Raw genomic sequence first — 72,089 nt, 5'->3', positions numbered from 1 at the left:
GGTAAGAGAGTGATTTTGTCCAATTTGGCTTTCTCAAGTTGAAATGGGTATTGAACATAGCAGTTGATAAATTGCTCAAGTTGGATTTTACTATCTCTAGATTCAACCCTTTAATTGGGACTATCAATCTCTTGATTTTACCCAAATTTTTGTTAGCCAAGTTTTCCTAGACTAACTCTCTTTCTCAAGTAGAGACCAAGTCAAATAGGCATGAACTAATGTTTACAACCATTAACTCTACAATAAAAAGCAAGAACAAGGTTAAAAAATCAACAACCAACCATAAACAAGCTATAAATTAAACACCCATTAGGTTTACACACTAGGGTTGGATCACAATCCTAGTTAGAGATTTAGTTGTTCATGCTTGGAATAGAAGAAACACAAGAAGAAATGATAATTAAACTCATATTCAAAGATTAGAAGACAAAAATGTAATGTTTAATCACTAAAGTAAGCTAAAGTTGCCTAAAGCAGTAAAGAAAAACGGCTACAAATGTTCAGATATTCAAAACATGACCTAATTTCGTGAAAGAAGTCTATTTATACAAAGCTGGATTTTTCAGACAAAAATGCCCTTTTAGAGGTTGTGTGGCCGCACAATTCCATGTGCGGTCCGTACTTCATCTTCAGTCTTCGCAGGAACTTGGTTTGCGGCCACATAATTCCGGGATGCAGCCATCTAGAGTGTTCTGTGGTCCGTACATTTCCTAGTGCGATCGCACAGGCTCTTTATGCGGACCGCACAAATCTGAGTTGCGACCGTATAGCTGACTTTTGCGGCCGCACAATAATTATGAGGTCCGCATATCCTTGAGTCTTGAACTGAGACTTCTCTGAACTTGAACTCTAGTATAGCTTCTGCGGCCGCACAATAATTGTGCGGTCCGCACATTGCTCTTTGGCTTTTTGGATTTCCTTTGCATTCTGCGGCTGTAGAAGGAATTCTGTTGTCTTCCCTTAGCCTTTTGCCTACTTTTTGTCCTTGGGTTCACATTACTCATTTTTTTAGTTGGATTTTCTTTGTGGCTCATTTTCCAATACTCCTGTATTTAAACACATTTTGTCAGTTTTTGGGAATAAAATTAAGCACTTTTTGACTAAGGCGCTAATAACTAGTCAAAATCCCCACTTATCACTAACAGACTTGTGAGGTTTGACATTTCAGAGCCCAGCCAAGTTCTTGCATGTGTAATTGCCCAGTCTTCACTATTGAAACAGATCAAGGCTCGACAGTTTGATGATTCGCATTTAATGGTTCTCAGAGATACGGTACTACAAGGTGGTGCCAAGGAGGTTTCTGTCGGCGAGGATGGTGTTCTACGACTCTAGGGTCTTTTATGTGTTCTAATGTCGATGGATTGAGGGAGAGGATTCTAGAGGAGGCACACAGTTCTCGGTATTCCATTCATCCAGGTGCTACGAAGATGTGTCGCGACCTGAAACAACATTATTGGTGGCGGTGGATGAAGAAAGACATAGTTGAGTATGTAGCTAGGTTCCTAAATTGCCAGCAGGTTAAGTATGAGCACCAGAGACTAGGTGGCCTACTCCAGCAGATGACTATACCAGAGTGAAAATAGGAGAGCATTACTATTGGGGATTGCCGCAGACCTTGCAGACGTTTGATGCAGTTTGGGTCATTGTGGACAGGTTGATCATGTCAACACACTTCATTCTAGTTGTGACTACATATACTTCAAAGAGGTTGGCCTAGATTTATAATTAGGAGATAGTCTGATTGCATGGTGTGCCTGTTTCTGTCATATCAGATAGAGGCCTTTATTTCACTTTGCTTTTCTGGAGAGCCGTACAGAGTGAGTTGGGGACCCGTGTAGAGCTCAGCTCTGTATTTCATCCATAGAACAGTCGGAGCGGAAAGTTCAGATCTTGGAGGACATGCTCAAAGCATGTGTGATTGACTTTGGAGGGCAGTGGGATCGATTCTTACCTTTGGCCGAGTTTTTTTACAACAATAGTTATCAGTCTAGCATCGAGATGGCGCCATTTGAGGCTTTATATGGTCGGCTATGTCGTTCTCCCATCTGGTGGTTTGAGCCTGGCGAGGCTAAGTTACATGGTACTAATTTGGTGAAGGATGCCTTAGAAATGGTTAAGTTGATTCAGGAGCGACTTAGCATAGTGCAGTCCAGATAGAATAGTTACGCAGATCAGAAGGTGCATGATTTATCATTTATGGGCGAGTAGGTTCTATTGAAAGTCTCGCCGATGAAGGGAATCATGAGATTCGGGAAGAAGGGAAAGTTGAGCCCAAGGTTTATAGGCTCATTTGAGGTGTTGAGACGAGTTGGGGAGGTTGCTTATGAGCTTGCTTTACCTCCCAGCCTATTGGGAGTTCATCCAGTTATCCACGTGTCTATGCTTCGGAGGTATCATGTCGACTTGTCACATGTGTTAGACTTCATCACGATTCAGTTAGATGAGAGCCCGGGTCATGAGGAGAAGCCAGTTGCCATTGTTGCTATACAGGATCTCTAGTAAAGGTTCAGTGGAGGGGCCAACCAATCAAGAAGGCAACCTAGGATTCCCAGGAGGAGATGCGGAGTAGATATCCACACTTATTCAGCACTCCAGGTATGAATCTAAACCCATTCGAGGACGAACGTTTGTTTAAGAGTTGGAAAATGTAACGATCCGATCGATTGTTTTTCTTTATCGAACCCCATTGCCCTAAATAATACTTCTTGTATGTTATTTTACTATTTTATGACTTGCAGGGATGGTTAGTTCGGTATTTGGAAGGGTACGGGTTGAAATCAGAACACTTGGTTCCTTAAGGTTGGCTAAAAAGGTCAAGTTTGACTTTGGTCAACATTTTGAGCAAACGACCTCGGAATAAGGATGTGACAATTCTAACAGGTTCGTATGATGATTTCAGACTTGAGCGTATGTTTGGATTGGGTTTTGGATGACCCGGGAGCATTTTGACGCCTAATAGTAAATGTTGGTTCTTTGAAGGTTTTAGAAGTTCTTTAAATTTGGTTTGGAGTGGGTTTTGGTGATATCAAGGTCCGATTGGGATTTCGAGACCAGAAATATTTCTGTAATGTCATTTAAGACTTGCATGCAAAATTTGGTATCATTCCAAGTAGTTTAAGTATGTTTCGGCGCATTGTTTGTAAATTGAAAATTTGAAGTTCATAAGTTTGATTCAATTAGTTTTGGGGTGAGATTCTTAGTTTTAATGTTATTTCGGGCGTTCTAAGAGTTCGAGAGAGTCCGTTTTATGATTTCAAACTTGCTGGTACGTTCTGGAGGGTCCCGGGGGCCCTGAGTGTCAATCGGACGAGGCTCAGACCAAGTTAGAAAGTTGGAGCAACTGCTGAAGCTCATAGTTGTTGTCATAATCGCACCTGTGCTTGGCCAGCCGCAGGTGCGAGCCACTACCCGGCAAAAGTGGACCAGCCAGGGGAGGCCAGTGATCGCAGAGGAGGACAAAAAACCGCAACTGTGATGGCCTAGGTACGAAGCCAGCCATCGCAGATGCGGCTCAACCCGCAGAAGCGACACTCATGCCACTGAAGCGGGGCCGCAGGATCAGTCTATGCACCGCAGGTGTGAGAATCGCTGGAGACAGATCCCAACTTTAATGCGGGATTTGGAACTTTTGAGCTCATGTTTTCAATTGTTTGGGCGATATTTGGAGCTACCACGAAATAGATATGGAATGTAGTGAAAATCATATATTTGTGTTCATGAGGTTATGGGTAACAACTTTTTTCAAATATTTCCAAAATCCGGGAACTTGGGCCCGGGGTGAATTTTGGGAGTTTTGCAAATAGTCTTGGGAAATCACTTTGATAGTTAGGATATAAACTTTTAAGCATGTATTAATTATTTTAAATAATATTTGACTAGTTGTGAGTCGTTTGGCACCAAATTGAGGGTTTGGGCATAATCTTGGACAGGAAAGTAGGCCTTGACATGAGGTAAGTCTCTTTTCTAACCTTGTAAGAGGGAATTAACCCCATATGTGAATTTAATAAATATGTGTACCTATTTGTGGGGCTACGTACGTACGAGGTGACGAGAGTTTGTACGTGACTACTAATTATGCTATCGTCCAGGTATTCTAGGACATATATCATGTTATATCTACAATGTTTGCCCCAACTTGATAATTTAATTACTTATATCATATTGAAAGTTGATAAAAGAATTGTAAAAGGTTAAATTTCATATACTTGAAGTTGTAAATGAGATACTTGACTATTATTTAAAATTTGTGCTTCTTTGAAGTATTTTCTATTTGTGGAGTGGGAAGAATGCCTCGATAGCAGATAGATGCATATATGGTTTATGTCATTCGTCCCTTGGTAGTGCACAATTTAAATATTATTTTTGATCGGGCAATACGACCTCGGCATAACATGCGCATGACAAATTTTTGGAACTATTCATATTTTTATTGATATTGCTTAAATGCCTTGAGATACAAACTGTTAAATGACGAAGATAACTTGAGAATTTATATTTTGTGAAAGGAGTATTTACTATTCTCTATTATTGAGTTTTCAGTATTATTCGTGTAATCGAGGCTTCGTACACAAATTTTGACATATCATTGTTAGCCCATAGTAGGTCGACCCCTCGTCACTACTTCTTCGAAGTTAGACTGGATACTTATTGGGTACATGTTGTTTATGTACTCACGCTACACTTCTGTACTTAAATGTGCAGAATCTGAGGCAGGTACATCTGGTTATCACTCTGGCACGCACGCTTGACTCCCGGTACGAGACTATACGGTTAGCTGCCCTTCTAAGTCGTTCTGCAGCAGCCAAAGTCTTCCTTTCGTTGTATTTTTTTCTATCTATTTCATTTCAGACAGTAGACTAGTATTCTTTTGTATGTTCTACTAGAATGCACATACACTTGTGACACCGGGTCTTGGTACATACTAGTAGACTTATGATTTTGGGTTGTATTTCTACGATTATGATTGCATTTAGCTTCTTTCATTTTGATTATTTTAAATCTGTTATTCATCAAATCTTTTTAAAATTAAGGAATGTTATTTACTTGAAAAACTTATAAAAATGGGAAATCACTAGATTGTTCACTGTTGGCTTGCCTAGCAACGATGCTGGGCGCCATCACGACCTAAACTAGAATTGGGTCGTGACATTTATTTTGGATCAAAATAAAAAAGTAAATTAGCCACTTATTGTGGACCGGATGGAGTATGAACAAAAACTACTCTTGCAAAAGCATTGATTACTCTTACTATTTTTGGGCAGATTTTCCACACGTTATTCGAGATAAGTGTGGCCTTAGACAAACTTTGTTCTTGCCCCATCCCTCGAAAAAAAAAGGTAACACCTAAGAAAAGAAATAGCAAGATGATAGTTTTTGTTGTTCCTGCGAAGCAAAGATCATTTGCTTGGCGAATAAAGTGGGTCACCCTTTTCTTGGATTCGGTCAAATACTTTTTCTCACTGGTCGAGCTTTCTACAAAAAAAACGATGCAAGAACGTATTCTTCTATCTAAACTTCTTCCCTATGCATTAGCTCCTCCCATCGTAGATGGTTCAGCCACACTCGATGTGATTTTTCTACCTTTTTACTTTAATCTAAAATAAGTGTCCTTTTTATATAACTGAGAAGGAATTAACTTCTTTTTTTCAAAATTTTTCCTTATTTTCATATCTCAATGTGCCAAGTTAATAATATGTAAATTTTAATTAAGGATAATTTAGTTAAAATACCTTTTTTGCTCTAAGTCGAAAAGTCACTTATTATAGACCGGAAGGAGTAATATATAGTACTCCCTCCTGTTCATAATAAGTGACTTTTTTGCCTTTTCATTTTGATCTAAAATAAGTGATCTTTTACATAATCAAAAGGAATTAACTTTGTTTTTCCAAACTTTTCTCTTGTCTACAAATCTCAATATGTCAAGTTAACAATATGCTAATTTTAATTTAGGATAATTTAGTCAAAATACTTTTTTTTCTAGGAGTTACTCCCTCTGTCCATAATAAGTGACCTTTTGGAATTTTTATTTTGGTCCAAAATAGTTGTCCTTTTATGTAATCAAGAAGGAATTAATTTTTTTCCAAAATTTACCCTTATCTATGTCACGCCCCAAACTTGAAGAGGCGTGGTCGGCACCCGGTGTCGTACTAGGCCCAAGCTTACCACTTTGTAACTAAGAACTTGTGACGACCCAAAGGGTCATCACCTATTTTTTTTTATTGCATTTTGTGCTTCCAAGGCCTTGAAAACCTCATTTAGAGTCACCTCGATTTGCGTGCGCAATTCGGGCGCATAGCCAGAAAGCTTAAATATGAAATTCTGTGAAAAATGATGAAATTTGAGTTTAATATGAATAAATTTGACTTCGATCAATATTTTGGGTAAACGGACCCGGACCCATGATTTGACGGTCCTAGAGGGTCCGTAGGAAAATATGGGACTTGGGCGTATGTCTGGAATCAAATTCTGAGGTCCCAAGTGCGAGAAATAAATTTTTTAAGTAAAATTGTTTTCTGAAAATATTTAAGGAATTTTGAAATAAAATCTGATTAGAAAGCGATGGTATCGGGCTCGTATATTGGTTCCGGCGCCCGGCACAGGTCTTATATATGGTTTAAGTCATTTATGTAAAATTTTGTTGAAAATGGAGTCCGTTTGACGTGATTCGAACCTAAATTTCTAAAGTTGATGTTTTATGAAGTTTGAGAAAAATCCTTTGATTTTGAGGTTTGATTCGTTGTTTTTGAGGTTATTTTGGCGATTTGATCACACAGATAAGTTCGTATGAAGTTATTGAGTTAGTACGTGTGTTTGGTTAGGAGATCCGAGGACTCGGGTGTGATTCGGATGTGTTTCGGAGGGTTTTGGACTTAGAAAATGTTGTAGGTTTCTCAGCTGCTGGGTTTCTGGTACTTCCTTATTCGCATTCGCGGGAGTGCCCACGCGAACGCGATGGGTTAATTGTTGCTGAAGGAATTTCCTTCTACGCGAACGCGTAGCTCAGGTCGCAAATTGGAGGCTTTGGGGGGGATAACCTTTCGCGAACGTGGTCCTGGCCACGCGAACGCGAAGGCCAAATGGGCCTGGGCAGGGGGTGGGGTAGTTGTTTTACGCGAACATAATCCCTTGGACGCGAACGCGAGAGCTCGAGGAGATTACTCTCCGCGAACGCGAGCCCGTGTACACGAACGCAAAGGCTCACCCAGCCTGACCATCGCGAACGTGAAGGGTCAGTCGCAAACGCGAAGGGCATTTTCACCCAGTGATTTTAATAAAAAGGCCAAAAAACGGAACACTTTCGGGATTTTATAAAAATTTCACAAACCTCTTCTTCTCCAAAGCTCTTAGGCGATTTTTGAAGCTTCTCTTCACCATAATCTCTTGGATAAGTAATCTTTAACTTGTTTTCTTCATTTTTCATCAACAGCCACTAGAATTTTAGGCCTAAAACATGTAATTAAGGGTAGAAATTAGGGATTTGGATAGAGTTAGGGCTTTTTGATTATTTGTGATTTAGACCTCGTTTTGGGATTGGATTTGAAAACAAATTATATATTCGGACTCGTGGGCGAATGGGTTATCGGGTTTTGGTCTGAACCTTGTGTTTTGACCAAGCGGGCCTGGGTCGATTTTTGGGATTTTGGGAAGAATGATTGAAAAGTTATAATTGAACATTGGAATTAGATTATTTAGCACTTATTGATGATATTGAGTCAATTATGTATAGATTCGATTGGGTTGGAGCCGAATTTGAGAGGAAAAGCGGTGTTCGAGGCTTGAGTTGGTCGTGAAAGTTCGAGGTAAGTGTTCAGTCTAACCTCAGCTTGAGGGATTAGGAGTTGAGTCCTATTTGCTACTTGCTTCTTGTTTAGTGCGACGTATAGGCATGGTGACGAGTATCTATATGTTGCTGTCGAGCATGACCGCGAGTCTTAAATTTGAACGTTGTTGTGCTCTTAGATGGCACTTCGAATGCTTTAATTAATGATCTCATATATTGAGTAAAGATTGATTTTATCCTCGTAAATCTTAGTTATGATTGAGTATTGTCATTCGAGCTGAGTACAAAATGATTTAGGATTTGGTTATAGCTGAATCTCCCTTGCTGGGATGACTGTTTCGATATTGTTGTTCCCTTGCCGGGAAGTTATTATATTATTTTTGTTCCCTTGCCGGGATTTCTTGTAATTTTGTGATGACTTGTAAATGGGAGCGGGTGGTACTCCTACCACAAGATATAATAAAATGGGAGCGGGTGATACGCCTACTACAAGATATGATAAAATGGGAGCAGGTGGTACGCCTACCACAAGATCGATGAAATGGGAGCGAGTGGTACGCCTACCACGAGATATAATAAAATGGGAGCGGATGGTAAGCCTACCACAATATATAATGAAATGGGAACGGGTGGTACGCCTACAACAAGATATGAGAAATGGGATCGGGTTGCACGCCTGCAACAAGATGAAACTGAAAGTGAAAGTTGCCTTATTTCTTTTTATCCGTGTTAGAAGTTTAATTGTAGTTTATTTATTATTCTTTGATATTCTGTTTTATCTGTTACCCCCTAAGCATGTTCCCCTTCCCCAGCTTTGATTGCTTATTACCTGTTTACTTTTTCCGCCATATATTATATAACTGTACAAGTTTATCTGGAGTGTGGTCCTAGCCTCATCACTACCTCGCCGGGGTTAGGCCAGACACTTACCAGCACATGGGGTCGGTTGTGTTGCTGCTACACTCTGCACTTATGTGCAGATACCAGATAGCATTTGAGTAGCAACATTAGCTCGGGAGCCAGCCTTCAGTCCACCTAGACACCGAGGTAGCCTTGCAGGCATCTGCAGGCCCGGCGTCTACTCTATCCTATTTTATATTCTATTATCTCATGTATTCGAGACAGACAGTGTTATCTTTCTTTCAAACTGATGTATGTAGTATTCTTAGTAGTTTGTGGATGATGTGACACCAGGTTCTGGGTAGAGACATGTATTGGTTTCTAGATATTTGGGTTTCATATTTATTTAAGACTTTTGCTAAATTTTATTTTCCGCTGTCATTTAAGTGCTTAATCATTGATAATTTAACTGGCAAAACATGTATAAAAACGAATGAGTTAGTGGTTTCTAAGTTCATGGCTTGCCTAACTTCTACGAGTATGCGCCATTACCACTTCCGAGGGTGGAAATTCTGGGTCGTGACAAGTTGGTATCAGAGCTCTAGGCTATATAGGTCTCACAATTCACGGACAAGCTCAGTAGAGTCTGAGGGATCGGTGCGGAGACGTCTGTATTTATCCCCCAAAGGCTACAGAGTTAGGAAAATTTCACATTGGTTTTTTCCTGTTGTGCGGTTTTGTTTCTTAATACTGATTGCCTTCCTACTTTGTTCTTTCGTAGATGGCAAGAACACGCGCTTCTCATCTACCGCTCAGCAGCCGGAGCCCCCAGCAGCAGCTCCTACGAGGGGCAGAGGGCGAGGCCGAGGCCGTGCTAGACGCCGAGGTAGGGGTAGAGCTCAGCCCCAAGCAGCAGCACCAGTGGCGGAGCCTCAGGTTGATTTTGACGAGTAGGTTTTGGTCCCAGCGGTTTCGGTGGGAACAGATCAGGTCCCAGAAGGGTTTATTGCTACCCCAATTTTTTAGGATGCTCTGGTCCGATTAGTGGGCCTCGTGGAGAGTGTCACCCGAGCGGGTTTTCTTCCTATAGCACCAGCCGTCTCTCAGGTTGGAGGAGGGGCTCAGACTCCTGCTACTCTTACTTCGGAGCAGGTGGATCCTCAGATTCAGACTCTAATGGTTCAGCCAGTTGGGGCAGTCCAACCGGGTGTAGTAGCTCAAACCGGTGATGGAGCACCCATGTCTGCCGACGCTTTGTGGAGGCTGGATAGGTTCACCAAGCTCTTCACTACTACCTTTAGCGGTGCTCCTTCTGAGGATCCCCAAGATTTTCTATACAATTTCCACGAGATTCTCAGGAACATGGGTATTGTTGAGACCAATGGGGTCGATTTTGATACATTTTGCTTGTCTGGATCCGCCAAGACTTGGTGGAGGGATTATTGCTTAGCTAGACCAGCCGGTTCGCCAGCCTTGACTTGGGAGCAGTTTTCAGTGTTATTTCTGGAGAAGTTTCTCCCCATACTCAAAGAGAGGCCTATCGAAGGCAGTTTGAGCGCCTCTAGTAGGGTTCCATGACTGTTACCCAGTATGAGACCAAGTTCATTGACCTAGCTCATCATGCTCTTGTCATACTTCCTACCGAGAGAGAGAGAGGGTGAGGAGGTTTATTGATGTTCTAATTCAGTCGATTCGTCTTCAGATGGCTAGGGAGACTGGGAGTGAGATCACCTTTCAGGAGGCGACCAATGTGGCCCGCAGAGTTGAGATGGTTCTGTCATAAGGAGGTGGTCATGAGTTGGATAAGAGGCCCCGTCATTCAGGAAGATTCAGTGGTACCTCATCTAGAGGTAGAGATTCATATGGTAGAGGCCATCCTCCTAGGCCCTTTCAGTCAGCTCTTCAGGTTTCTCACGGTGCTTCAAGTAGTCGTGGTCCTCCGATGCAGTATTCTGATCAGCAGTTCTTCAGTGCACCACCAGCACCTATTAGTGCACCACCGCTTCAGAGTTTCCAGGGTCGTCAGCCCCAGCAGCCGAGGGCTTGTTTTACTTGTGGCAACACGAGGCACATTACTAGGTATTGCCCTCGAGCTTCGAGCAGTTCTTCCGCATCAGGGTTCTCGTGATATGGTTCAGGCCCCAGGTGTTCCACAGGCCACCCAGCCAGCTAGGGGTGGGGTAGAGGTGCTAGAGGTGTAGGTAGAGGTCCTAGAGGTGGAGCTCAGGCCGCCAGAGGTGGAGGCCAGCCAGCAGCAGGCCATCCCAAAGAGTTGTTCAGGGTGATGGGGCCTAGCCCCGATGTTATGCCCTTCCATCCAGGCCCGAGGCTGAGGCTTCAGATGTAGTCATTACGGGTATTATTATGGTTTGTGATAGAGATGCTTCGGTGCTATTTGATCCAGGGTCTACGTACTCGTATGTGTCGTCTTATTTTGCACCGTATCTGATTATACCTAGTGATTCATTGAGTGATCCTGTTTATATGTCTACATCGGTGGGTGGTTCTATTGTGGTTTATCGAGTCCATCGTTCTTGTATTGTGGTGATCGGGGGTCTTGAGACTCGCGTAGATTTGTTGCTTTTAGACATGGTTGATTTCGATGTTATATTGGGGATGGACTGGTTATCACCTTAGCACGCTATCTTGGATTGCCACGCTAAGACTGTGACCATAGCTTTACTGGGTATGCCTCGTTTAGAGTGGAGAGGGACTCCTGGTCATTCTACCCGCAGTGTTATCTCATATGTAAAGGCTCGGCGTATGGTCGAGAAGGGGTGTTTGGCCTATTTGGTGTATGTTCGCAATTCTAGTGCTGAGGTTCCCTCTATTGATTTTGTGCCTGCTGTTCACGAGTTTACTGAGGTATTCCTTTCAGACCTACCAGGGATGCCACCCAACAGGGATATTGACTTCTGCATTGATTTGGCTCTGGGCACTCAGCCTATTTCTATCCCGCCGTATCGCATGGCCCCGGCAGAGTTGAAAGAGTTGAAGGAGCAGTGGCAAGGTATTTTCAAATATAGACTTGAGATCTTGCTACCATCTGTTGAGGATTAGGGCCTCCGATGTCCCTAAGACAGCTTTCCGCACTCGGTACGGGCATTATGAGTTCTTGGTTATGTCATTCGGGTTGACAAATGCCCCAGCAGCCTTTATGGATTTGATGAACCGAGTATTCAGGCCTTATTTGGACTCGTTCGTGATCGTCTTCATTGATGATATTTTGATATATTCCCGTAGCCAGGAGGAGCATGAGTAGCATCTCAAAGTGATTCTTCAGACTCTGAAGGATAGTCAGTTATATGCTAAGTTCTCAAAGCGTGAGTTCTGGTTGAGTTCAGTTGCATTCTCGGGTCATGTTGTGTCAGCAGAGGATATTCAGGTTGATCCAAAGAAGATTGAGGCAGTCAAGAACTGCCCTAGACCAGCATCAGCTACAGAGATTCGGAGTTTCTTGGGATTGGCAGGCTACTATCGTCGGTTTGTGGAGGGGTTTTCATCTATTGCAGCCCCGATAACCAGGTTAACCCATAAGGGTGCCCAATTTAGATGGTCAGACGAGTGTGAGGCGAACTTTCAGAAGCTCAAGACAGCTCTGACTACGGCACCGGTGTTGGTTTTGCCCACAGGTTCAGGGCCTTATATAGTTTATTGTGATGCATCTCATATTGGGCTTGGTGCAGTGTTGATGCAGGATGGCAAGGTCATTGCCTATGCTTCGAGGCAGTTGAAGATTCATGGGAAGAACTATCTGGTTCATGATTTAGAGTTGGCAGTCATTGTTCACGCATTGAAGATTTGGAGGCACTATATCTATGACGTGGCGTGTGAGGTGTTCACGGATCATAAGAGTCTTCAGTATTTGTTCAAGCAAAAGTAGTTGAATTTGAGGCAGAGGAGGTGGTTGGAGTTGTTGAAAGATTATGACATCACTATTTTATATCACCCGGGAAAGGCCAATGTGGTGGTCGATGCCTTGAGTAGGAAGTCAGCCAGTATGGGAAGTCTTGCTTATAATTTGGTCGGTGAGAGACCGCTTGCCTTGGATGTTCAGGCTTTGGCCAATCCATTTGTGAGGTTGGATAATTCTGAGCCTAGTCGTGTATTAGCTTGCACGGTCGCTCGTTCTTCTTTATTGGAGCGTATCCGTGATCGGCAGTATGATGATCCTCATTTGTGTGTCCTTAGAGACACGGTGGAGCGTGGAGGTGCCAAGCAGGTTACCTTAGGTGATGATGGAGTTTGAGATTGCAGGGTCGAGTTTGTATGCCTAATGTGGATGGGCTTCGAGAGTTGATTTTAGAGGAGGCCCATAGCTCCAGGTACTCTATTCATTCGGGAGCCGCGAAGATGTATCAGTATTTGCGGCAGCATTATTGGTGGCATAGAATGAAGAAGGATATTGTTGCATTTGTGGCTCGGTGTTTGAATTTCCAGCAGGTTAAGTATGAGCATCAGAGGCCTGGTGGATTGTTTTAGAGGATTGACCTTCCTAAGTGGAAGTGGGAGCGGATCACTATGGATTTCGTTGTTGGGCTCCCGCAGACTCGGAGGAAGTTCGACACAGTATGGGTCATTGTTGATAGACTGACCAAGTCAGCGCATTTCATTCATGTGGCAGTCTCCTATTCATCCGAGAGGTTAGCTGAGATTTATATCCGGGAGATTGTTCGTCTTCATGGTGTGCCTATGTCTATCATTTCGGACCGAGGTACGCAGTTTACCTCACTTTTCTAGAGAGCAGTTCAGCGAGAGTTGGGCACTCAGGTGGAGTTGAGTACAGTATTTCATCCCCAAACGGACGGCCAGTCCGAGCGGACTATTCAAATTTTGGAGGATATGCTCCGAGCTTGTGTCATTGATTTTGGAGGCTCGTGGGATCAGTTCTTGCCTTTAGCAGAGTTTGCCTACAACAATAGCTATCAGTTGAGCATCCAGATGGCTCCTTATCAGGCTTTGTATGGTAGGCGATGTCGATATCCGGTTGGATGGTTTGAGCCGGAGGAGGCTCGGTTTTTGGGTATGGATCTGGTTCAAGAGGCCTTGGACAAGGTCAGGATCATTTAGGATAGGCTTCGTACAGCTCAGTCTAGGCAAAAGAGTTTTGCAGACTGCAAGGTTCGAGATGTGGCTTTCATGGTTGGTGAGCGAGTATTGCTCCGAGTGTCGCCTATGAAGGGCGTGATGAGATTTGGGAAGAAGGGCAAGCTTAGCCCTAGGTTCATTGGGCCATTTAAGATTCTTGATCGAGTGGGAGAGGTAGCTTATAGACTTGCATTGCCGCAGAGCTTATAAGCTGTGCATCCAATGTTTCATGTGTCCATGCTTTGGAAGTATCACGGCGATCCATCCCACGTGTTAGATTTCAGCACTGTCCAGTTGGACAAGGACTTAGCTTATGAGGAGGAGCCGGTGGCTATTCTAGACCGGCAAGTTCGTCAGTTGAGGTCGAAGAGTGTTCCTTCTGTTCGTGTTCAGTGGAGAGGTCAGTCTCCTGAGGCATCGACCTGGGAGTCTGAGTCTGATATCGGAGTCGTTATCCTCATCTTTTCCCCGACTCAGGTACTTCTTTCTTCTATCCGTTCAAGAACGAACGGTTGTTTTAGAGGTGGAGAATGTGACGATCCAAAGGGTAATCACCTATTTTTTTATTGCATTCTGTGCTTCTGAGGCCTTGAAAACCTTATTTAGAGTTGCCTCGATTTGCGTGCATTGACCGGGCGCGTAGACAGAAAGCTTAAATATGAAATTCTGTGAAAAATGATGAATTTGAATTTAAAATGAATAAATTTGACTTCGGTCAATATTTTGGGTAAACGGACCCGGACCCGTGATTTGACGGTCTTGGAGGTCCGTAGGAAAATATGGGACTTGGGCATATGCCCGGAATCGAATTTCGAGATCCCAAGCCCGAGAAATGAATTTTTAAGTAAAAGTGTTTTCTAAAAATATTTAAGGAATTTTGAAATGAAATCAGATTAGAAAGTGATGGCATCGGGCCCGTATTTTGGTTCCGGCGCCCGGTACAGATCTTATATATGGTTTAAGTCATTTCTGTAAAATTCAGTTGAAAACGGAGTCCATTTGATGTGATTGGGACCTAAATTGATAAAGTTGATGTTTTATGAAATTTGAGAAAAATCCTTTGATTTTGAGGTTTGATTAATTGTTTTTTAGGCTATTTTGGCAATTCGATCACACGGATAAGTTCGTATGAAGTTGTTGACTTAGTACGTGTGTTTGGTTAGGAGCCCCGAGGGCTCGGGTGTGATTCGGATGTGTTTCGGAGTGTTTCGGACTTAGAAAATGTTGCAGGTTTCTCAGATGTTGGGCTTCTAGTACTTCCTTCTTCGCGTTCGCGGGAGTACCCCCGCGAACGTGATCGGTTAATTGTTGCTAAAGGAATTTCCTTCTACGCGAACGTGTAGCTCAGGTCGCGAACGCGAGGCTTTGGGGGGGGATAACCCTTCGCGAACGCGTTCCTGGCCACGCGAACGCGAAGGCCAAATGGGCCTGGGCAGGGGGTGGGGTAGTTGTCTTACACGAACGCAAACCCTTGGATGCGAACGCGAGGGCTCGAGGAGATTACTCTCCGCAAACGCGAACCCCTGTACGCGAACGCGAAGGCTCACCCAGCCTGACTATCGCGAACCTGAAGGATCAGTCGCGAACGCGAAGGGCATTTTCGCCCAGTGATTTTAATAAAAAGGCCAAAAAACAGAACACTTTCGGGATTTTATAAAAATTTCACAAACCTCTTCTTCTCCAAAGCTCTTAGGCGATTTTTGAAGCTTCTCTTCACCATAATCTCTTGGGTAAGTAATCTTTAACTTGTTTTCTTCATTTTTCATCAACACCCACTAGATATTTAGGCCTAAAACATGTAATTATGGGTAGAAATTAGGGATTTGGATAGAGTTAGGGCTTTTTGATTATTTGTGATTTAGACCTCGTTTTGAGGTCGGATTTGAAAACAAATTATTTATTCGGGCTCGTGGGCGAGTGGGTGATCGGGTTTTGGTCCGAACCTTTTGTTTTGACCAAGCGGGCTCGGTGTCGATTTTTGGGATTTTGGGAAGAATAATTGGAAAGTTATAATTGGAATTGGATTGTTTAGCACTTATTGATGATATTGAGTCAATTATGTATAGATTCGATTGGGTTGGAGCCAAATTTGAGAGGAAAAGCGGTGTTCGAGGCTTGAGTTGGCCGTGAAAGTTCGAGGTAAGTGTTCAGTCTAACATCAGCTTGAGGTATTAGGAGTTGAGTCCTATTTCCTACTTGCTTCTTGTTGAGTGCGACGTATAGGCATCGTGACGAGTATCTATACATTGTTGTCGAGCATGACCGTGAGTCTTAAATTTAAACGTTGTTGTGCTCTTAGATGGCACTTCGGATGCTTTAATTAATGATCTCCTATATTGAGTAAAGATTGATTTTATCCTCGTAGATCTTAGTTATGATTGAGTATTGTCATTAATTAAACTGAGTACAAAATGAGTTAGGATTTGGTTATTGCTGATTCTCCCTTGTCGTGATGACTGTTTCGATATTGTTGTTCCCTTGCCGGGAAGTTATTATATTATTTTCGATATTGTTGTTCCCTTGCCGGGAAGTTATTATATTATTTTTGTTCCCTTGCCGGGATTTCTTGTAATTTTGTGATGACTTGTAAATGGGAGCGGGTGGTTTGCCTACCATTAGATATAATGAAATGGGAGCGGGTGGTACGCCTACCACAAGATATGATGAAATGGGAGTGGGTGGTACGCCTACCACAAGATCGATGAAATGGGAGCGGGTGGTACGCCTACCACGAGATATAATGAAATGGGAGCGGGTGGTACGCCTACCACGAGATATAATGAAATGGGAGCGGGGATACGCCTACCACGAGATATAATGAAATGGGAGCGAGTGGTATGCCTACCACAAGATATGAGAAATGGGATCGGGTTGCACGCCTTCAACAAGATGAAACTGAAAGTGAAAGTTGCCTTATTTCTTTTTATCTGTGTTAGAAGTTAAATTGTAGTTTCCTTATTATTCTTTGATATTCTGTTTTATTTGCTACCCCCGAAGCATGTTCCCCTTCCCCAGCTTTGATTGTTTATTACCTGTTTACTTTTTCCGCCATATATTATATAACTGCACAAGTTTATCTGGAGTGTGGTCCTAGCCTCATCACTACCTCGCCGGGGTTAGGCCAGACACTTACCAGCACATGGGGTCGGTTGTGTTGCTGCTATACTCTGCACTTATGTGCAGATACCAGATAGCATTTGAGTAGCAACATTAGCTCGGGAGCCAGCCTTCAGTCCACCTAGACACCGAGGTAGCCTTGCAGGCATCTGCAGGCCCGGCGTCTACTCTATCCTATTTTATATTCTATTATCTCATGTATTCGAGACAGACAGTGTTATCTTTCTTTCAAACTGATGTATGTAGTATTCTTAGTAGTTTGTGGATGATGTGACACCAGGTTCTGGGTAGAGACATGTATTGGTTTCTAGATATTTGGGTTTCATATTTATTTAAGACTTTTGCTAAATTTTATTTTCCGTTGTTATTTAAGTGCTTAATCATTGATAATTTAACTGGTAAAACATGTATAAAAACGAATGAGTTAGTGGTTTCTAAGTTCATGGCTTGCCTAATTTCTACGAGTATGCGCCATTACGACTCCCGAGGGTGGGAATTCCGGGTCGTGACAAAACTCTAGAGAGGTAAACCTCAACTTAGGCCGATGAGGCCATATTCTGAATCATCTGAAAATAAGCTCTCTCTTAAATATGTGGTAAACATACCCAAAAGCTGATATGTATAACTGTGCAGGCTGATGAAGCTGCCATGAACATCTACTGATATAAAAAATATATAGGACTCGTCTACAAGCCTCTAGAGATAACTGAACTATAACATGGTCGGGACAGGGCCTCGACCTACCATCAAATCTATATATATAAAATGGACTCCAAGATCTAGACCTAGTAACTCCGAGGAAGTGGAGCTTACGAACCAAGTTGATGAGGGTCTGTCTAACTATCAATGAGGACCTGCAGGCATGATTGCAGTGTCCCCGACAAAAGGGACGTCAGTACGAAATAATGTACCGAGTATGTAAGGCAACAGAATAACTGAAAGCTGAAACTGAATTGATATAATAACTGAAAGTAATTGGGAGTCAAAGATAATCTGAAGAAATGCTTAACTATTGGTATTGACTCAAATCTCTCAATATAGTAAGTAAAATAGTTGCTCGACCTTATAAGGCTCGGTATGTGTATCTACTCTACCGTAGTAGGCTCGCTCATAAGCGCTCGACCATACTAGGTTCTGTATCTCGGCCATTCTAGGCTCACTTATAGGTGATCGACCATATTAGGCTCGGTATATAACTCACCATCTGATCAGAGGTTGCCCAATAGGGGCATGCCCATCGATTATAGCTCGATTGTAGTGAAAATACTGTAATACTGTATCTATATAGACTTTCTGCTCTTTGGGATGATAGAAGACAAAACTAAACTGAATACAAAGTCCTGATAAAGGAGAGTGCAGTAACTTATGAGACTAGGAAAATGTACATAAGTTTAGGAATATGAACTTCTGTTTATGTCTCGTTATCAAACACATGTCGTTACTGGATCATGCCAAAATGAAAGAAAGGTTTAGCCTTTACATACCTTAACTCTGTTGAGTCCTTAATGCCTTCCAAACAATTCTTCAAACAACTCAATTTAATCTACCACAGCATAAGGAGATTCAAAATCAGTGCTGAGTAAAGGCTAAGTGCGCAACTTAAACTAGTAGCTTGTTTACGTAAGTTTTGGCAGCATCTCCCCTATAACAAGGCCCTCCTCCAATACCATATGCCAACAACAGCAAGAACACAATAATAACAATATGTATGCATCATGTTCCAACCTTATCTCCATCACAATATACCACAAAATGGCCCACACACCCTAATCACTTCATACATAAAACGACAACCAAAGTAGTGTCCAACAACATAAAAAATGTAACGACGAACGACCAGCCAACCACCCTGCCATTATATGGTGTTTCTCCACACTCTTTATCCTCCCAAATTTCATAAAAATAGTAGCAAAATAGACAACCCAACAATACATAATTAAGCCTTTTATCCTATAAACCAGCCTTCAATTCAACTAAAAAATAAGTTAACAACCAGCTAATTGTGATGCAACAACAAACAGCATACCATTCATTTGAAACTCGCTAGGTCTAGTCTTTACGGTCGAGTTACAACTCGTACAAGCATAAATAATGGAAGGAGAAGTATAAACTTACCTTGGACTGAGTATAACCACGAAACCTAGTCTTTCTCCATCAAAAATCTATCCCCCAATGCAGCTACATGAAGGAGAAAGAGAAACTAGCAAGCTGTTTGGGGTTTTCAGCACTAGAATCATATCGTAACATCCGAAATAACCTAGGGTTTGTGCGGGATTTTTGGGGAAGAGTTGCAGGGGTTAACTCTAGTCATAATGGTCTGAAATATGAGTGAAATAAATGAGTTAGTTATCCCTTAAAAGTCCCCTCTTGGCCGAGTTAATTGAGGCCTCTCCTTTTGGCAAGTAGGTGATGCACCTACTTGTCACCTACCAGTCTGCGCAGTCTCGCAAAAATATGAATATCTCTCTACTCCAACTTCTTATCGATAAACAGTTTAATGGCTAGAAACTAGACTCATAGATCTTCAATTTGATAGGTAGATCATCCCCTAATTTCATGTATATTTGGAGAAAAGCTCAGTTGTATTTGACTTAAGTTTCAACACATTTATGAATGGAACTTGTGATGACCTTTTCTAACTTTTGTTCCACAACTCGCTTGACTTCAAAACATAACACATGACTATCATGCGACTAAAATAATCTCATTATAATGTTAAGTACCCTAGTCTCACCGCAAAAGTATATGTTTTAACATTTCAACTTGTCAACTTTCGACGAAACTTATTTTCTTCAATTCGTTTAGCATCGATCACTACAACAAATATGATATTTCGCAACGAAATTATTAGCCACGACATAAAATTCGTCACTAATTGTTTACTTTTCATGACAAAAATTATAATTCGTCTTTAAATACATAAATCACATACTTTTAGTGACGAAACATAAAATTTCATAGCAAAGTATTGTCCACTAAAGTTTCCCACCAAAAAATAATTTGCCGTCATTTATTGAGTAATATTAGCCACAAAATTGAAGTTATCGGTGACAAATAAGTTTGTCACTAATGATGTACCTAATTAGCAACGAACCATTGTTTGTCATAAAATTAGTTAAATTTTGGATACGACAAATTTTTGTCATAAAAAATATGTGGTTACAATAGCGACAAATTACAATTTGTAGTTAAATATTGTAAATTTCAGCCATAAAATTTTATATTTAATTGTGACCTTACTTTTTGTCACTGATAGTGCAAACAATTAGTGACAATTATTTTATTGTCTCTATTTAACCTAAAATTTAGTCACAACGAATTTTTTCATATAATATATAATTTTTAATTTTTTGCGACTTAATTTTATAGTTGAATCGTGTCATTATTGGCTACAAAAATAATTTGTAGTTAAAAGATAGAAAACCATATTTCATTTTAACTATGAATTTGAAGTTTTGTCCAGCCTGTCAAAGAACTTTCTCAACTCTGCCATGTGATCTGCGGCCCTCTTAGATTTGATGATGATGTCATCAACCTACACCCTTATTTCCTTGTGTATCATATCATGGAAGATAGTTGTCATGGCTCTCATGTAAGTAGCCCCAGCATTCTTTAGACTAAATGCATCATCTTGTAGCAGTACACCCCCCCATGGTGTAATGAAAGCTGTTATTCTCCGCATCTTCTTCATCCAACCAAATCTGGTGATAACCCGCAAAGCAATCTACAAAGGATTGGAGTTCATGTTTGGCGCAATTATCCATCAGGATGTGTATATTTGGCAGTGGAAAGCCGTCCTTGGGACTTACTCTGTTTAAGTCTCGATAGTCAACACATACTCTGACTTTCCCATCTTTCTTCGGAGCTGGTACAATGTTGGCTAGCCAAGTTGGGTGCTCAACTACCTTGAGGACTTTGGATTTGATCTGCTTAGTGACTTCCTCCTTGATTTTTTGGCTCATGTCTGGTTTGAATTTTCTGAGTTTCTGCTTCACTGGCAGACACATTGGATTGGTAGGCAATTGCAATATACATAAGACTAATTGAACTAGTGAGTGAAACAATCATTTTTGAAAAATTATTGAGCGATGAATCCCCAATTTTATTTATATTAGAAATTGTATGAATGTGTTTTTTCTACTTTGAGCACATGAATTCAATTTTTTATTGGAAAAACTTTTAGTTTTATTTAATTTCATATTGAAGCGAACCATTTTATTTGGTTTTTATATTAAATTTATACCGTAAAATTAAATCTACATTTCAAAATTAGTGTACCTCTTTAATTTAATTTCGTCTTACTTAAACTTTAATAATAGAAGATGATTATCGTCTGTTGAGATAAAAGCGGATAAAAATTAACTTTTTTTTTTAGAAAAAGTGGTATATATGTTTCCATCATTATTTATACCAATTTGAAATTTATGGCATATTAGAAAAAATTATAATTCCAATTAATATCTTTCTTTTTTATATTTACATTAGAGATTGATAGGTTCAACCTTTTGAATTTTATTATTGAATTCATTACGCTTTTAAAATCATAGGTTCATTTTTTTAAATAGTAATATTTTACGATTTGCATACATCTATACTCCGTGCTGAAAAAGATGGAATCAGTCAAAATTCATCGACTATATGCTACATCCTTCAATGTTACTAATTTTAATATACATATGTAATTTAGTTATTTAAAGCTTTATGGTGATTAAATTTGAATATGAATTCAGACTTGTAAAATTTGAAAGAACAAACCAAAGGAAGAAATAAATAGAAATAAAAAAGTACCTAATTAAAACGCAAGAAGGGACACCCGACATTTTAGACACTTACGAGATCAAGCTCAAGAAAGAACGAAAAATAAATCAAGATTCAAGGAGTACGAGTCTAAAGTATCTGTTCGTTGAATTTAAAATTATTGTTCATGGCTAGATTCAAGATCAAGCTTAAAAACTCTCAAATTTATTTTTGTTTTTTTTAAAAGAAGAATCAGTAGAACTATAGAGATCGTAATATTTAAAATATTTGGAATAAAATGCGACACTTCTTACAATATTTTCTAGCCTTGATTATTTTCTTGGCGTGAATTTAATGTATTCTCTTGAAAATTGAAATTATTAATATACAAAAATACAAATTTAATATAATCTTAATATTTAATGGGAAGTCTAAAGGAGAGAAGTTTTATGTATGAAAATTCTACCCGAAAATATTGGAGGGAATATAAAAAAATGTTAAACTTTCAATTATTTCACCTTCCCTCCAATATTTTCGTGTAAAATTCTTCTCTCATCCATTCCCTCCCTATAAACCACGAATAACCTCCCACTAAGATTAACTTGAAGTATCCAATTCAACTACAACTACGTAGACTCCTAAAGAAAAGAGAAGTTCCTGCATATGTTTAGTGTTTTTTCTCCTTTTTCTACCAATTGTTTTCTATTACCCAACTAAAACAGCTCATCTCCCTCGTATGATATTGACCTCGTACCAATACTCTGTTAGTCTCTATGCAAAAGTTGATCAACACAAAAGTAATTCCACAAGCTTTTGTTGTGAAATCTGTCCTTTGCTATTAATTGAAGGCCTTGATTCATGGCTTAACGAAGCAATTCTTGACATTCTTTTGATGAAGAGGTAAGTTTCTCTTGATGTAGTGTAGGGTTTTATAGAGAATTTAATTATTACTATCTATTTCTCATTTTATTATTTGATTCACTAATTATCAGTGTTAATTTTGTGATTTAAGTTTGAAGATATATTTTGTTTAAATCACGAAATTAGAAAGTATGTAATACTAATTTTTTTTCCTTTTCACAGGTATATGAAGGTGCAAAAAATGTGAGTTTTAACCAAGGGACGCTGCACACATAAGGAAGCAACATACCTATTTTATTTTTTTTAGCATTAACATGTATTTCAATTAGACTTTTTGTGTTTGAGGGCTTTTAGTTTGTAGTTTGTACTCAGATGTTATCTTAGAACAATTATAGATGTATAGTACATATTTTTTTGTATGAATTTTGGTATTATGTATCTCTTTTATTTCTGTGATGTTTTTGGTTTACATAAGAGTACATTTAGTGACAAAAAATTAATTTGTCCAGGATTTGCCTTCATATGAACAACATAATTATATTTTTATCTACAAATTAACTTAATATTTGATGACAACTAAAATTATCACTAACTAAGACAACATATAGAGACAAATTAGTCTCATCACTAACAACACTATTTGTCGAGACCCAAAAGAGTTTCAACTACAAAAATGTTGCCTTCTTCAACAAACAAATCTGTCTCTATTTTATATATTTAGAGATGAAAGATTTCTTTTGTACATAAAGCATAACCAATTAGCGACACAGTCATATTCTTTTAGCTACAAATTACGTATAGCTTTAACAACAATTAATATCATCACTAATTAAAATTATAATTAGTGACGAATTAGAATCGTCAGTATTGAAGACCTTTTTAGTGACGACATGATACTTTTAACTACAAAATTTCGACACTTGTTATGACAAACAAGTTCGACATAAATATAACTTAATTGGGGACGAAAAATATTTCGTAGTTAATATAACTTTATTTTGTGACGAAACTCAAAGTTGTCTTTATATACTATTAGTGACGGTATTTCAAAGACGAAAAATTGACAAAAAAAATTTTGTCACAAAAAAATATTTGTGACGAAATATGAATTTTAGGTGACAAAATAATTTATCACTAATAATCAAATTTGTTGTAGTGATCTAAGCCTTCAAACGCTCTTGGTACTTGGTATTCATGATCTTAAATATTTGTAACCTCCATGTTAACATGATTAGCTAACTTTGTAAGCTTTTCAAAGATGATTTCATTTTGAGCTTACATCAATTGACTTACGACATACTCTTACGTACGAAAACATGGGGTGTAACAATCTACATATCCCCATGTGTAAAGATAACAATATGCAAAATTTAACTAAGGATAATTTAGTAAATACATCTTTTTTATCTCTAGAAGTTAGTATTTTCTTAATAGATATGTCAAATGCAAAGAAGTCACTTATTATGGACCGAAGAGAGTAGTATTTTCTTAAAAGACATGCCAAAGGCCAAAAAGTCACTTATTATGACCGAACGGAGTATACTTCCTCCGGTTCACAATAAGTGACCAATTTGTTTTTTTTATTTTGGTCTAAAATAACTGTCCATTTATATAATCAAGAACAAATTCAATTTTGTTTTTCCAAAATTTCCTTTATGTACATATCCCTAAAAAGTTATTTACTCCTCACATTTGAGAAGAGATGTAAGTACTACTATAATTATGGTGCACCATTTAATGAAGGGTAGTTTAGTAACGCTAACTATTTTCATCTAGAATTTAGTATTTCATTAATGAGTGTGTCAAAAGAAAATTACCTACTGTGGAACGGAGGGGAGTATCATACTTTCTGCAAATCTCAATTAATTGCTCATTAATGCATCACATAATCAACCCTAATAATTGTGCCGGGAAACCATTTCATTCAGATCTACCTTCCTCTATTAATTGCATCACATATTCAACCCTTGTAATCAGTGCCGTGAAACCATTTCATAATCAGTGTCGTGAAACCATATCGATTGTGGAGTATCATGGTCTGAATTGTCCAAACACTCAATAATTACGAAATCATTTGCATTTAATTATGAATAATAATAATATAACAATAATAATAATGTTATAAAGATTTTTATGTGGTGAATAATATAATACACATTGTTAAACTGTTAACAAAATGGAATTTATGTACTCCCTCTATTCCAGTTTATATGAACCTATTTTTCTTTTGGTCCGTTCTAAAAAAAGATCCATTTCTAAATTTGGAAACAATTTAGTTTGAACTTCCAATTCTATCATTAATAAGAAGCTTTTATAACCATCCAAATACTTTGGATCCCTTTTTGACTTGTTTAGGACCACAAATTCAAAAGGTCTTAATTTTTTCTTAAAATTCGTATTCAGTCAAACAAGTTCACATAAATGGAACGTAAGGAGCAGGTACTATCTACTTTAAAAGTAATTTTTCTATAGATATATACTCTTATTCACGTATTGTTAGAATAATTTCCAAAAACTTCAAGGACGTGTTATGCAATTTTTTTCTCTATATATGGTCCTTTATCTCCGGTAAAGAAAACAACAAAAAAGCAATAACTGAAGTCTTTGTTTCCCAGGTATTACATCTCATTCTTTTTCTATTCTTGGGTGCTTGAATATACCAACCTTTTCTATGTTTATTTATTAAGTTTCCTTATTTAGATTAGATTAATACACAAAAAAAGGAATATGGCGGACCTCATTTCCAGCTGGTCTAAAGTAGAAACAGTTCCTCCTAGCCATTGCATTCCATTGCATGAAAGACCACTGAATTCAGTTCTAATTGATAAGGAAATTCCACTCATTGATTTGGAAAAAGCTAAGGGCGAAGAACGTGCTGTTATCGTTCAACAACTTCGTAAAGCTTGTGAAGAATATGGTTTTTTTCAGGTTCTTCAATTTTTTCTGCAATAGTCCCCGCAGTTTAACTCGACAGGAAATTTAAGAGAAATGAAGAGTTTTGAAACTTTAATAGACATTTCGTACTATTTGTGTGTGGCTATAAGAGTTTTTGTACACAGGTAATCAATCATGGAGTACCGGAAGATCTAATGAAGGGGGCAATGAAAGTATACCAGGAATTCTTCAGTTTGCCAGTGGAAGAGAAAGCGAATTACGCGAAAGAAGCAACAAATAATACATCAAGAGGTGCAGCAACACTGTATAGTAGCAGTGCCAAGCATTATGGTTCAGAGGAGCATCGTTATTGGAGGGATGTCTTAGAACACAGCTGCAATGTTGATGGGGAAGACAAAAATACTTGGCCTCATAACCCTCCAAGATATAGGTACCTATTTTTTTTCCTTGTGTAACTTATAAAGTTATTGTCGTGTGACCAGGAGGTCATGGGTTCGAGCCAAGGAAACAGCCTCTTGCGAATTGCAAGGTAAAGTTAAGTACGATAGACCTTTATGGTCCGGGCCTTTTCCAGGACCCCACGCATAGCGGGAGATTAGTGCACCGGGCAACCCTTTGTTTTTTATTTCGTGCCTTTTATTTTCATGTCAAGGTAAAATATGAGAACGAAATTTCAGGGAGGTTATAGGTTCATATTCTGCTGAAGTGAGAAAGCTGAGCAAGATTATCTTGGGTTTGGTAAGTGAAGGATTAGGGTTGGAGGCAGGTTATTTTGACAAAGATTTGGGGCAGAGAATGCTTGTCAATCATTACCCCGCATGCCCAGATCCAAGTTTAACTTTGGGAGTTGGTGGACATTGTGATCCTAATCTCATAACCATAATCCAACAAGAAGTATATGGCCTTCAAATATTAAAGGATGAGAAATGGATTGGTGTAGAACCTACACCTAATGCATTTGTTGTCAATTCTGGTTTGCCACTGACGGTACAGTCTCTTAACTTTTAGTACTAACAGAAAAGAATGCAGTTTGTTGAAAGACTAATTCAAAGTTATATAAATATTTCTATATTTTGTATAAATGCAGGTGATTAGCAACGGGAAGCTAGCAAGCGTTGCACATAGAGTGGTGACTAACACCACTCGACCTCGTACGTCAATTGGTACTTTTATTTGTCCAGAAGATATCGTTGAGCCTGCAAAATCACTTGTTGATTCGTGCAATCCTCCATTGTTCAAATCTTTCAAATGGGGTGAGGAATTTATGCCCCATTACCTCAGTAAGAAATCAGTGTATCACGCAGCATTGGAGCCTTTTAAGATCGGTGTTTAAGCATTGTGTGTGTAATGGATGAGAGTTGCTTCTACTTTTTCTGTTTTCCTCAATAAGAGCTTTACGTGTATTATCTTTGTACTGTAACTTGTAAACCATGTTTGGAGTGAGCCTATTATTAATGAATCAGAAGCTTTATTTAATTTTTCTTCTTCATAGAATCTACCATGTATTTACATAGTTACATAAAGTATTTTAACATATTTTGTTGAAGAGTGACCATCTATATTTTAAAAGCTTAAGGTGTTGGAGAAAGCATAATTTTATTTATTTACTTAATTATGATTATAAGACATAGATTTTGGGTCCAACACAACTCTGAAAGCGGGCTAATAAGATAATGATTGATCAAGATGATGTAATTAAGGAGATCAAATATTCCACTCATAATTGACGTGGAATTTGGCACCCCCTCAATTTATAGAAGTCCAAAACATTTTCATTTAAGAAAATGACTAGCAAAATATAAAAAAAGTATATTTTTTTCTTTTCATAAAAGGTAAAAATAATTATGATAAATATTTTGTGCTCTTGTTCAAAAGAAAAAACCCAAATATATGATAAGAAATAAGGACAAACACATGACAAAATCATATATGGAGATTGGAGACCACAACCAATTCTCCTTATATTATATTGTCCAAGCTCCGGTTAGCAAGGGAAGGTGTACCTGGTTGGGTGTGTGTTAGTTTACCACAATGGTAATAGATGTGACAATTTGTGTTCTAATAAAGCTCCAGGCAATTCTTAGTTCACGGACTAGGTTAACTCAAGATTCATTATCTTATCAATTTTTGCTCATACTAAATATACTGAACTTATTAGTTGTAATTAATAAGGGAGCCTACAGATTTGCATGAAATTTGAGACAGTATCGTTATTCTTTAAACCCAAATTATCTAGCATTTTCCTGGTTGAATCCTAGTGGAAAGATCAGAAAAATACGTTTGCACCGTACCCCGTAGCAATATCTACATATTTTCTGTATATTTGTTGTAAGTGGACAATTTTTTAAAACTAAAAAGAAAATTGACTTGAAAACATTTGGTATTGCGTTGTTTTCTTAAACGTAGAAGAAGAATCCCATGTATGTCGCATTAAAAAGTCCGTACCGAGGTATTTTAAAAAGAGCTAGAATGTTGTTTTTATAGGTAAAAAGATTTTATAGAGAGGTAAAATATAACATAAAAAATCGATTTCGAGATAAACTTAATCTTTATAATGAATAGTTGTTAATTTATTATATGAGAATATTGTTATAGAGAGGCTTGCCTGGAGTTTGCTTATGCATCTCTATAACATTCATGTAGAATCTCTAATAGATGACTAATAATAACTTTAAAGATTTTGAACTCAACCTACTGCTACTTGGATTGCGATAGAATATTTAATTGTTAACCGCTTAGATTACCTTCCAGAGAAAGCTATTAGATATCATTTTACTGAACTTTTGGATATCTTTGCTAATTCATGCCTTATATTGCTAGTAAGAGATTGGAATCTACGGAACAAACTACAATAACGGAGTTTTTCCATCAATATTGAGATAATTTAATCATCTAGTAGCTTTAAAATGTAGCATGCGTTAAAGTTAGATCTTTAAGATCTGGAAGTATTATCTTTATGGGGTGTCAGGTAAGGTTTACATCGATCATCGCAGCTTACAACATTTGTTCAAGCAGAGGGATCTCAATTTGAGTCAGCAGATGGCTTGAGTTAATGAAGGACTATGACATCACTAATCTTTATCATTCAAGCAAGGCGAATGTAGTCGGGGATGCTTTGAACAGGAAGGCAAAGAGTATGGGTAGCTTGGCATTTATTTCAGCAGAAGAGAGGCTACTAGCTTTGGACATTCAGTCCTTGGCTAACAGGCTTGTGAGGTTGGATATTTCAGAGCCCAGCCAAGTCCTTACATGTGTTGTTGCCCAGTCTTCACTATTGGAGTAGATCAAGGCTCGACATTTTGATGATCCATACTTGGCAGTTCTTAGAGAGACGGTACTACAGGGTGGTGCTAAAAGAGGTTTTTATCTGCGAGGATGGTGTTCTGCGACTCCAGGTCGTCTATGTGTTCCTAATATTGATGGCTTGAGAGGGAAGATTCTAGAGGAGGCATACAGTTCTCGTGGTATTCCATTCATCCAGGTGCTACGAAGATGTATCGTGACTTGAGGCAATTGGTGGCAACGGAAAAAGAAAGACATAGTTGAGTATGTAGCTAGGTGCCTAAGTTTCCAGCATGTTAAGTATGAGCACTAGAGTCCAGGTAGCCTACTCCAACAGATGACTATACTAGAGTGGAAATGGGTGCGCATTACTATGGACTTCGTAGTTGGGTTGCGCGGACCTTGCGAAAGTTTGATGTAGTTTAGGTCATTGTTGATAGGTTTACAAGGTCGGGACACTTCATTCCAGTTGCAACTACTTATACTTCAGAGAAGTTGGCCCAGATTTATATTCAAGAGATAGTTCGGTTGCACGGTGTGCCTGTTTCCATTATATCAGATAGAGGCCCTCAGTTCAAAGGCCAAGTTTGACTTCGGTCAAAATTTTGAGTAATCGACCTCAAAATTAGGATTTGATGGTTCCAATAGGTTCATATGATGATTTCAGACTTGGGCGTATGTTCGGATTGGGTTTTGGATGAACCGGGAGCGTTTTGGCGTCTAATAGTGAAAGTTGGTTCTTGAAGGATTTTGAAGTTCTTTAAATTTGGTTTGGAGCTGGTTTTAGTGATATCGAGGTCCGTATGAAATTCCGAGATCGGAAGTAGTTTCGTAATATCATTTAAGACTTGCACGCAAAATTTGGTATCATTCCGAGTAGTCTAAGTATGATTCGGCGCATTCGAAGAAATTTGAAAAACTTGAAGTTCAAAGTTTGATTCAATTTGGTTTTGGGATGTGATTCTTGGTTTCATTGTTGATTTTCACATTTCGAGAGTTCGAGCATGTCCTTATCATGTTTACAGACTTGTTGGTGCCCTTGGACGGGGTCCCGAGTGGATCAGGTGAGTTTTGGACCCCTCAGAACAAAATATAGAAAACCAGAAATCCTAGTTCTGGTTTTCTTAAAGGATTAGGACTGGGGTAAATTTGTGCTAAGCATTCGTGATAGCTTGTCCGCGTTCGCAAAGGTCTGGGGCCAGTGACCTTTGCGTTCGCGTAAGGTGACTCAAGTTCGCATAGAGGAGTCTGGGCTGGGTTGGGTCGCTGATTTGTTCTTCGCGTTCGTGAAGTAGCCCTCGTGTTCGTGAATGTTAGGCCAGTCCAGCCTTCGCATTCGCGATGTAGTGTCTCCAGGAGGCCTGGTCCGTTTGCCTTCGCGAACGCGAGGCCCCTTCTGTGTTCGCGATGAAGGGGGCAGCTGGGCAGTGAGTTTTAAAAATCGGGACTTAGGCATTTTTGGGGGCATTTATTGCACTCTTGGGCAATTTGAGAGCTCTTAAGGAGGGGATTTCGACCTAGCTTTGTGAGGTAAGTAATTTCTACCTAATGTGAGTTTAATACATAGTTTATGGGTAGATTATAACATGTAAATTAGTGAAAATTATGGGTTTAGATGAAAACCTAGGTTTTTGATAAAAATGAGATTTTACCACGAAAATGGTTATGGAACTTAGTGAAAATCATATATTTATATTCTTAAGGTTATGTGTAACAAGTTTCTTCAGAAATTTCCAGAATCCGGGAACGTGGGCCCCGGGATGAATTTTAGGAATCTTGCATTTAGAGTTGGGAAATTACTTTAATGGTTGGGATATGAACTTTTAAACCTATATTGATTAGTTTTTACACTATTTGAATAATTTTTGATTGTTCGGCACCGAAATGAGGGTTTGCGCATAATCTTGGACCGGAAAGTAGGCCTTGAGACGAGGTAAGTCTCTTTTCTAACCTTGTAATAGGGAAATTTCCCATAGGTGAACTTAATTAATATGTGTTTATTCATGGGGGCTACGTACGCACGAAGTGACGAGAGTCCGTACGTAGTTACTATTCCTGTTTATGTCCGAGTAGCTTTAGGTTTACACCATGCTTTGTAAACACTGTTATTTGATTATATTTGTTAATTGTAGCAAATGGAATTAAGTTGAGGATTTTCAAGGAAATTAAAAGCTTCAAGTTGAATTGTCTTTATTTTGAAAAGAATCAAGGAAGGATCATGATTTATTGATAAATTCACATTTGATCGCGGCGCACGTATGATTCGCGAGCGGGATAAATTAGATGCATCTATGGTTCGGGCCGTTCGACCCTAGGCAGTGCACAGTTTACATTTATGTTGGACCTGACCGAACGTCCTCAGTGGAATTCGTGTGTGTCAATGGAACTGGAAGTCCTTTTTATAACTTGTATAAATTCATTGTTCGAGAGATCATTGTTTTAAATGAAGGAAGTATTTTGGGTTCTTAAATATGATGAAAGAATTGTTCAATTTTTTCTTGTTCTGAGTTTTATTGTTATCTCTATATATCATGCTTAATTAGAATTTCATATTATTATATTGTTGGCCCTTAGTAAGTGTCGGAGTCGACTCCTTGTCACTACTTTTTCGAGGTTAGACTAGATACTTACAGGATACATATTTTTACGTACCCATGCTACACTTCTGTACTTAATTGTACATGATTTGAGGCAGGCGCATCTGGTCATCAATCCGACGCGCAGATTTGATCCCCATTTCGAGACTTCACGATGAGCTGCCTTCTGAGTCGTTCTGCAGCAGCTAGAGTCTTCTCTATGTTATACTTTTCTGTCTATTTCCTTTTAGAGAGTAGATTAACATTCCTTTGTATATTCTACTAAAATGCCCACATACTTGTGACATCAGGTCTTGGCACACACACTAGTAGACTTATGATTTTGGACTTGTTTACATAATTTTGATTTGTACTCACTTGCTTCCGTTTAATTATGTTACGTTTGCAAATCTCTAAATCTTTTTAACAAGTGAGGACATGTTATCCACATAATAATTTATTTAGACGGGAAATCACTAGTTTGATCAGTGTTGGCTTGCCTAACAACGGTGTTGGGTGCTATTACCGCCTAAAATAGAATTGGATCTTGACATCCCCACCTTGTCAATCTCACGTGTATGATCTAGGGGAATCAGGTGTTAGGTTTTATTCATAAACAAAAAGGAGGCTTTGGGATATAAACTTGAGGGCAACGTGAATCGCAGGCATAGAAGCCAATTGGGTTGATTCCATTAACATTAAGTTTTAACACTTGTTCTGAAGCAAAACATCATTGTATAAGAAGCAACAAAAAGAATCATTTTAGCTACACTTTGGTGTTGAGTTCAGGTACTACTAAATTTTAGTATGTCTTTTTAATTGAATTTTTGTCAACTAGTAATAAAACAATAGAATTCAGTGACTATGCTATGTTTAGTAGAATTATATATAGGATTTGAAACTTTTTATGAGAACTCAATTATTAAAGTTGCATCAGATTTTGAACCAATTATTTAATAAAACCTTATTCGGATTTTTGGACTTACTCCTTTCTAGCTACTGTTCGTTATTTTTTTTGTTTAGTATAAAGATGCTTTATTTTACTTAATGTCTTGGAGCACGGGTATTAATTTATATAAATTTTAATTTGATAATTAAGTTAGATGGTGGTATTATTAAATTTTCTTCTTTAATTCATGGATTAAGGTGTAAGATATTAAGGTTTAACTCTAAGGTTGAAAGTTAGGGATATTGAGTTTGACCCATTATGTGACATCATTTATCAATATGTTATATAGATTGAGGGCATTGAAGGCTGTTTGGTTGGTGCTCTAGACGTTGCCAGGTTGGAAAAGTTGTGGTCAGCGAGGTAAGTGAGACTTTAAGCTTTGATGCTTGCTTTTACAAAACTCATTTGAAAATATGTTTTGTCTGCCTAGTCCATGTATTGGGACGAGCATGCGCTTGGTAGAATCGGTGGTCGTTGACCAGTCGCAAATATATATTATTTTGTAAAAGCTAAAATTATTTAACTTTGTGATATGGTGTGATGTGGCGTAGCCTCGTGCTATGGTGTTGAGGCGTTAGAAATTATTTCTTCGCTGACGTAATATATTTAAGGCATTGTGTATGCCGTCGTGGTAGTTTAGGGGCATTAAGTATGCCGTCATGGTAGATTTGGGGCATTGTGTATGCTGTCGTGGACTCGTTGGGGGTCTTTGGTTAATTTCCTTCACTACCGTTAATGACAAGTCCTTAGTGTATGTATATAGTATTGTTGTTGAATAATTATTTGGACCTTATAGAGTAATTATATGGTGAAAGATTTATGTGCATATTATTTTTTGTGCTCGTTGTGTGTTTGTATTTTCTAACACTTGTTCCAGAGGTATTCAGAGTGACGGGTCGAGGATCTTACTGGGTTATATTTACATATAACTCACTCCTTACCTGTATGTCTATGCAGATACTATTGGTGAAGACGGAGCTAGTAGCTGAAGAGTTCGTTAGAGTTGATTCAGTTATTGAGGTGAGTCACCGCATTGTTCGTGAAGGCTGCCAAAAGAGTTTTTATTATTCATTCATATGATGTCTTTTGTAATTCTCTTAGATGCTCCATGGTCTAGTGTGGGATTTGAGCTAGAGTTTTAGTATAATATTTCGAGATATTAATTGTTCGTAATTAATTATCAGATTATTTAGATACTCATTTAATTAATCAAATGTTGTAAATTGATGGCTAAGGTATGAAAGTATGGTTCGCCTGGCGGGTGGTGTTAGTTGAGTGCCAGTCACGTCTAAGGGGTAGTTTGGGGCGTGACAGAGCAAGACCTAGACAAAACACTTGGAGTGCAAGTTCAATTAAGTGACTCATGAAGCAGATGTGGATGTGAGGCTTGATACACAAGTCATCCCCAAGAGAGGAAGTTTCAAGTACTTTGGGTCAGTAATCCAAAGAAATATAGAAATTGACAAGGATATCACACATCATATTAGAGCGTGGTTGATGAAATGGAAGTTCGCATTCGGTGTTCTATGTGATAAGAATATGCTACAAAAACTTAAGGATAAGTTCTATACAACGGCGGTTAGACCAGCTATTTTATATAGGTAGCGGTTTGGCCGGTCAAGAACTCTTATGTCTAGAAGATGAAGGTGGAAGAAATGAGGATGTTGAGATGGTTGCATGAGCATACTAGGATAGATAATATTAGGAGTGAAGACATTCGGGATAAGGTGGGGGCCAACCGTGGAGGACCAGATACAGGAAGCGATTCTTAAATGGTTCGGGCATAAGAAGAGGAGAGGAAATGAAGCCCCTGTAAGGAGGTGTGAGAGGTTGGCATTGATAGATCTGAGGAGAGATAGAGACAAACCAAAGAAGTATTGGGAAGATGTGATTAGGCAGGACATCACGCTGCTTCAGTTTACCGAGGAAAATGACCCTTGATATGAGTGTGTGGAGGTCAAAAATTAGGGTTGTCACACCTCTTTTTTATCCCTCCAAATGATAATGTGATGTTGGATTGTGGGTTAAAGAGTTTTTTCCAATTAAAGTGACAATTTTGAAATATGGATTATTTTGTTATTCAGAGTCGTCACTTGGAATTGATTTTTGGGTGTTCCAAGTCACCTTTTATTTGAATCCATATTCAAAGGAAGATTTGACTCTTTATTATTGGTCTGCGAAAACAAGTTCGGGTAAGGAATTATGTTGACCGGGAAGAAGGTGTAAGGCATTCCCCGAGTCCCGTGATTCTAGCACGGTCGCTTTATTGACTTAAACATGGCTTTAATTAATTATAAATAAACTGTGATTTCTATGATTTTCATGTTTTACCTATCCTCTTTTATTTATTAAAAAATAAGATTATTTTTTAAACGAATCATGTGTGTAAATGCGTTTTGTTTATTGTGCCAAAATCATGCCACGCGTACGTGTACACAATTGCGATAATTGATTTATTAATACTCACCTAAAACTTACTAACGATATGTGAGTTATTGCATGGAGAATTATCCTATATGTTAGATTTAAGAAAAAGTAGAGCCAACTAAATTCAAACCGAATACATGACCTAAATGACTAAAATGGGAAAAAAATGAAAACTTCAAAATTAATGACATGGTGCGCACATTTAAAATCTATTGTGCCTATTCTATTATTTGCTTTGAAATTTATTTTTAAGAAATCCAAAACTTCAATAAATTACAATCAACACTCACATGGCCCATTCTACACTTTCTAGATAGTCTAAATTCCAAGTTTAAGAAGCATAATTTAATATACTAACTCAATGATGATAGAGGCATAAGCACACAAATAAAGAAAATTAAATTAAATTAACTAACATGCTCATGCTCAGAAACACAGCTTTATTCTCATTTGCAACATAAAAAGAACAACGGAAATAATATATTAAACAAATATAGAGTTAGAAAATGGACCTCAAAAAAAACCTTCCAACATAGATAAGGAAAGTGAGCGGAAAACCTTGGATGACGACGACCTCAAGCGACGGAACATCGACTTGAAAAAATGTTGTTGTTTCATGTGAAAAAAGTGGACTGTTTTAAGGTGATTTCAATAGAGTTTTGGGCGTTGATTTTTGGACTGTATTTGGGTGGAAAAGAGGACTGTTTCAGCTGGATTTTATTAAGTTTAAGAGCTATTTTTCAGTTGCCTTTGGAGGTGGTTTTTTGGGGTTAATGGAGGTAAGTTTTGCAGCATTTTTGGACAGCTTTTGTTGTAATTTCGGGCTGATTTTTAGTGGGTTCGTTAGAGGAGGAATATGTGTGACAAAGGGAGAATGTAGTGGCTGCCTTCTTCTCGGTATTCATCCGTGTGTGTGTTTTTTATGGAGAGGATAGGGATTGTGAGTGGTGGACAAGTGGGGGACAAAGAGTGGGGAGCATGTGGGGGACAAAGAGTGGGAAGCAAAGGGGAGTGGGGTAGAGACAAAGGAAAGTGGGATGGGGGACAGGCGTGGGGGACACGGGAATATGGGTGTGGGAATGCGCGTGTGGAATAGGAACGGAAGATGGATAAGAAGTGAGGTATCTGTGAGATAAGTGGGAAAAAGAATTCAAACATGGTCAAAATTAGGTGTTCACAGCATGCCCCTCTTTGCGTGGAAGTATGAAGAGTTTTCACGCAAAGAAAAGATGAGCAATATGACTAATATTTGGCTATAAAAGATAGGGTGCAACTGAGTCCTAGTTTGTACGGCCTATATATTCCGGGTTATAAGGGAATTAGGTCGCGTGTAGTTTAAGAAAATAGATGAAATGCTGAGCTGAGGAGTCGAGTGAGGTTCCGTCGAGGTTCCGATTTGCGGTCCCATTATTACATCAAAATCAAAGTCTAAAAAAACTAAACAAACCTATCAGCTATGAATTACAAGATTCATGTCTATGAGTCTTCTGAAGCTTGATCTTGAGTCTTGGTTGGTTCTTCATGTGGACTCTGATCATAATCTTGATGCTTGTTAGCTGTAGGTGCTGGTTCTTTCCTTTTTTCACTTCTCGGATCAAGACGGGACATGCAAAGTTTGTGACTTCAATCATATCTTGAGTAGTTCGTATCTTTCTCCGCTTCTGCACTTTGAGTTCACTTCTTTTCCTTTTTCTTTATTCTGGATTGAGACTCATTCTTTGGTCGTCTCGAACCCTGTGCCTCGAGGTAAAACCTGCTCAAACACCAAAACAAACAAACGAACGAAATTTTCTACCCTAGTTTTCACTAAGAAAATTTCATGAGTTATTGTAACAAAATTCTAAACTACTTCTTTATTGAAAGCAATAAAATCAGGATTGTGTATCCTTGAGAAAAAGGGATTGGGGAGTGGAGCCCTATATCTATACTAAAAGTCAACTAGGGAGTGGAGACCCTATGTTGGCCAAAGGCGACTAGGGAGTGGAGACCCTATGTCTAAAATAATATCAACTAGGGAGTGGAGATCCTATGTTGGAAAGGCGACTAGAGAGTGGAGACCCTATGTCTAAAAATAAACTCAACTAGGGAGAAGAGACCCTATGTTGGAAAGGCAACTAGGGAGTGGAGACCCTATGTCTAAAATAATCTCAACTAGGGAATGGAGACCCTATGTTGGCAAAAGGCGACTAGGTAGTGGAGACCCTATGTCTAAAATAATCTCAACTAGGGAGTGGAGACCCTATGTCTAAAATAATCTCAACTAGATAATGGAGACCCTATGTTGGCAAAAGGCGACTAGGGAGTGGAGACCCTATGTCTAAAAATAAACTCAACTAGAGAGTGGAGACCCTATGTTGGCAAAAGGCGACTAGGGAGTGAAGACCCTATGTCTAAATTAATCTCAACTAGGGAATGGAGACCATATGTTGGCAAAAGGCGACTAGGGGGTGGAGACCCTATGTATAAAATAATCTTAACTAGGGAGTGGAGACTTTATGTTTGCAAAAGGCGACTAGGGAGTGGAGACCCTATGTCTAAAATAATCTCAACTAGGGAGTGAAGACCCTATGTTGGCAAAAGACGACTAGAGAGTGGAGACCCTATGTCTAAAATGACCTCAACTAGGGAGTGGAGACCCTATGTTGGAAACGCGACTAGGGAGTGGAGACCCTATGTCGGAAAAATGACTAGGAAGTGGAGACCCTATATCTAAAATATTATTAGCTAGGGAGTGGTGACCCTATGTTAAAAAACCCAGCTAGGGATTGGTGACACTATGTTGGAAAGCTCAGCTAGGGATTGGCGTACCCTATACTGGTGAAGGAAATGTAACTAGGGGTTGGGGCCATATATTACTGAAAAAGGAAATGTAACCAGGGGTTGGTGCCATGTATTACTGAAAAAGGAAATGTAACCAGGGGTTGGCATCATGTATTATTGACAAAAATGTTGAATCCCCCTGTGTGATAAAGTTCTACCTGGGTTAAACTACAAAAAACAAACATGCGAAAAGAGTACTTCTATCCGAAAACTATGAGTTGGATCCCCCTAGGCGAAACGGTTCTACCCGAGTTAAGCTACATAAAACAACCTGAGCAAAGAGTACTTCTACCCTGAGCTGGATCCCTTAAGCGAAACGATTCTACCTGAGTTAAGCTGCAGAAAAGCAATCACAGAGAAGAGTACCTCTACTCCAAACTATGAGCTTGATCCCCCTAGGATAAATGGTTCTACCTAGATTAAGCTGCGTAAAAACAACCTTAGTGAAGAGTACTTCTACCCCGAACTATGTGCTGGATCCCCCTAGGCGAAACAATTATACCTGAGTTAAGCTATGAAAACTAAGTCTGGGTGAAGAAGACTTCTACCCGGAAATATGATATGGATCCCCTAGGCGAAAAGGTTCGACCTGGGTTAAGCTATGAAACTAAGCCGGGGCGAAAAACACTTCTACCCGAAAATAGGAGCTGGATCCCCCTATGCGAAAAGGTTCTACCTGGGTTAATCTATGAAAACTAAGCCTGGGTAAAGAGTACTTATACCCGGAAATAGGAGTTGGATCCCCCTAGATGAAAAGGTTCTACCTGGGTTAAGCTATGAAAACTAAGCCTGGGCGAAGAGTACTTCTACCCGGAAATAGGAGCTGGATCCTCCCTAGGCGAAAAGGTTCTACCTGGGTTAAGCTATGAAAACTAAGCCTGGGTGAAGAGTACTTCTACCTGGAAATAGGAGCTAGATCTAGGCGAAAAGGTTCTACCTGAGTTAAGCTATGATAACTAAGCTTGGGCAAATAGTACTTCTACCCGAAAATATGAGCTGGATCCCCCTAGGCAAAAAGGTTCTACCTGGGTTAAGCTACGAAAAAACAACCTGAGCGAAGAGTACTTCTACCCGGAACTATGAGTTGGACCCCCTAGGCGAAAAGGTTCTACCTGGGTTAAGTTGTGTAAAAACAACCTGAACGAAGAGTACTTCTACTCGGAAATATGAGATGGATCCCCCTAGGCGAAAATGTTCTACCTGGGTTAAGCTGCGTAAAAATAACCTAAGCGAAGAGTACTTCTACCCGGAACTATAAGCTGGATCCCCCTAGGAGAAAAGGTTCTACCTGGGTTAAGCTGCATAAAAACAACCTAAGCGAAAAGTACTTCTACCCGAAAATATGAGATGGATCCCCCTAGGCAAAAAGGTTCTACCTGGGTTAATCTGCGTAAAAACAACTTGAGCGAAGAGTACTTCTACCCGGAACTATGAGTTGGATCCCCCTAGGCAAAAATGTTCTACCTGGGTTAAGCTGCGTAAAAACAACCTGAGCGAAGAGTACTTTTACCCGAAAATATGAGTTGGATCCCTCTAGGCGAAAAGGTTCTACCTGAGTTAAGCTGCGTAAAAACAACCTGAGCGAAGAGTACTTCTACCCGGAACTATGAGTTGGATCCCCCCTAGGCAAAAAGGTTCTACCTGGGTTAATCTATGTAAAAATATGAGGTGTGAACAATAGTGATGTATGCCGAAAGTAAAAGAAAAATGGAGATTTTAAAGAGCTTATGTTTGGTGACATTCGTTCTTTTAGAATCACCATTCTGCATGCTTTGTTCCTGCTTCAAACAAGAAAAATTTGTGAGTTTTCAAAGTGGTGGTTGGTTTGTGGCCTTGATGCCCTGAGTAGTTTGATTCACGACCACTGCTGTCGAAGAACCGATTCTGTCAGCATGGCACCGAGATGCTTGACTGCTCTATATTATTTTCTGGAGACCTTGGCTTTCCAAACTTTTGCCGAGATGGTTGGACACGTGGGACTCAACCTTTTCAACTTCATTTGCCTTTATATGCACTTCAATTTGATTTTCTCCTTCCAAGAATTTTGATTTCGAAGCATCGACCGCCATGGCCAGTCGAGGCCGACTTATGCCCCCTGACGAGGTTGGGTGCCTTTTTCCATATTAGCTTGTAGCAAATGAGAACCCTGTAAATCAGTCATACCATCCTTTCTTTGTCTTAGTTTCGAAACAGAGTTAAACCGAAAGAGATTTAGAGAAAACAAACAATGGAATGGAGAATGAGTTTAAAACAAGAAGTGTTCCTTTCGGGGAAAGGAAAAAATGAACTTATCTAGAGTACATGCGTACTTCAATGAACATGACATGCCTCATGGACTGGATGTCTGATCTGTGTAAACCGTCCGACTCTCAGAAATTCATCACAACTTTTTCCTCAAAATCGAGAAACCTAGTCAGTACTTTGTCGATGCCGATGGCTGTGAGAATCCTCTTTTCGACCAGGGGCGCCACTTTGCGGGTTTTCACAAGCTGGCCTCTCTAATTTCTCTACTCACCATCGCCTTATAGTGCTCTTTGCGAGTTTTCACTAACAAAACTCTCTCATTTTGATTTCTTTGCTTACTGTCGTCTCACGGTGCCTGTGTGGGTTTTCACCAATAAGACTTTCTCATTTTATTTCTTTGCTTACTATCGCCTCACAGTGCCCGTGTGAGTTTTCACCTATAAGACTCTTATTTTATTTCTCTCATTTGATTGCATCGGATCCAAGTAGTTGTATCCTCCAATTTTGGACATCTTTACCGATTGATCGGAAGGACTTGAATAGGATTTGAGGTAAAAAAAAGTTTGGACTGAATTACAACATTGGAACCTTTCAGGCGAATCATCGCCAAACCATTATAACACTTGCCCCAGTTTCACTTTTGGGGGAATTTGGATTTTTATTTTGGTGTGACTGAACCCCAAAGAAAGGCTGCCTACGTATCCTTTCGGAATCAAGTCGAACGTAGTTCAGGAAATTTGTTTTTTTGATTTTTTTCTTTTGTTTTTCTGTTTTGTTTTGTTTTCTCTTTCTTTTTCCTTTCCTTTTTCTTTTTTTTTCATTTTTCATTTCTTTTTCTTCTTTTTTTTTAATTTCATTTTTCCAATTTTTTTTTTCAATAACACTTTCATGTTCCAAAAAGGGTAATCAAAGAAGAGTAACCGGCTCAAATGAGTTTGCAAAGGGTTAAGTGTTTGGATAGTGAGAAAGAAAGCCTTTTTATCCTAACCGTAGAACATTAATGCTATATAGATGATCCAACATAGTACCTTTTGATTGTATTTGCATTAGCAGTTGTTTCAAGGATATTTCCTTCGATGTGTCCCAAGTACAACGCACTCTTTTGGCAGTACTCTTGTTGCAATGTATGGACTTTTCCAATCTGGAACCAATTTTCCTTCAGCTGTTCCAAATCTTTGTTTTATTTCCTTAAACTTATCCTCATTGCGATCTAATTCTTAATTCATTACTTCGAGGTCTAAAAGTTTTTCAGGATCTAGGCATGAAGTCCGCAAGAATGTTATGTTATTGAAATCTGTATTTAACAGAACTGAAAAGAAAAATAAGAAAAGTGACAAGACTAAGAAAAGAGATATTCCTCGACAATGAAATATTAATGTCATTTGATTTTTTTTTTAATTTTTGAAGATAGAAGGGTTTACATCGGAAAGTAAGACAATAAAGTAAAACATCCGGATCACACCCTGAGATAATCCGGACGCAGAAAGGATAGCAAGACTGGCTACCGAGACTCTCATCTGATGGGGAACTTTCAGGTTTGGCGACCGTTTTTTTTGCTTTTCTTCTATCTCGGCAATGGCTGCAACGACCTTTAGTGCCGGATCAAATTTCTCATCTTCACAAATCATTCCGACTATTGGCCCGCGGTTGTGTGCAGGCAACAGATTGTTCATCACATCAACCTTCTTCATCATGAAAAACAATTCTTTCAGCTTCAATCAAATCTTCAACTGCCCTTTTGAGGGTCCAACAGTCCTCTGTACTGTGTCCCACTGATCTAGAGTGGTATTCACATCTAGCATCAGCTTGGTGCAAGGTTGACTCGGGGTTCGGCTGGTTCGGGGCCACTGGCTGCAATACATGTAGCCTGATTAGCTTTTGGAATAAGCTTGAATACGATTAACCAATAGGGGTGAACTGATTATTTCTGAAAGGCTCTCTTGGGCGAGGATTGTATTGGGGATCATTTGGTTGAGGATTATATGGAGCTTGGTAAGGATGGGCATTTCTTGGAAGTGGAGCTCGATTTTGTGGATAATGTTGTGGTCGTGGGTATGGTTTCGTGTTCATTATCGCATAGGGAGGCGGTTCCACGACATAAGCAGCATATGATTGGCTGAATGACCTGCGGGCCCCCCTCAAGCTTGAAACCATCATGGTTCCCTCTTCAACCCCATTTTTGTTCATCAAACCCTCCGAACCGTTCTGAACATCTGGTGATGTAGCTTTAAAAGCAGCATGACTCAAGATTCGACCCATTTTTAGCTCACTTTCTACCGTCTCCCCAATTTTGATAGCCTCATCAAACGACTTTCCCATAGCGGACATCATGTTCTAGAAGTAGTCCGCCTCTTGGGCTTGTAGAAAGACCGTGACCATTTCAATTTCATCCATTGGAGGCTTTACCCTGGCAACTTGCTCCCGCCATTTTACAGCATATTCGCGAAAGCTTTCCACAGTTTTCTTTTTCAAATTGGATAAATTGTTTCTTTCGGGAGCGATGTCCATATTATACTGGAATTGGCAGACAAAATCTCGGTCCATATCGTCCCACACGTTCCAATGAGTAACTTCTTGATCCGTATACCACTCATAGGCGATTCCGGTGAGGTTTTCCCCAAAATAGGCCATTAGCAGCTCCCCTTCTCCACCAGCGCCTCTCAACTGGTTACAGTATCGTTTCAGGTGAGCGACCAGGTCTCCATTCCCGTCGTACTTTTCAAATTTTGGCATCTTGAATCCAGCTGGCAAGTGGACATGGGGAAACATACAGAGGTCAGAGTATGAGACTCTCTTTTAGCCACTCAGACTTTGCATGTTTTTCAGGCTTTATTCCAGGCTCTTCATCTTCCGAGCCATTTCCTCTTGCTCAGGATTTTTAACAACCTTTTCTTGCTCCATCGAGAGATCATATTGCGGAGGTTGAGTGAAAGAGTGTGGGGTCACATATGTTATTTCTGATTGAAGCCATGGAGCCTGAAAGGTGAATATTGAAGGCTCAATATACGGTCGTGACAAAGTTGGTTGTGCTCTGGTGCAGACTGGTGCTATAGAGAACAATATTGGAGGTGCCCAGGAAACTGGCGCCTGGGAGCGATGGAATGGAATTGGAGGGTGCCCGCATAGGATAAGCGGGTTGGGCACAGGGGCGTTGGTAACCTCACTTGACCTGGGGATCAACTCAGGGAACCCAAGGATTGCACTTGGTTGTTCCCTACCATTAGACCAGGCGTCCCACATTTTCAATATGCGGAGATGCAACATCTTATTCTCTTCAACAGCTGTTGATTCTAGCTGCAGAATAGTCGATGTCGGGCTATCCGATGATTGATAGATTGCTTGCGGTGGCCATCTGTGCCTTTGGATCTTGTGAAGGAGGGAAAACTAGACTACCAACAAAACCAACCACCAAAACCTTGCTCTAATTTGCACACCCAACAACCTTGTTAGTTTTAAGATGCTTAACAGATATGAAATCACATATTGGGATGCAATGCACCTAAACAGTTAAACGTTTCTACTATGTGTTTGAACGAGTGCATGTTTCATCTCGACCTTAACTAACTCTTTCAGTATGTACCTCTTTTCTTTTATTTTTGCCTCTCTTGAATCACTCTTGATTTTTTTTTTTCATTCTATTTTTGCCGCTCTTTTATTTTTTGGCACTCTCTTTTCATTCTTTATTTTTTTTGTTTTTATTTTTGTCACTCTTTTATTTTTTTGTCACTCTTTTTGTTTTCTTTTTTTTTTTCACTCAATTTTTTTTTCATTTTATTTTTCACTCAATTAATTCTATGGCTATGATCGAATCCGATGGGGATTGCCTACGTATCATGATGTCGCATGAATCAGATCTTGCGTAGTTCGGGGATCAGGAATAAAGTAAATAAACTAACTTTATTTTTTTCAAATACAAGGATATTTTTTTGGTAGAAAGAAAGACTTCTAAAGAAGAAAGAATTTTTGGATTCTTTTTTTTTATTTCTAATTTACTTTGAATATTTTTTGGAATTATTAAAAGAGTTCTACAGAAAAAGATTTTTTTGTTTGGAATTTGAAATTTTATTTATTTAAAAAAATTGGCTTTTTCGTTTTTTTTTTAAAAAAATTCAAAATAAAGAAAATAATTTTTTTTAGATTTTGCTTCTTTTTTTTTTTTTTTGAATTTTCACAAGAGAGACTTCTAAAGAATAAAGTTTTTTTTTTGATTTTCTAAGGTAAGAATTCTAAGGAAGGAACTAAGGGAAAATATTTTTTTTGGATTTTTTTTTTAGAAAATATGGGGCCGAAACCGATGAGGTTTGCCTACGTATCTCACATTCGGTGAGAATCAGACCTGCGTAGTTCTATCAAGAATAACTAAAAAACTATTTTAAAAATTATAATTTTAAAAACCCTTAAAAAATTTATATATAAAAAAATGGGTACTTTATGAAAACTTAGGGGAAAGTTTTTTTTCTCTCTCCTCTGTTCAATCAATCTATCCTAAAGTCGGTCATCATTTGAGTGAAGCCTACTAAATAATGTTACATATATCACATAAAAAAGAACATGTTGGTCCGAAAAATTGGTACATGTCTAGATGGGGCCGACCCCTGTGCCGAGTCCCGCTAAGTCCAATGCACATGATGCAAATAAAGCGTAGCATACTAGGGATATTCATTGCTTTGTTCTTCTAAGTTTTCAAATCCTAAAGGAGATGGTATCTAGACCTGGCTTACCTGGGTGGACAACCCAAGTCGAGCAGCGTCAAGCATCACCAGTAGTAGAACAACACTGGCTAGCTAACGGCTCTCCCGCCTAAACATGTGTGATTAAATCCTTCACCAGAAGCTGATAGGCTAACTGGCTTTATCTCAAGACAGAAATTTTGTTATGCTGGTAGGCAAACACAACATAACTACATATCAGAAGACTTAGAGGGGTGCGAGAGAGGATACAATTTATATCACAGTTCAAATAAATATTAAAGCGGTAAATAAGCGACAAATAGCACATTATGCTCACAAACACAATAATATCCAAGACATGATAAAAGCCAAACAAAATCAATATACAAAGCTCGAATTCTTATTAATAGTCCCCAGCAGAGTCGCCAGAGCTATCACACCTCTTTTTTACCCCTCTAAATGATAATGTGATGTTAGATTGTCGGTTAAAGAGTTTTTTTCCAATTAAAGTGACAATTTTGAAATAGGGATTATTTTGTTATTCAGAGTCGCCACTTGAAAGTGATTTTTGGGTGTTCCAAGTCACTTTTTATTTGAATCCCTATTCAAAGGAAGATTTGACTCTTTATTATTAGTCTATGAAAACAAAGTTCAGGTAAGGAATTCTGTTGACCGGGGAGAAGGTGTAAGGCATTCCCCGAGTCCCGTGGTTCTAGCACGGTCGCTTTATTGACTTAAACATGGCTTTAATTAATTATGAATAAACTGTGATTTCTATGATTTTCATGTTTTACCTATCCGCTTTTATTTATTAAAAAAATGAGATTATTTTTTAAACGAATCAAGTGTGTACATCCGTTTGTTTATTGTGCCAAAATCATGTCACGCGTATGTGTACACAATTGCGGTAATTGATTTATTAATACTCACCTAAAACTTACTAACGATATGTGAGTTATTGCATGGAGAATTATCCTATATGTTAGATTTAAGAAAAAGTAGAGCCAACTAAATTCAAACCGAATACATGACCTAAATGACTAAAATGGCAAAAAATGAAAACTTCAAAATTAATGACATGGTGCGCACATTTAAAATCTATTGTGCCTATTCTATTATTTTCTTTGAAATTTATTTTTAAGAAATCCAAAATTTCAATAAATTACAACCAACACTCACATGGCCCCTTCTACACTTTCTAGATAGTCTAAATTCTATGTTTAAGAAGCATAATTTAATATACTAACTCAATGATGATACAGGCATAAGCACACAAATAAAGAAAATTAAATTAAATTAACTAACATGCTCATGCTCAGAAACACAGCTTTATTCTCATTTGCAACATTAAAAAGAACAACGAAAATAATATATTAAACAAATATAGAGTTAGAAAATGGACCTAAAAAAAAACCTTCCAACATAGATAAGGAAAGTGAGCGGAAAACCTTGGATGACGACGACCTCAAGAGACAGAACATCGACTTGAAAAAATGTTGTTGTTTCACATGAAAAAAGTGGACTGTTTTAAGGTGATTTCAATAGAGTTTTGGGTGTTGATTTTTGGACTGTATTTGGGTGGAAAAGAGGACTATTTCAGCTGGATTTCATTGAGTTTATAAGAGTTGTTTTTCAGTTGCCTTTGGAGCTATTTTTTTGGCGTTAATGGAGGTAAGTTTTGCAGCATTTTTGGACAGCTTTTACTGTAATTTCGGACTGCTTTTTAATGGATTTTTCAGAGGAGGAAGATGGGTGACAAAGGGAGAATGTAGTGGCTGCCTTCTTCTTGGTATTCATCCGTGTGTGTGTTTTATGGAGGGGAAAGAGATTGTGAGTGGTGGACAAGTGGGGGACAAAGAGTGAGGAGCAAAGGGGAGTGGGGTAGAGACAAAGGAGAGTGGGATGGCGGATAGGTGTGGAGGACACGGGAATATGGGTATGGGAATGCGCGTGTGAAATAGGAACGGGAAGATGGGTGGGAAGTGAGGTATTTGTGAGATAAGTGGGAAAAAGAATTCAAATATGATCAAAAATTAGGTGTTCACAAGGGTAGAAAATTAAATAATTAATAGGTAGGCGTATATTTTCCTTGTCGACACCTGTAATATTAGTGTTAGTCTTGTACTTTTTTATTTTTAAATTTCTATTACTACAAGTTGTTCTTTCGCTTCGATTTTTTTGCTTTCTTTGAGACATTATTATCTGTTGCTACTGCTTCTTTTTTAATCTTTCCTTGAGCCTAATGTTAATCGAAAAGAACATTTCTACGTTCTCAAGGTAGGGATTAAACATATTTATACACTATTCTCCCCAGACCACACTTGCGAAAATTCAATGGATCTATTGTTGTGGTTGCATGCAACACACCATAACATACTTGTTTGGTTATTTATACCACATTGTCGTTTAGGGTGATACTTATTCCAGTACAAAATTTCACGATAAATACGGGCAGTTGAGCATTTTTCTAAAATAACTATTTTATGCATCTCTTTGGTCCGATTTGCACACTTAGCTAAACAGAAATTAGAAAGAGTTTAGTTTCAGTTAGTGTATAATCTATTGTATTATTTAAAAAGTAATTAGAGGTAACTAATACTCCCTCTATTTTAATATATTCGTCTGACTTTCCTTTTTAATCTATTTAAAAGGAATGACACCTCTTTATTTTTGGTAAGTTTTAATTCAAATATTTTTATTTTATCATTAATGGCATATTTAATGTCACATGCAAGATTCAGAAGATATTTATCGTATGTTATACACACCATTAGTTTAATATCACAAGATTAAAAAGTCTTATTTATGTTCACAAGCTTCGTGACAAATCAAATTAAGATTCATAAAATGAAACGAGGAAGTAACAAATAATCTTCTTATTTCAATCACAAACTTCTTCTAAGATTCAATTAGAAAAGCTCGCCTTATTTCAACATTTCTTAGGAAACAGATATGTCTTTCTTAATTTCATTCATATCAGAGTAACCAAAAACAAAGTTACTGTCTTATAAGGATCATAAGGGAAAAGACTTTAATTCAAAGCACCCGACCATAAATAGGAGAGGCAGAACAGAAACTTTAAGTTTATGAGTTTAAAATTTTCAGACATGACAACTTAACAGACTCAAGATAGATTATTTATACATATTAAGTAAATTTAATCTAAATACATAGTCTGCCAAATCCGTAATTAATACTCTAGCTCCGTCCCTAAAGATAATGTCAAAGCTTTCGCACAATGACAGGTGCACCATACTGAGGTTGAAGAACCAGAGCGGTCATGGTCGGGCCATGAGCATAGGAGGGAGAGAGTTCAAACGAGTAATTCTGTAAGATTTTAGCCAAAACAAGTTTGACTTGAATCATAGCGAAATTCATTCCAAGGCAAATACGAGAACCCCAACCAAAGGGAAAATACATCAAATCTTTGGCTGCTTTTGATACTCCTTCTGAGAATCTTTCTGGATTGAAAATAAGAGCATCTTCTCCCCATTGCTCAGTGTCGCGGTGGATTATTTGCAGAGGCACCAAAAGCTGTGCACCTGATGGAATTATATAGTCTCCAAGTTTTGTCTCTTCGTTTGTTTCTCTAACAAGAGAACCTGACGGATATAACCTCAGAACCTCGTGCAAGATCATAGTCACCTACATGTATTGTAGAATTAAGTAAATCAGATATAGACAGACCTCTCTATAATAATATCCTTATATAACAGACATTCACTATAAAAGTCAAGTTTTACTCGGAACCGAGTTTTATGTTATGATATAATATATGTCATCTATAACAACATTTCACTATAGCAACAAAAAATATCTGAACAAATAAAGTTGTTATAGAGAGGTTTGACCGTATATGTTTTAGCATGAAGAGGAGCCTTGGAGCAATAGTAAAGTTGTCTCCCTGTGACCAATAAGTCACGAGTTTGAGCCGTGGAAGCAGCCACTAATGCTTGCATTAAGGTAGGCTTACTATATCACACCCTTTCAGGTGTGGCCCTTCCTCGGACCCTGCGTAAACGCGGGATATCTTGTGCACCGAATTGCCTTTTTTTTTTTTTTTTTTTTTTTAACACTTAAAAGTCTCTTTCGAGTTGAAGTTCCGATGCATTGACAATGTACAAAATATTTGCTCAATCGAGTAACTTGTAAAGTAAAGAGTTTAAGTTCTGTATATTAACGGGTGTAATATTTATACAATTAGGTACTTTAAGCAAGTCCATGTAAATTTCTTGTAAAAATTGTAACTTATCTAGTATTATAGGTTAAAATTTACCTATAGTATTAAAAAATCTTTAAAGTGTCAGCATATCTCCAAGATATATAAGCCTTAATTGGTAAATTGATAAAAAGGATAACTAACTTACTATCACATGTAATCTATACTGATAATGTAAAATAAATTTATATTGTTAGTATATAACTTAAATCAAAATAGTATATACCGACAAATCATAAGTGGAGACTCTTACAATTTTTAGCTGGTTCAGTTGATCAAACTTAGGTTCATCTTTTCCAATGATTTCAAGAACTTCATTCCTAGCTTTTTCTTGCCAATCTGGATGCATAGTCAAAACAATTGCAGTCCAAGTTAATAAAGTTGCAGTAGTCTCTTGACCCGCAAAATAGAAAGAGTTGCACTCTTCTATTACATCTTCTGTACTCATTCCCTTGTTCGAGTTCTTATTCCCTTGTTTTTCTTCTTGATTAGATTTCATCAACAAGCCCAAGAGGTCCTCATTGTGTGCTTTTCCTGATTGTACCTCTTTCTCTCGCTTCTCTATTATCCTTTTTAGCGAACTACGGACTATGTTATAGATGTACAATCTTCTTCTATTAGTTTTTGTTGGCACAAACCTATTACATAAACAAGAGCCTCAGTAAAGACAGTGTGAAGAACGTTTATACTATCAGGTCACCGTTAGTATATGTCTTAATTTCAAGATTATAGATTTCATTTCGAAGTACCTTAACCAAGGGAAGACATTAATAGCAAGTTTTGCAGTGAAAACAAGTTCACACTGTTCCCTCAGAAGCGAAAATATTAACTTCCCTTCTTCAAAGTTACTACCAAAGGCTGCTTTTGATAGTATATCTCCGGTTAAACTATGAAATTCTTGTGAAATATCCAATTCGCAAGAACCCTTTGATTCAGTTAACTTGTCCCAACTGCTTATCATTTTTTCTGTACACTCTGTAAATGCCCCCAACATAAGCTGCATGCATTTGAAAGGCCAAAATGAAAATAAACCTCTGAACAAAAAATGACATAAAAGTAAGGTAACTACTTAATTGAAAAATACCTTTAATTTTTCCAAGTGGAAAGCTGGATTAAGAATTTTTCTGTGTTTAGCCCATTTTTCACCATCGTAAGTCCCCAATCCTGTTACAAATAGCTTGAGGAAAGCACTGATTTTTGGTTTTCTGAACCCACCCGATTTATTTGATAGTACTTCCCGTATTAGCTTTGGATCCATTATGGTCACTCGAGGTATCGGTCCTAGCCAAAATAAGATAAGTTTCTCTGCAAATGACGGAAAAATTATACGGTGTAAATAGGTCAAATATTACTATTTACGTACCAATTAAAGTTTGAACACGGTCTTAAACATTTTCAGTAAAATTCCTGATTCGCCAATATTTTGTGCTACTAAAGAAAATCATGCAAATTAGTAAGAGTACTTACTGTAAGTGGTGGCGAGCTCATAGAACAAAGGATTTAGTCGATGGGTGTAGTCGTGATTCAAAGGCATGGGTTTAGATTTAGCTATTTTGTTCATTTCCATCATCTCCTTTAGATTTCCATAAAGAAATCTATATGGACGGCCATATACTCTTTGTTTTCGCAGCTCCTTTTCCACTGTTTTTGGCCGCCACCATATCAAATACAGCAATTTCAGGCACCAAAAGGAGAATGAAAGGCATATTGGTAGAGCAATTAAAACTGCAATACTCATGCTTTTTGCCTCTTAAGTTTGTAGTATTTCTTTGGTTCTTCTCTACAATATAAAGGAGCAGGGTATATCTAGTTAAAGGTTAGGACGGATTTTAAATCTTGATACTTCAGATCCTAAAACATTGTAAGACCTGTATATTTGTATTAGCATTTGTAAGGTTGCATAGTGAGAAAAGAAGAAATAATCTAGTCCCTCCTTTTGATTGTATGTGACATTATATTACTTCATTATTAGTTCGTTTAGAAAAGAATTATAGTATCTTTTTATATTTAGAAATACCTAATTTTAATTAACTTTTTCATCTTATCTTTAATGACATATTTTTATAGCCAAAGATTTATGTTTAAAATCACAAATTCCAAACTTGTTGTTTCCAAAATTTATGATTTAAATATTGTTGGCAATCTGATTATTTATCTAGTATGTTAGAAAGCTTTTTCAAAAACTTCAGCATAATGCTGAAGTTTTTACAAATGAACTAAATAACTCTTTTGCTGAAGTTTTTGAAAAAAGCTTTATGACAAATCTAATGAATCCAGGATAAAAAAAACTTCAGCTTCTTCAGTGCTTAAATTTTTATCAATCAACTAAATAACTTCAGCATCTTCTGCTAAACTTGTTGAAAAAGCTTAATGACAAAACTAATGAAACTAGGGGAAAAAAACACTTCAGCTTATTTAGTGCTGAAGTTTTTATAAATGAACTAAATAACTTCAGCATCTTCTGCTGAAGTTTTTGAAAACGCTTAATGAAAAACTAATGAATCCAGAACAAAAAAACCTCAGCAAATAGAGAACAAAACTTCAGCAACTGTGCTTAAGTTCAACAATTACAAACAAAAACTTCAGCTACTATGCTTAAGTTCAGCAATTACAAACAAAAACTTCAGCAAATAAGGAACAAAACTTCAGCTGTTATGCTTAAGTTCAGCAATTACAAACAAAAACTTCAGCAAATAAGGAACAAAACTTCAGCTACTATGCTTAAGTTCAGCAATTACAAACAAAAACTTCAGCAAATAAGGAACAAAACTTCAGCTACTATGCTTAAGTTCAGCAATTACAAACAAAAACTTCAGCACACTTGGTTCAGAAATTTTTGCTACTTCAGGCTCGTCTACTAGAATGTTGAAGTTTTGCGTGATTGCTTTTGCTACTTCAGCCCCGTATGCTGAAATTACGCGAAAAAGCGGGTACGCTTGTAATTTTTTTTGCAAAGCGAGCACAAGTTAAAACGTGATACAAAAAGCGGGTATAGATGAAAATGCTCCCTTTTAACACATTTGGCTACTCGGCAAAAACTATCTATAATCCCTAGCCGATAAACATATATTATATATAATAGTATTAATTATGTATAATATATATCTGTCGACTATTCTTTTGGGTTGACGGCTATTAAATTAATTTCTCAATAAATTTCCTAAACTTTATATCTTGCACGTAAATGACTACTCGGAATTGTGTTAACTCCAAATTAAAGGCAACAGTTGTGTTTAATGTAGTGTAAGTTCGATAACACACTCGGAACTTCGCATTGCATGATTTTCAGTGATTACTTCTGGTCAAACATCGTAAGTATTAATAAGTTGTTGGAAAAGAAGCAACTGATATTTCTTCACAGATTTTTAATGCTATAATAAATTTTTCAACCTAATTCGAACCATCACAGATTTTTAATGCTATAATAATAAATTTTTCAACCTAATTCGAACCAGTGAATGGGCATTAACTGTTGAGACAACCAAAGTATATTTATATAACAAGGAATCTGCAGGGTTATCACCAAAGGATGTGGTGTAGTGGATGAGACTGTTCTTTCCTTAACTAGAACTCTCGGGTTCAAGCTCTGGATATGGAAAATCCTTAGTAGGGAGCGCTTACCCCCAATGAGGTCCTACACAGCGCGAATCCGGATATAGTCGAACTCCAATGCAAGTACCGAACACCAAGTGACAAATCAAAAAAAAGGAATCTGCAGGTACGTGGGACCAAGGCTGCTTTTCATTTGTTTTCAGACCCAGAAAATTCGTGTATATTTTGTCGTCTTATAAATAATATAATTGTGTAAGCATCATTTATTTTACTTTGAAAATTCTGCTTGATATTTGAAAAATATGTACATCAATTTTGGAATTGTTTTAACATCCTTTATTTTCCCTTGGTGACTCAAACTCTACGTAAGAGTTGAAGGTGGAAGGTGTTGGATTAATAGCATATTTAGCTTAGCTTTTAAAAATCAGCTAATTTTCAAAAGTGTTTTTTTTTTAAATATTTTTTTTGTATGAAGCAGTTTATATTGAGCTAATTAATATGAAAAGTAATTTTAAGCAACAATTAGTATTTAATCAAGCATTTAAAAAGTATTTCTAAGTGAATTTTCTCAAAAGAGCTTTTCAAAAAAGTATTTTTTAGAGAAATTACTTTTTTCTACTTTTTCAAAATTGTTTCTGCTTCTACTTAAAAATAATTTTTTTCTTCTAAAAACTTGGCCAAACACTTCAACTTTGAAATAAAAGCAATTTTGTGGGGAAAAGAAAAATATTTTTGGCCTTGGAGAAGCTTGACCAAACGAGCTATAAGTTTGTCTAGTTTGTTATTATTTTTTTCAGATTTAAAATCTTATTTTGAAAACATAAAAAAAGAATCTTTATTTTGAAAAACGTTTTGGGCTTGAAAAAGGCTGAATTTATTGGCTCATTAAGTCAAGGAGACTTCTGTTAAGCCCAAAAATGTAAATCCAATTGTTTCTCAAATGATATCAAAAGGGTTTTTTTTCGATACTAAATTATAAAGTTATTTACCTGAAATATCTGAAGTTTACTACTTTCTAAAATTGACTCACATCAATTTTCGAATCTGAAAGAAGTTTCCAGAATAAATCTTGTGACATGCCAAATATCCGTTGATATTAATAACTTCTGCAAACCGAAAAGAAAAACGAAGGTATTTACGAACATATACCTTTTTCAACTTTTATACAAATTTGATACAAAATTTAATATATATAATAACATAAATCTTTAAAATAAATTTTATACAACTAATTATACAGTATATAACTTATTTACAATTTATTTATAACTTTCATACAAATTTAATATAACTACGAATGGTCAATACACTGTATATTTGTTGAGTAGGGTAATGTTTTCTAATTCTTTTGGATTTGTACATGTGATATATATATAAAATTTTAGTCATGATTCTTTTTTATTACATGTTATGTTTGTTGTTATTGTCGTAGAAGCAGACAATAATCCAATAACGTAGGACTAGTTTCCTTTTCAGTTTCACTATTAAATAGAGCCTCCTTTAGTACTCTTTGAAAGACCACCTTCTTTCCTATAATTTGATATCCTCACTGTGTACATTCAGCTTATAGAAGTCTATGGCAGGTGTAACACTAATTGCTTCTACAATATTTGGAATTTTTGTGGCTATAGTTTGTGCTAAATTTCTGTATAAAATATGGTGGTGGCCAAAAATGATGGAGAAGAAGCTGAAAAAGCAAGGAATACATGGCCCTCCCTATAAGTTTCTCTTTGGAAATCTTAAAGAGATGATGAGAATGTCTAAAGAAGCTAAGTCAAAACCTCTCTCTTTAACCCATGATATCATGCCTTGGCTTAATCCTTTTCTTCAACATCTTGCTAACAATCACAGTAAGTCCAAATTTCTAACTCTCCTTTTCACATCCGATCCCTTTTTCGTTGTCATGTTTTCCTTTTCGAGAGTAATTTGGGCTAATCTTCGAAGTTAAAGTGGATTTAATCAACTTAATATCTTAAAACTAAATTTTGGGTATTCAAAAACAATACAAATAGTACTATAAGTTGCAGTTCTTCTCATGTCAATATGCATGAGGTGAAAGTTCACATAATTTGTATTCAAGAAATGGACAAATGCAATATGTCCCAAAATAAGTGTCACTTTTTGCCGTTCAAGAGTTAATTTGACTATCTTTAAAGTTAAAAATGGATTCCATCAAATTAATTTTTTATTATTAAAAAAAATTATATATTCAAAAGCTATATGAAAAGTAGACTTGTCCAGGGCAGAGGTAAGACTGCGTATATCCTCCCCTCCCCTGACTCCATTTGTGGGAATACATTGGATTGTTGATGTTGATATTGTTGTTGTATACTAAAAGTAGTATAAGTTAGCAATATGTCAATACGATTGAAAAATTTGTATTTTAAAATGATGGTCAAAGTTCACATAATTTGAATCACGAGAAATAAAAAGTGAAACGTAATTTGAGACTGAGGGAGTATTAACTTTCTGACGCGACTACCATGCAGTAACTAATAACAATATTATGATTGCAGAGAAAATTTTTGTGATGTGGGCTGGACCGACACCTCGAGTTACAGTTACAGATCCGAAGCTAATTCGAGAATTATTGAACAAACATCAAGAATTCCACAAGCCTGAAGCTAATGCCTTCATTGAGATGTTTGTGACTGGACTTGCTAGTTACAATGGAGAAAAATGGGCCACCCATAGAAAGATAGTAACTCCTGCCTTTCATATGGACAAGTTAAAGGTATGAGTAGTAGTTAATTGTTAGTCTTAATTTCTTGCAAGGATTCAATTAGATACAAACATTTGATAGAAAATAATAGGCCATCTGGTCATGTGACTTCAAAAAGCACAACCCAATGCACAAAGTATTTCGTATTTACACGTAGGGTTTGGGAGAGTACCACACCTCAAGGGTGTAATGTAGAACGCATACCCTAATGCAGAGGCGGATCCAGGATTTAATGTTTACTGTTGGTATAGCAACCTTAAGTAAATATACGATAAGTAACTGAGTTCACAATCAAATATTTATGGATATTTAATAAATATTTTAATACATATACATGGTATGCGCAAAAACTACTGGCTTCCCGAAAACCTACATATAATAGGCTGGATCCGCCCCTGCCCTAATCCAAGCATTAATATCTTCTTCTACGGATTGAACTAGTGACCTATATGTCACACTGAGACAACTTTGCCGTTGCTCTAAGAAATGACTTCTACAAGTTAAACACATCTTTTATTTATATATGGACAACGTCTATATAAAAGTAATTAACAAAAGGACCACATCTTGAATTTATTATTCCAACACAATCTTCTAATAGAATGATATGATAAGATAAAGCTGTACCTTATCTTATTAGAGTAGTAGTAAATTAGATTATGTGTGTGTTTGCCTTTACAGAGGATGTTTTCATCAGCATTTTGTGCATGTGTTGAGGAAATGATAAGCAGATGGGAGGAATTGGTTAGCAAAACAGAGACTTGTGAGTTGGATATGGAAAGAGAGTTTATGTTCTTAGGTGGAGATGTTATATCAAGAGCTGCCTTTGGTAGCAATATTGAAGAAGGAAGGTCAATTTTCCTACTTCAGAAGGAGCAATGCGAGCTTATCTTGGCTTCCCCATTCACCCTTTTTTTTCCCTGGCTAAGGTGCATTTGAATGGCAACTCCTACACAATAAAATTAAATTATATTAAAAAATTTTTTACACTATCAGGTCACCCTGTAATTTTGAAAATAAGACAAATTACTTGCTACAATAGATAAACGTGGTGATCTGATAGTGTAAATCTTTTTATACGACAGTGGTGTTTTATAAGTTAAACTCTTGTCCAATAATCTACAACTTGTTACAGATTTCTTCCAACAGCATCAAATAGAAAAGCAAGGGACAACTATAAGAAAGTTAGAGGTATGATAAAAGGAATAATAAAGAAGCGAGAAGACGCCGAACGATCAGGAATTACCATGGAAGACAATGATGATATCTTAGGCCTACTCTTAAAATCAAGAAATGAAGAGAAAAACAAGTCTAAAACAGGACTAACGACGGACGATGTGATCGAAGAATGCAAAGAATTCTACCTTGCAGGTCAAGATACAACCTCAGCTTTGCTAACTTGGACACTGGTAGCCTTGAGCATGCACCCTGAATGGCAAGACAAAGCCAGGAAAGAAGTTCTTCATGTCATTGGGAAAAATAAACCAAAATTCGATGACTTAAATCAGCTAAAAATAGTAAGTAATTAATACTTCCTTCGTTTTATTTTGTGTCTAACTTATTTGTCTGGGCATATGTAGTTTTAAAACTTGAAGTTAAATTGTTTCCAAATATAGAAATTAAAGGAGTCATCAAGCCATGAAATAGCCTTTTGCAGAAATGCAAGGTAAAGTTGCGTACAATAGATCCTTGTGGTCTGGCATTTCCCCGGACCCCGCGCATAGCTGGAGCTATGTGCATCGAGCTGCCATTTTTTATCTTTTATAAACAGACTTATAAAAAAAGATTTTTGTTACATACACGGCCAGTGTAAAGATTCTTTTACATAATCAGTAATCTTTAAGGGGTCGTTTGGTTGGAATAAGGTTTATACCGGTACAAGTTATGCCGGTATAAGTTATGCTGGGATTAGTTATGCTGGGATTGTTGTTTATTCATTGTTTGGTATGTTGTATTAAGAATGACAATTGCATAATTTCTAAGAAGAAGATATAAGTTATACCGGTGCTAATTACCCCACCTTCTATAAAGTATAAGTTATCCCAGTGTTAAAATTAACACCGGGATAACTTATACCCGGTTTGCTAACCAAATAGAATATTAAGGTGGTATTAAATTTTTATACCACCCTTATACCTTCTTATACCTCATACCAAACGACCCCTAAATGTATTAGCAGGCTAGTTACAAATTCTATGAGATTACCAATTTGTGTTGATCAATTGATTTACCTGTAATTACCTAATGATGATCATTGATCACTATAGATGACGATGATCTTCCAAGAGGTGTTGAGATTGTATCCAGCACTGCTGCTTTATCGGAGCACGTCGAAGAGCTGCAAGTTGGGAGACATGACAATTCCAGCAGGAGTACAAGTATTTGTGCCTACACATCTGGTTCATCGCGATCGCGAAGTATGGGGATATAATGCTTTGCTATTCAATCCAGAGAGGTTCTCAGAAGGGGTTTCAAAAGCAGCAGGAAAAGAGCATCAGTTATATATTCCTTTTGGTTGGGGTGCTCGGATGTGCATAGGGTTGAACTTTGGCATGTTAGAAGCCAAGCTCGCTTTATCTCGAATTCTGCAGCTCTTTTGGTTTGAACTTTCTCCTTCCTACACTCATGCTCCTTACAGTACTCTCATTCTTAAACCTCAGTATGGTGCTCACATAATCTTGCACAAACTTTGACCAATCGATCACGCGGGCTTGTTATTGTCATTTCCAATAAGGTTGATCAGAAATCTAGCTTTTGCTATTTATGCATTTCAGAACACTATCATTTTAGAATTTGGATGTCATGAATGCTTGTTGTTAGAATAAACGCTTTGTATTTGTAGTAAATGGTATCTGAAATAGATTGTACTAATCAAGAGTGAACCATTATTTATGGAAATGAGATAGTATTTCCTAATAGATAGAAACAGAAAGAGTTAATATCCTAAAATCCCCTAAACTATCATATTTTTGTTAGTTTTCCACTTAAACTATTCAATATTTTCAAAACTCCCAAGAACTATGTTGCCCTAGATACTAAAACCACATAGTTGCATTCTTTCACGTGCGTCTAGTACACGCTCATAATTATCTACAAAACGTGCTATGTGGCACTATATATGGCTATTTAACTCAGTCTAAAAATCTCATAGACTATAACTTTTTTGTTAATTACCTATTTGATGTTTTATACTTCAGTATCTTTTTATATTTAGAAATACCTAATTTTAATTAACTTTTTCATCTTATCTTTAATGACATATTTTTATAGCCAAAGATTTATGTTTAAAATCACAAATTTCAATTTTTTTTTTAAAACTCCATGTTCTCTCAAACTACATAACATAAATCGAAAAAGGGAAAATAATATTTTATGACTCGATGAGAAAAAATTAACCCATGAAAATTGAGATTCATTATTAGAAGTGAAGAGAAGCTTTAATTAATTCAATTATCCAAATATTTAGAATGAAACTCAAAGTTTAAAATATTAACCGAAATTTTGAATAAGCGATGAAATGGACATGGCTTACACATGCAAAGTCCATGAGGCCCAAATTGCACATTTTGGACAAATAAAAAATTGGATTTTTAACTCGTAAAAATTACACGGGGCGCATTATTTGGTTGCTCCCATTTAATCTATATTTATTTTTTCAATTTTTTTTAACTTGTACCCACTTTTTAAACAACTTCAACCACCTTTCTCCTCCTCCTCCTCCTCCTCCTCCTCCTTCTTCTTCTTCTTCTTCTTCTTCTTCTTCTTCTTCTTCTTCTTCTTCTTCTTTCTTCTACTGATGTTGGTGCTGCTATGAAACTTCAATTCATGAGATGATTTGTCATAAGTATGTTTATCAGATTATTTAAAAATAAATTATAAATAATTATGCAAGTTAGTAGACAATAGTTTATGAATATTTCCACGTACGGGAAGTTTAAGGTCACACTTAGTGATTCTTTTCATGATAATTCTGTTCTTTTCACGTTTATTGTTTCCAAAATTTATGATTTAGATACTGTTGACAATCTGATTATTTATCTAGTATGTTAGAAAACTTTTTCAAAAACTTCAGCTTAGTGCTGAAGTTTTTTACAAATGAACTAAATAACTCTTCTGCTGAAGTTTTTGAAAAAGCTTTATGACAAATCTAATGAATCCAGGATAAAAAAACTTCAGTTTATTTAATGCTGAAGTCTTTATCAATCAAATAAATAACTTCAGCATCTTCTGCTGAAATTTTTGAAAAAGCTTAATGACAAAACTAATGAAACCAGACAAAATAAACTTCAGCTTATTTACTGCTGAAGTTTTTATAAATGAACTAAATAACTTCAGCATCTTCTGCTGAAGTTTTTGAAAACGCTTAATGAAAAACTAATGAATCCAGAACAAAAAAACTTCAGCAAATAGAGAACAAAACTTCAGCTACTATGCTTAAGTTCAGCAATTACAAACAAAAACTTCAGCTACTATGCTTAAGTTCAACAATTACAAACAAAATCTTTAGCAAATAGGGAACAAAACTTCAGTTACTATGCTTAAGTTCAGCAATTACAAACAAAAACTTCAACACACTTGGTTCAGCAATTTTTGCTACTTCAGGTCCGTCTACTAGAATGCTGAAGTTTTGCGTGATTGCCATTGCTACTTCAGTCCTGTATGCTGAAGTTACGCGAAAAAGTGGATACGCTTGTAATTTTTTTTGCAAAGCGGGCACAAGTTAAAACGTGATCCAAAAAAAGAGGTATAGATGAAAATGCTCCCTTTTAACACATTTGGCTACTCGGCAAAAACTATCTATAATCCCTAGCCGATAAACATATATTATATATAATAGTATTAATTATGTATAATATATATCTGTCGACTATTCTTTTGGGTTGACGGCTATTAAATTAATTTCTCAATAAATTTCCTAAACTTTATATCTTGCACGTAAATGACTACTAGGAATTGTGTTAACTCCAAATTAAGGGGAACAGTTGTGTTTAAAGTAGTGTAAGTTCGATAACACACTCGGAACTTCGCATTGCATGATTTTCAGTGATTACTTCTGGTCAAACATCGTAAGTATTAAAAAGTTGTTGGAAAAGAAGCAACTGATATTTCTTCACAGATTTTTAATGCTATAATAAATTTTTCAACCTAATTCGAACCACTGGATAGGCATTAACTGTTGAGACAACCAAAGTATATTTATATAACAAGGAATCTGCTCGAACCACTGAATGGGCATTAACTGTTGAGACAACCAAAGTATATTTATATAACAAGGAATCTGCAGGTAACCAACAAAGGATGTGGTGCAGTGGATGAGACTGCTGTTTCCTTAAGTAAATGTCTCGGGTTCGAGTTCTGGATATGAAAAAATTCTTGGTAGGGAGCGCTTACCTCCAGTGAGGCCCTATACGGCGCGAATCTGGATATAATCGAGCTCCAATACAAGTACTGAACACCAAGTGACAAACAAAAAAAAGGAATCTGCGGGTACGTGGGACCAAGGCTGCTTTTCATTTGTTTTCAGACCCAGAAAATTCGTGTATATTTTGTCGTCTTATAAATAATATAATTGTGTAAGCATCATTTATTTTACTTTGAAAATTCTGCTTGATATTTGAAAAATATTTACATCAATTTTGGAATTGTTTTAACATCCTTTATTTTCCCTTGGTGACTCAAACTCTACGTAAGAGTTGAAGGTGGAAGGTGTTGGATTAATAGCATATTTAGCTTAGCTTTTAAAAATCAGCTTATTTTCAAAAGTATTTTTTTTTTAAATATTTTTTTTGTATGAAGCAGTTTATATTGAGCGAATTAATATGAAAAGTAATTTTAAGCAGTAATTAATATTTAATCAAGCATTTAAAAAGTATTTCTAAGTGAATTTTCTCAAAAGAGCTTTTCAAAAAAAGTATTTTTTTAGAGAAATTACTTTTTTCTACTTTTTCAAAATTGTTTCTGCTTCTACTTAAAAATAATCCAATTGTTTCTCAAATGATATCAAAAGGGGTTCTTTTCGATACTAAATTATAAAGTTATTTACCTGAAATATCTGAAGTTTACTACTTTCTAAAATTGACTCACATCAATTTTCGAATCTGAAAGAAGTTTCCAGAATAAATCTTGTGACATGCCAAATATCCGTTGATATTAATAACTTCTGCAAACCGAAAAGAAAAACGAAGGTATTTACGAACATATACCTTTTTCAACTTTTATACAAATTTGATACAAAATTTAATATATATAATAACATAAATCTTTAAAATAAATTTTATACAACTAATTATACAATATATAATTTATTTACAATTTATTTATAACTTTCATACAAATTTATTATAACGACGAATGGTCAAAACACTGTATATTTGTTGTGTAGGGTAATGTTTTCTAATTCTTTTGGATTTGTACATGTGATATATATATAAAATTTTAGTCATGATTCTTTTTTATTACATGTTATGTTTGTTGTTATTGTCGTAGAAGCAGACAATAATCCAATAACGTAGGACTAGTTTCCTTTTCAGTTTCACTATTAAATAGAGCCTCCTTTAGTACTCTTTGAAAGACCACCTTCTTTCCTATAATTTGATATCCTCACTGTGTACATTCAGCTTATAGAAGTCTATGGCAGGTGTAACACTAATTGCTTCTACAATATTTGGAATTTTTGTGGCTATAGTTTGTGCTAAATTTCTGTATAAAATATGGTGGTGGCCAAAAATGATGGAGAAGAAGCTGAAAAAGCAAGGAATACATGGCCCTCCCTATAAGTTTCTCTTTGGAAATCTTAAAGAGATGATGAGAATGTCTAAAGAAGCTAAGTCAAAACCTCTCTCTTTAACCCATGATATCATGCCTTGGCTTAATCCTTTTCTTCAACATCTTGCTAACAATCACAGTAAGTCCAAATTTCTAACTCTCCTTTTCACATCCGATCCCTTTTTCGTTGTCATGTTTTCCTTTTCGAGAGTAATTTGGGCTAATCTTCGAAGTTAAAGTGGATTTAATCAACTTAATATCTTAAAACTAAATTTTGGGTATTCAAAAACAATACAAATAGTACTATAAGTTGCAGTTCTTCTCATGTCAATATGCATGAGGTGAAAGTTCACATAATTTGTATTCAAGAAATGGACAAATGCAATATGTCCTAAAATAAGTGTCACTTTTTGCCGTTCAAGAGTTAATTTGACTAATCTTTAAAGTTAAAAATGGATTCCATCAAATTAATTTTTATTATTAAAAAAAATTATATATTCAAAAGCTATATGAAAAGTAGACTTGTCCAGGGCAGAGGTAAGATTGCGTATATCCTACCCTCCCCTGACTCCATTTGTGGGAATACATTGGATTGTTGATGTTGATGTTGTTGTTGTATACTAAAAGTAGTATAAGTTAGCAATATGTCAATACGATTGAAAAATTTGTATTATAAAATGATGGTCAAAGTTCACATAATTTGAATCACCAGAAATAAAAAGTGAAACGTAATTTGAGACTGAGGGAGTATTAACTTTCTGACGCGACTACCATGCAGTAACTAATAACAATATTATGATTGCAGAGAAAATTTTTGTGATGTGGGCTGGACCGACACCTCGAGTTACAGTTACAGATCCGAAGCTAATTCGAGAATTATTAAACAAACATCAAGAATTCCACAAGCCTGAAGCTAATGCCTTCATTGAGATGTTTGTGACTGGACTTGCTGGTTACAATGGAGAAAAATGGGCCACCCATAGAAAGATAGTAACTCCTGCCTTTCATATTGACAAGTTAAAGGTATGAGTAGTAGTTAATTGTTAGTCTTAATTTCTTGCAAGGATTCAATTAGATTCAAACATTTGATAGAAAATAATAGGCCATCTGGTCATGTGACTTCAAAAAGCACAACCCAATGTACAAAGTATTTCGTATTTACACGTAGGGTTTGGGAGAGAGCCACACCTCAAGGGTGTAATGTAGAACGCATACCCTAATGCAGAGGAGGATCCATGATTTAAAGTTTACGTGTTGGTATAGCAACCTTAAGTAAATATACAATAAGTAACTGAGTTCACAATCAAATATTTATGGATATTTAATGAATTTTTAATACATATACATGGTATGCGCAAAAGCTACTGGCTTCCCGAAAACCTACATATAATAGGCTGGATCCGCCCCTGCCCTAATCCAAGCATTAATATCTTCTTCTACGGATTGAACTAGTGACCTATATGTCACACTGATACAACTTTACCGTTGCTCTAAGAAATGGCTTCTAAAAGTTAAACACATCTTTTATTTATATATGGACAACGTCTATATAAAAGTAATTAACAAAAGGACCACATCTTGGATTTATTATTCCAATACAATCTTCTAATAGAATGATTTGATAAGATAAAGATGTACCTTATTTATTAGAGTAGTAGTTAATTAGATTATGTCTGTGTTTGCCTTTACAGAGGATGTTTTCATCAGCATTTTGTGCATGTGTTGAGGAAATGATAAGCAGATGGGAGGAATTGGTTAGCAAAACAGAGACTTGTGAGTTGGATATGGAAAGAGAATTTATGTTCTTAGGTGGAGATGTTATATCAAGAGCTGCCTTTGGTAGCAATATTGAAGAAGGAAGGTCAATTTTCCTACTTCAGAAGGAGCAATGCGAGCTTATCTTGGCTTCCCCATTCACCCTTTTCTTTCCCTGGCTAAGGTGCATTTGAATGGCAACTCCTAGACAATAAAATTAAATTATATTAAAAAAAAATTTACACTATCAGGTCACCCTGTAATTTTGAAAATAAGACAAATTACTTGCTACAATAGATAAACGTGGTAATCTGATAGTGTAAATCTTTTTACACGACAGTGGTGTTTTATAAGTTAAACTCTTGTCCAATAATCTAAAACTTGTTACAGATTTCTTCCAATAGCATCAAATAGAAAAGCAAGGGACAACTATAAAAAAGTTAGAGGTATGATAAGAGGAATAATAAAGAAGCGAGAAGACGCCGAGCGATCAGGAATTACCATGGAAGACAATGATGATATCTTAGGCCTACTCTTAAAATCATGAAATGAAGAGAAAAACAAGTCTAAAACAGGACTAACGACGGACGATGTGATCGAAGAATGCAAAGAATTCTACCTTGCAGGTCAAGATACAACCTCAGCTTTGCTAACTTGGACACTGGTAGCCTTGAGCATGCACCCTGAATGACAAGACAAAGCCAGGAAAGAAGTTCTTCATGTCATTGGGAAAAGTAAACCAAAATTCGATGACTTAAATCAGCTAAAAATAGTAAGTAATTAATACTTCCTTCGTTTTATTTTGTGTCTAACTTATTTGTCTGGACATATGTAGTTTTAAAACTTGAAGTTAAATTGTTTCCAAATATAGAAATTAAAGGAGTCATCAAGCCATGAAATAGCCTTTTGCAGAAATGCAAGGTAAAGTTGCGTACAATAGATCCTTGTGGTCTGGCATTTCCCCGGACCCCGCGCATAGCTGGAGCTATGTGCATCGAGCTGCCATTTTTTATCTTTTATAAACTGACTTTACATACACGGCCAGTGTAAAGATTCTTTTACATAATCAGTAATCTTTAAGGGGTCGTTTGGTTGGAATACGATTTATACCGGTACAGTTATGCCGGTATAAGTTATGCTGGGATTAGTTATGCTAGGATTATTGTTTATTCATTGTTTGGTATGTTGTATTAAGAATGACAATTACATAATTTCTAAAAAGAAGGTATAAGTTATACCGGTGCTAATTATCTCACCTTCTATAAAGTATAAGTTATCCCAGTGTTAAAATTAACACCGGGATAAATTTATACCTGGTTTGCTAACCAAATAGAGTATTAAGGTGGTATTTAATTTTTATACCACCCTTATACCTTCTTATACCTCATACCAAACGACCCCTAAATGTAGTAACACGCTAGTTACAAATTATATGAGATTACCAATTTGTGTTGATCAATAGATTTATCTGTAATTACCTAATGATGATCATTGATAACTATAGATGACGATGATCTTCCAAGAGGTGTTGAGATTGTATCCAGCACTGCTGCTTTATCGGAGAACGTCGAAGAGCTGCAAGTTGGGAGACATGACAATTCCAGCAGGAGTACAAGTATTTGTGCCTACACATCTGGTTCATCGCGATCGCGAAGTATGAGGAGATAATGCATTTCTATTCAATCCAGAGAGGTTCTCAGAAGGGGTTTCAAAAGCAGTAGGAAAAGAGCATCAGTTATATATTCCCTTTGGTTGGGGTGCTCGGATGTGCATAGGGTTGAACTTTGGCATGTTAGAAGCCAAGCTCGCTTTATCTCGAATTCTGCAGCTCTTTTGGTTTGAACTTTCTCCTTCCTACACTCATGCTCCTTACTGTACTCTCATTCTTAAACCTCAGTATGGTGCTCACATAATCTTGCACAAACTTTGACCCATCGATCACGCGGGCTTGTTATTGTCATTTCCAATAAGGTTGATCAGAAATCTAGCTTTTGCTATTTATGCATTTCAGAACACTATCATTTTAGAATTTGGATGTCATGAATGCTTGTTGTTAGAATAAACACTTTGTATTTGTAGTAAATGGTATCTGAAATAGATTGTACTAATCAAGAGTGAACCATTATTTATGGAAAGGAGATAGTATTTCCTAATAGATAGAAACAAAAAGAGTTAATATCCTAAAATCCCCTAAATTATCATATTTTTGTTAGTTTTCCACTTAAATTATTCGATGTTTTCAAAACTCCCAAGAACTATGTTGCCCTAGATACTAAAACAACATAGTTGCATTCTTTCACGTGCGTCTAGTACACGCTCATAATTATCTACAAAACGTGCTATGTGGCACTATATATGGCTATTTAACTCAGTTTAAAAATCTCATAAACTATAACTTTTTTGTCAATTACCTATTTGATGTTTTATACTTCAATACCACACAAGAGGTTGCTGAATAATAATTGGAGAAAGTAAAGAATACAAGTATTTTTAACTAGAAAATACCTGACTCAAAAGGTAAAAAAATCACTACCTACTATCCAGTAGGATTTTTTCCAACACTTCACTAAATCACATAGCCAAAAACATCATTTACAAAACTCTTATAAACCTAAGGATTACCTCTAACTCTTTGTGGCAACCAACCTCAAGCTGTTGCCACAACTTCAAGTTAACTCTAATTTGAATGCTAACTCAAAGTACCTAGTACAAATGCTTCTAAATAAAGCTGAAAGGTTCAACTCAAAAGACCTATTACAACTGAACTAGAATAAAAGACATACACTTGGAACTTGTTCTTCTATCTGGTTCATATAGCTCCAGGTTCGCACACTTGAAATACACAGGAATTGCTTGCAAAATGCATTGCTATTTTGCTCTCAACTCTTGCTTAACTTTAGCGTTTGTGCGTCACCTGTAAAAGAGAACGAACTGATACATATAGAGTTAGTAGAATAAGAAAAAACTAGAGTTCTAATACTATACTCTTCCTTGGTGCAAGAGTTCTAGTAATCTTCAACTTCTAATTCCTTCCTTATCTATGATAGAGTTCTCTTCAAGTAAGGAGTTCTGCTCTTTATCAATTATGCAACCTTTTCATTTAGGAGATATCATATATAACCACATGTGCTTATATCCTTCACGTGTATGCCTTATGCTTGAATCTGCTTGTGCCCTGTGTACACTATGTATGGACCTGGTTCATGCATGTGTTTCTTTGTCAATCACCAAAACAAACTTATTCACGCCAGTAAATTCCTCTTTTTTGACGATGACAAACTCTGTGATTTTCTTAAGCATAAAACCTGTTTCAACTCAGCTCAACATTAACACAATGTTAGAACACTTACCATTTTAAAGTCACAAATCATTAAGGTCCAGGTTCATTAGGCTATAAACATTACCGTCCAAAGTAAAAAGCACAACCTATCTTCCTCCTTTTGGCATCACCGAAAAGTTGCATAATTATGTTAGATAACCAAATTTAGTAGATCTTACTCATGGCCATTTAGGCTACTTTAAGTACAATTATGGAGTCAAGTATCACTTATCAGCCTAAGGATATTAGCTATCTAAGAAACATACAATTAGAGAAAAAAGCAGTGGTTATCATTGATAGAAGTCATCCATAAAGTATAAAAGGAAATAACAGTATTGCACTATGAGCAAAACGACATAAAGAAAAAGAAACATCCCATTCAAGTCACTGGTTTCTAACTAGGCTAGGAAGGGTTTAAGGTTGAGAAGGACCAGGTTCTAGGTATCTGGACTGAAGTAGCTTCAGCATGTCTTGAAGAATACCTTCATTCTTCTATTTCTCCTTAGCAAGCTCAGTCCTGAGAGCATCCCTCTCAGTTTATACTTCAGCCAGCTTCTTCTTCAGCCTTTCAATCTCAACATCCTTAGTACCACTCTCTTTCATAAAGGCTCTCACTTTGATGTTCACAGGCACCCTCTTGGATGAACTAGTTTCTTTGGGAGCAGTATAGACTTCATAATCACATGCGATCAAAGTATTGGCCCCAAAGTGATCTTTACTTGTACTAATATCCAATTTCTTAAGGGGATCCTTAAAGTGAGCAAGCACAGTAGTGAGAATGAACTCATAAGGTATGACAGGAGTTTTGGTGCCAGTAAGTAATCTATAAAGGAGTTGGATGATAAACCCCGACCAATTTATCTGCCTCCCACTATTCAAGCATTCCATAAGGACCAGGTCCATGAAGGTTGCAATGTGCCTTCTTTCCTGCCTGGGTAGAACAACCTTGTTGACAAATTCAAATAGCAGCTTGTGGGCATGCTTCATCTCACTTTAGTACATAGCCTTGGGCTGTAGCTATAAGTCACAGTCAGCAAATTTCCTGGTAATAGAAAGGGAGGTAGGTAGGTTTTCTAGGTTTGACCATTTCAGCTTCTTGTAATTACTATACCCTTCAGCAGGTACCCTAGAATTTCTCCCAGTTCCTTGTCATCAAAGCTCACAATCACCCCTTTCACTACACTGGTGACTCTGTCATTCTTGATCTCATAGTTAACCATAAACTCCACAATTTCTGCTCTGGCTAGTCTACCTTCCATCTGAAGGACCATGTCCTTCTATCCCTGAAGTTCTAGCTTCTCCAGCAGCATCACCATTACTTCCTCCTCCAAGTCCCTGAGGAGTATACCATTCAAGATTGTTCTCTTGCCAAACTTTACCATTTTGTCCTGTTTCTCATCAGTTTCCTCTTCTTGCCCACTTTCTTCTTCTTCCACTACTTGCATTTTCCTAGATTTCCTGGTAGACCTGGTTCTTTTTGCCAAGGTAGAAGGCTCTGTATCAACAGGCTTTGAAGGGGACTTCTTTTTGGAAATCTTTCTTTTATTTACTTTTGGAGTCACAAGCTCCACCTCATCTGCCAAGTCTTAATCATGACAGACCACGTCCATCTGTTCAATCTCAATTGCCTTAACCGGTTCACTCATTTTCTTCTTCCCTTTTGCATAAGCTTTTCTTTTACGCTCTTCTAAGGCTCTTTCAAGTTCAACCTCACTTTGCTTCCTCTGACTCCTTGTAGCTTTTCCTATTGTAGGAAGAGTCTCTACAGGGATAGTGTCACGACCCTAAAACCAACTCGGTCGTGATGACACCTATCATGGAACTAGGCCAACCGACACAACTCCCGAATTAGCCATTATTCAATAAAAGTCATTTTTATACCATTTATTAATCAATAATCTCATGATGTAAGTCTACAGAACAATGCAGAAATAATATACAAGCCCAACATCAGGGTGTCACTAGTCATGAGCATATACGAAAATCTGAATACAACGAGAAGTCTAAAAATATACTAAATATAGTCTAATGAAAACAAGAGGGAGAGAAGCTGTGCTGCGAACGCCGAGCAACTACCTTGCTAAACTCCAATGACTCTACCTCCGAACGATCAATACCCGCTACCGGGTTTAGAAATACCTGAATCTACACACAAGGTGCAGGGAGTAATGTGAGTACTCCAACCCAGTAAGTAATAAAAGTAAATAAAGTCTGAGCAGTAAGAAATCACGCAAACCACATCATGGCACCATAGAAGATAACACATATTTCCAAAACATGATACAAATCAAATCATCTCGTTCAACTCCAATTTTGGGAAAAATCCTTTGAAAATGCCTTTCAAACAATTTTCAGTATAAGTTCAGTGAAATTTATAGTGAAAGTGATGAAGATCATAATCGGCCTTCAGCCAAAACATAATTCGTATACAGCCCCTCGGGCAAACAGAAATTCATAACCATTTCGAAACTTAAAAATCTCAGTGGAAGTATCAAAGCCAAATCAGTGACTAAATTCCGAATGCCTTGTAAAAACTTCAGTTCAAAGGAAAGTTGTTTAAAAATATTTGTTTAACATTTTCAATAGAGGCTAGGTCTAAAGATGAGTAAAAGCTGTAATTAAATCAACATATTCAATAGAAACTCACTTTAAGGAGGAGTGAAACCAATAAGTTCATAAACAGGCCCCTCAGACAAAGCATCACTCGTATACATGTATGTATATAGCCCCTCGGGCAAGCCTCTCAGTCACTCATGACTCAACTCTTATCAATCAGCGCTCATAATCAGCACTCACACTCAATAGGTACCATATAATAACCGCTGCGGCGTGCAACCCTATCCATATATCGCTGCGGCGTGCAGCCTGATCCATATATATAGTCGACTGCGCTCACTGGGGGTGTGCAGACTCCGAAGGGGCTGCTATAGCCCAATCTCTATATCACTGCGGCGTGCAGCCCGATCCACATATCGCTGCGACGTGCATCCCGACCCATATATTACTGCGCGCGTGCAGCCCGATCCATATATATATATATATATATATATGTATTACTACGGCGTGCAGCCCGATCCATAAATATATAATCCTCACAACCAGGCCATCAGCCTCTCTCAGTCATTAACCTCAGAATCAGACCCTCGGTCTATCTCAGCCATTAACCTCACAAGTCACTCGAACTATCAGTAAAATAGGGCATTCAACTCAATTATCATTTATAGCGCCAAAATTTAGTAAATAAGGCTGAGTTAGGAAATTACAAAAATGCAGCATGACTGAGTACAATTATTAGGTCAAAACAGTGAGAAAAAGTAATAAGAGCCCCATAAGGGTCCAAAACAGTTGGTACGAAGCCCAAACATACCATTTAGCCTAAAACATGATAATAACAACAGTGTTCAATCAAATACGCAGTTAAATAATCCTACGGGATGGACTAAGTCACAATCCACAATGGTGCACGACCCCACGCTCATCATCTAGCATGTGCGTCACCTCATAATATTACAACGATATGAAATACAGGGTTTCAAACCCTCAGGACAACATTTACAATCATTACTTAACTCTATCCGGTCCAAGCTCTAGCCCGCGATGCCTTTGCCTCTCAAATCAGTCTCTAATTGCTCCGAATCTAACCAAAATCAGTTCCACATCATTAATACACGCTAAAGGAACAAAGCCCAAGTGAAAATAATCGAATTAACTCAAAAATCCCGAAATTGGCCGAACCCGACCTCCGGGCTCACGTCTCGAAATCTGATAAAAATCACATCAATAGAATCCTTACACTCTCAAGATTTCGTACATATCAAATACATCAAAATCCGACTTCAAATGCCCATTCAAATCCCCAAAAGAATTCTCAAACTTTCCTTCCATTTTTCCCCAATTTCCACTCTAATTTCTCAAATTAAATGATGAAATTCAAGACTAAATCATGGAATTAAACCAAAAATGAGTGAAGAATACTTACCCTAATTGCTCCACTGAAAATCCCCTCAAATTTCACCTTCTCCCAAGCTCTCCAATGGCTTTTATGATATTTGACTTAAACCCTCGATTTTTAAACATAACTGTCTGCCCAGATTCTTCTTCATCGCGAACGAGGCAGCTCCCTCGCGTTCGCGAAGCACACCGCTTCACTGACCAAAATTCCTTCTACGCAAACGTGAGAACCCTCTCACGAACGCGATGCACAACTGACTCAACTCTTTGTGAATGCGACCTCTACTATGCGAACACGTAGAACAATTGCCTTGGGGCCCCAGCTATTCCTTTTCCTCTACGCGAATGCGGCGTAAGCCTCGCGAACGCGGTGGCCATTGACCTCAGCCCTTCGCGAACGCGGGACCATATTTTCGAATGCAAAGGCCAACTCCACAGCCTTAAACCCTAACCCTTCATGAACGGGGGACATGCATCACGAACGCGAAGGTCAAAAATCTGCAATACCAACAACAGTATTTCTGCAATTTCGTCAACATGAAATGATCTGTTTAACCACCCAAAACTCATTTGAGGCCCTCAGTACCTCAACCAAATATGCCAACATATCCCATAACCTCATTCAAACTTGTTCCAACCTTTGGAATGCTCAAAACAACATCAAAACACCAAATCACATCGGATTCAAGCCTAAGGATTCCAAAACTTCCTAATTCCACTTTTAATCAGAAAGTCTATCACACCTCGTCCAAATGACCTGAAATTTTGCACACACTTCACAAATGACAACACAGACCTATTCCAACTTCTGGAATTCCATTCCGACCCCTATATCAAAATCTCACCTATTAACCGGAAAGCGCCAAAATTCCAATTTCGCCAATTCAAGCCTAAACCTTTCACGTACCTCCAAAAGGAATTCCGATCATGCTCCTAAGTCCCAACTCATCTAACGGAGCTAACCAAATCATAAAAATTCCAATCCGAGATCATACACTAACAAGTCAAAACTTGGTCAAACCTTTCAAACTTTAAGCTTCAAACTGAGAAGTGTTCTTTCAAATTCATTCTGATTACCCTGAAAATCAAAACCAACGATTTACATAAGTCATAATACACCACACGGGGCTAGTAATGCCCAAGAATTGGTGAGTAAAGTGCAAAAGCTCAAAACGACCGGTCGGGGTCGTTGTAGATAGAAGAGACATTTTTTCTCTTCTTGTGTGCCCTAGCAGTTCCAGGAACTTTAACACCTAAACTTTTCTTTTTCTTGGGATTGTAGCTACCCGACACCCTTCTTAGTAGATCTTTGAGGGATTCCTTCACAGATGGAACAGGTTCTTGGAACCTCTTCTCAACTTGACCGACCCTTCAGCTGCACTTGCATCCCCAGATCCACTACCTCCTTCTTTTCTCCAACTTTCTTCTTCCTCAACAGCTTCCTCACTCCATACCACCATCGTCCATGTTTCCTCAGTCAACCCAATAGGAGTAGGTAAGGATTCAACTACTCCTTCTTT

General features: G+C 37.3%; 3 protein-coding genes and 1 pseudogene across 3 annotated transcripts; 3 read left to right on the top strand and 1 right to left on the bottom strand.

The window, feature by feature from the left end:
• The first annotated feature begins 24,924 nt into the window (after window positions 1-24,924).
• Window positions 24,925-26,794, top strand: LOC107826568 (hyoscyamine 6-dioxygenase-like). Its single transcript, XM_075223621.1, has 5 exons — window positions 24,925-25,038; window positions 25,124-25,351; window positions 25,483-25,748; window positions 25,996-26,305; window positions 26,406-26,794. Exons 2-5 carry the CDS (start codon window positions 25,151-25,153, stop codon window positions 26,649-26,651), a joined length of 1,023 nt encoding a protein of 340 aa, XP_075079722.1. The 5' UTR covers window positions 24,925-25,038; window positions 25,124-25,150; the 3' UTR covers window positions 26,652-26,794.
• A 20,522-nt stretch (window positions 26,795-47,316) lies between these two features.
• LOC107827238 (cytochrome P450 CYP72A616-like) lies at window positions 47,317-50,427 on the bottom strand. Its single transcript, XM_016654336.2, has 5 exons — window positions 49,973-50,427; window positions 49,590-49,810; window positions 49,255-49,502; window positions 48,759-49,143; window positions 47,317-47,931 (listed from the first exon to the last, which is right to left on the bottom strand). Exons 1-5 carry the CDS (start codon window positions 50,241-50,243, stop codon window positions 47,509-47,511), a joined length of 1,548 nt encoding a protein of 515 aa, XP_016509822.2. The 5' UTR covers window positions 50,244-50,427; the 3' UTR covers window positions 47,317-47,508.
• A 3,049-nt stretch (window positions 50,428-53,476) lies between these two features.
• Window positions 53,477-57,539, top strand: LOC107773484 (cytochrome P450 CYP72A616-like). Its single transcript, XM_075223480.1, has 5 exons — window positions 53,477-53,907; window positions 54,574-54,791; window positions 55,461-55,708; window positions 55,915-56,296; window positions 57,047-57,539. The coding sequence occupies exons 1-5, from the start codon at window positions 53,634-53,636 to the stop codon at window positions 57,470-57,472; spliced, it is 1,548 nt and encodes a 515-aa protein (XP_075079581.1). The 5' UTR covers window positions 53,477-53,633; the 3' UTR covers window positions 57,473-57,539.
• A 3,699-nt stretch (window positions 57,540-61,238) lies between these two features.
• LOC107828378 (cytochrome P450 CYP72A616-like) lies at window positions 61,239-65,406 on the top strand (annotated as a pseudogene).
• The last annotated feature ends 6,683 nt before the right edge of the window (window positions 65,407-72,089 follow it).

The sequence above is a fragment of the Nicotiana tabacum genome, chromosome 10, assembly GCF_000715075.1.
Source record: "Nicotiana tabacum cultivar K326 chromosome 10, ASM71507v2, whole genome shotgun sequence".
NCBI classification, from domain to species: Eukaryota; Viridiplantae; Streptophyta; class Magnoliopsida; order Solanales; family Solanaceae; genus Nicotiana; species Nicotiana tabacum.
Note: the sequence above shows the minus strand (reverse complement) of the source record. Positions and strands in the feature narration are given on the sequence as shown.

Bases quoted from the DNA above. Each gene is read 5' to 3' on its own strand.
- LOC107827238 (XM_016654336.2), bottom strand. From the start codon at position 50,243: ATGAGTATTGCAGTTTTAATTGCTCTACCAATATGCCTTTCATTCTCC. The intron at 49,811-49,972 runs GTAAGTACTCTT...CGTCATTTGCAG, and splicing joins TGAGCTCGCCACCACTTACA to AGAAACTTATCTTATTTTGG. The intron at 47,932-48,758 runs GTAAGAGTCTCC...CAATACATGTAG, and splicing joins AACTGAACCAGCTAAAAATT to GTGACTATGATCTTGCACGA.
- LOC107773484 (XM_075223480.1), top strand. From the start codon at position 53,634: ATGGCAGGTGTAACACTAATTGCTTCTACAATATTTGGAATTTTTGTG. The intron at 53,908-54,573 runs GTAAGTCCAAAT...TTATGATTGCAG, and splicing joins ACATCTTGCTAACAATCACA to AGAAAATTTTTGTGATGTGG. The intron at 56,297-57,046 runs GTAAGTAATTAA...TGATCACTATAG, and splicing joins ACTTAAATCAGCTAAAAATA to ATGACGATGATCTTCCAAGA.
- LOC107826568 (XM_075223621.1), top strand. From the start codon at position 25,151: ATGGCGGACCTCATTTCCAGCTGGTCTAAAGTAGAAACAGTTCCTCCT. The intron at 25,352-25,482 runs GTTCTTCAATTT...TTTTGTACACAG, and splicing joins AAGAATATGGTTTTTTTCAG to GTAATCAATCATGGAGTACC. The intron at 26,306-26,405 runs GTACAGTCTCTT...GTATAAATGCAG, and splicing joins ATTCTGGTTTGCCACTGACG to GTGATTAGCAACGGGAAGCT.